General features: G+C 40.7%; 1 protein-coding gene and 1 non-coding gene across 2 annotated transcripts; both read right to left on the reverse strand.

The window, feature by feature from the left end:
- Positions 1-10918: 10918 nt before the first annotated feature.
- LOC138086556 (zinc finger protein 474) lies at positions 10919-38659 on the reverse strand. Its single transcript, XM_068981391.1, has 3 exons — positions 37628-38659; positions 13724-13904; positions 10919-11070 (listed from the first exon to the last, which is right to left on the reverse strand). The coding sequence occupies exons 1-3, from the start codon at positions 38657-38659 to the stop codon at positions 10919-10921; spliced, it is 1365 nt and encodes a 454-aa protein (XP_068837492.1).
- Positions 38660-61020: 22361 nt separating this feature from the next.
- On the reverse strand, positions 61021-61092 carry TRNAY-GUA (transfer RNA tyrosine (anticodon GUA)). The gene has a single exon. It is a non-coding gene; the product is annotated as a tRNA-Tyr (tRNA).
- Positions 61093-72089: the final 10997 nt, after the last annotated feature.

The raw sequence follows: 72089 nt of genomic DNA on the forward strand, positions 1-72089 counted from the left end.
GACACCCCAACTTCATTAGAACTGTGGCCCATCTCTCCCCAAAAGATCACTAGCACTAATCTCATTGGGAATTACACCCCTGTTTACTTTCAACACCACCAGAAATTCAAGCTTCCCAGGGCATCAGGGAAAACTCAGCCACAGGCAGATCCCTAGTCTTACTTAATCCAAACTTCCACATCCTCCCGGCACCTCCAGCTATACAAGTTACAGAGCCTAATGTGAAAAGAAAATGGGGATTCCTGTTCAAAAATTGGTAAGAATTTCCTGTTGGTAACAAGGCATTAAATTAAGCCTAAGTGTTAGTCACTAGTTGTGTTTAACTCTTTGAGACTCCATGGACTGTGGCCTGCCAGGCTCCTCTGTTCATGAAATTCTCCAGGCAAAAATACTGGATTGGGTAGCCATTTCCTCCTCCAGAAGATCTTCTTGATCCCAGGGATTGAACCTGGGTCTCCTGCCCTACGGGTGGATTCTTTAACATCTTAGCCACTAGGGAAGCATGCCGCTGCTAAGTCGCTTCCGTCGTGTCCGACTCTGTGCGACCCCATAGATGGCAGCCCACCAGGCTCCCCGGTCCCTGGGATTCTCCAGGCAAAAACACTGGAGTGGGTTGCCATTGCCTTCTCCAATGCAGGAAAGTGAAAAGTGAAAGTGAAGTCGCTCAGTCGTGTCCGACTCTTAGCGATCCCATGGACTGCAGCCTACCAGGCTCCTCCGCCCATGGGATTTTCCAGGCAAGAGTACTGGAGTGGGGTGCCATTGCCTTCTCCGAGGAAAGCATGGGGGCCTTCTAAGTGTTGGGCTCCACGTGATATATAGCCTGTGTTCCTTATTCCAAACAACTTCTGTATTGCCTAATACTATTATCAGCAATTTATCTGTATTTACCTGTAGCCCCAAATTTCCTTTCTAAATATTCAAAAGAATTTGCTTGTTCTAACTAAATCTAGGCTGTCCCCTGAGGACACTGTCAGGCCCTCATGTCCCGCATATAAGTGCTGGGGGTGGGGTACCTGTCATCTGTACTCACTACTGCTTTTGCTTTTTAGAACTTCCTCTTACTTCTTCAAAAATCCAGTTTCTTTCAATCCCACATCATCCATCTATACCACCTGGGTATCTATGGAACTCCCCCTTGTCCAGACAGATGCTCAAGAAATATGTGTTGAGAAAGTTCATACATGACTTGTACAATCATTTGAAAAAAATAAACTGGGTAGAATACAAATTCGACTTGCCAGTTGCATAGTAAGAATCTATATACTTTAAGCAAAGTGCCTCTTTGGCCCGAATCACTAACGGTATGTAGATATTTGCATTCTATATTCTAAATTTTGTCAGAAAATAGACCAAACCATAGCCTGTTAGGTATCTATAGCCTAAATACCTATGATTGTTCCTTTAAGAAGCTGGGAGGGAGAGGAGATGAAGGAGTCATGTGATAGGATTTCAGGGATAAATTCATGTTTCTTGTCAGAGATTGCTGCTAGGATAAACAGAAAACCAGACCCTGTCCCTGCCATGTGGTGCTCGGGTCTGCGCGGTGAGGGCGCTTCTGCTCATGGTTTCCCAATGCTGCCCTCTTCTGGCAGAGCGTGCTCACTGCTAGAGCTGTGCGAGATGAGGCCCCTCAGGAACAGAAGGGGAACTGGGAGCCAGAGATGCTGATACTGTGAGAGAAACAAAGAGGGGAAACGGTAAGGTGGGAAAACAGGAAAGGCAGATTTATACCCCTCCTCGCCTTTGTGTTCACTCGCCTCCTCTTTCCTCTGTATATCATCTTGTCCAGCGCCCTCCTGAACAAAAACAGACAGATGGTACATTTCTTCTGGTTTGCTTTGACAGGGAAGCCAGGCATAGTGCGGAGCATGGGGTCACAAAGAGCCAGGCACAACTTGGTGACCGAACAGCAACAAGAACCTCAAGTTGCGGGTTGGGAAGAATGAACCCATGACCATCCTGGTCTCTGCCTTGTCATCGCCCCTCACATTTCTTGCACAAAATTCCTGCCCCTCGTGCGCACTCACCTCTTCCTCTGACTTGCTGTCCACTGTTGGTCTTCTAGAGAACCCCCAGGCACCACAGGCCTGCTCTTGAACCCACCCCACCACACTGGCCTGCCACGTTTGCCCATCTATAAATAAGGTCTCCATCTAACCCTCTGTGCAAATGTTTCACCACCTTCTGGATCTGGGTTCTTCATCTCTGGAAAATACCCCATTGGAGACAAAAGTTGGGCTGGAAGCATGTTAATAAAATAAAAAAAAAAGAAAGAAAGAAAAAGAGAAATAGCAGCTTTATCCAGAACACATTACTCAACCACGAACTTTGATAACTTCTTTTATGATCAGTCCCACAGTCTAAAGGCTCTTTGTCTTCCCCATGGTCACAATCCCTATCAACATAAAGGATCTAAGGGCATTGTAAATCAACTATACTCCAATACAAAATAAAAAATGTTGAAAACATAAAAGATTTAGAACTTTTGCCCATGTTTCACTTGGAAAATGCTGATATTAGTATTACACAGAGTGTGTATCACTGAGGTCACTTACACCTGGAGGTGACCACCACAGGCTCAGGCCGACAGCCAAAGGGCTATAGCCAAAGGGACGCAAGTGTTAGCACGTCTGTGCTGTCCTAGGTTGCTCAGTTGTGTCCAGCTCTTTGTGACCGCATGGATGAAAGCCTGCCAGACTCCTCTACCCACAGGAATCAACAGAGGGCATACTGGTGTCTGGAAAACAGATTAAGGCAAAGTAACATGCCTTATCAAGTTATCAGGAAGATCCTGTGGCCACACCCCAGGCAGTGACAAAGAAAACTAATTAGGGTAGAAAACAAACAAACATATCCAACTCTACCATTCTTGGAGTAGACCAGTTTGGGAGCTTCTTCCCTGGGGTGTCCTTTAGTGCCCCCAGCTGCCTCCACTTGTTCATCCTTCCAGCTCTGAATTCTCTCTGCTGTGAGGTCTTCATAATGATGCCTGTCCTCCCATCTGCTTCAGCTGCAGGAGTCAGAGCCTGTGTACCTCCTGTCACTGTACCATGCAGTCTTTCACGTTGTTTGCTGATGCTATGAGCTGTGCTTAGTTGCTCAGTCATGTCTGACTCTTTGCAACCCCAGGGACTGTAGTTTGCCAGGCTCCTCTGTCTGTGGGGATTCTCCAAGCAAGAATACTGGAGTGGGTTGCCATGCCTACCTCCAGGGGATCTTCCCAACCAAGGGATCACACCCAGGTCTCCCGCATTGTAGGAGGATTCTTTACCATCTGAGCTACCAGGGAAGCCCAAGAATACTGGAGTGGGTAGCCTATCCCTTCTCCAGGGGAACTTCTCAACTCAGGAATTGAACCAGGGTCTCCTGCATTGCAGGCAGATTCTTTACCAGCTAAGCTACCCAGGAATCCCTTGCTGATGCTATATTGAAGCATATTTAACCATATACTCATGTTCCCTGGCCGTTTAGGGTTGCTTGCCCCTTTGCTACCTGAATAACCAGGCTCTAAAGTCACTATTAAATGATGTCAGGCATCCCGGCCCTCTTCTCTGGTGATTTTAGGATTAAAGAAGACTACACACCTGTCTTGGCTGTTGCTTGCCATCTGTGGCTCCTTACTGCTCCCTGGTGCTACTTGAAGCTTCACGGTTGTCCAAGTGTAGACACTGGCTCCTCTTTTACTTCACAGCTCTACCCAGCACCCCAGCACAGCTGAGGTGAGACAAAGTGAAAGCTTCAAGATAACATACAGAATTAGACTGCAGGAAAGGGACATTTCAAATTCAGCAGCAGTGATCACTGCACCTAAGTCCCCCAGCCTTGTCTCCATGTAGGGTGACCCCTACCTGCAGTCTGGCAGAGGTGTTGCTATGGTTCAGAACTCCCAACAGGTGGGAGTTCCTTTCAACCTAGTTTTGAGCCCAAAATTCCAGTTTGTTTCTTTTTGTCAAGGAGAATGAAAAATCAGAGTACTCAATAATACCTCAAGGTTGAGTTCTGTCCACCGTAAAAATGGCATTCGCATGCTTTAGCAACATTTTCTTTGCCCCAACTACCCATATGAGACTAATCTTTTCATATCAAGAATGCCTTTTAAATTGTTTCCTCAAATATTAAAAAAAGAACAATCTTTTCTTCAAATATTAAATGCTGCTATTTCTGGTCTGTGAAAATGGCTATAATGTTTTAAGTTTTATCCTTTTTTTTTTTTTTTTTGGCCTTATTTACCAACCTTGTCTGCCTTGATGGTAAGAACAACTTCTTGTCATGCAATTTCAGCCCAAATACTGTCAGTTTCCCACAAGAGGGAATGTGGTTCCCTAACAAGAAGCCAGGAAGAGATTTATGCTTGAGCTCATGACAGAAACTCCTAATTACTCCCCCCCAGTCCCGGTCACTCTTCCTCCTGCTGTGCAGTGAGAACACAGTGTCCAGACCTCCTCGCACTTAGATGCAGCCATGTGGCTGAGATTCAGATGATGAGGATTTCTTCCAGGCTGATTGGGTAACTCCTTGCTTTTTCTCCTCATGTGGGTGTTTGTAGGTTAAGTTGCTTCACTCATGCCAACTCTTTGCAACCCTATGGACCTGCCAGGCTCCTCTGTCCCTGGAACTCTCCGGGCAAGAATAATGGAGTGGATTGCCATGCCCTCCTCTAGGGGATCTTCCCTACCCAGTGATTGAGCTAGGGTCTCTTACGTCTCCTGCATTGGTAGGCAGGTTCTGCACCACCTGGGAAGCCCCTTTCTCGCCATGGCTGAGCTGAAAAAAGAGGACCTCCCACTGCAACTTGTATGTCACATGTTGAAAGTGGCAGAGATTTCATCAGCCTGGGATCCTGAATGATGTCATGAAGGAGGGACACCCCATTAAACTGCTCACTTGCCCAGGGCTCTTTGCAAAGCAAGAAATAAACTTGTCTTATTACAGCTGTTAGAATATTTTGGTCTGTTTGTTACAGCACTTAGCCTACCTTAATACCAGCTGTAAGCAGAAATCTAATTAGAGGTGCCTCTACTCAGGTGTGGAGTTAACAGAGGTCTGTGTGGTTGGGAAGGGTCATTATGGGTCAAGGAGCAGCCCGCCCAACCCCCATGCCCTTTTGACTCCCATTCCAACATTTTGTCTAAAATTTCACCACATGGATTTCATTACTTTGGATAAAGACATACTTCTAGGAAACACCTTTTAAAATAACCGTGTCATCTGAAGGAGATAGCACATTAAACCATCAGCCTCCGTGAATCCCTTAGTGTGGATGACTTTCTCAAGTTTCTTTCCCGTGAAATAGCTGGTGAAAAGTTGAGAAGGGGCTACGGGAGAGGAATGTGGAAGGGTAGATTGGGAGAAATGGAGGGTATCTGGCGGGTGGAGCACCTGGGTATTTTTTCTCTAGGAGAAACAGAAGTCTCGGCAGTCATGGGTGGAAGATTAGACAGCAAGATCCAGGAGAAAACTTGAAAGGATTAGGAGGAGAGTTCAAGATGTTCCAAGATAGGACATGAAGGCACTTAAGGCAAACATCTTGCTTGACAATTTGCCTGAATGCCGGTCCTCGAATCAGGTACTTTGAGCACATTTCTTTGACAGTTCAGCCTGCTCTTAAGAACTGCCCATGGCCTCTCAGAAAAGTCCCAGTAAAGATCATAAGAGAATGTTGAGATTTAAGCCATACCTGCACTTTTAGCATTCGAACATTTTGACTGTTCTTCAGTTAGTACCTTATTTAGAGATTCCCGTAACTATAAACTTCTATCATTTCAGATTATACAATTATTTTCTTTTCATGTTCATGGAAAGGATGAGGTCATAGGGTCATTGGCATGAAAAGTCAGTTGCCAAATAACTCAACTGCATTTGTCCATTTATTACTTTTTGAACAAGTGTGTACATATACCAGAGTCACTTATGATTTAAAATATTAGCAGAACATTAAAAACTGGCATCCAGACTTTGAGCATGTTGTGAAATAGCTGTGTATTTCAGGAGTGACAAATCTTGGAGCCAGTTTTCGCTAGGCTCTCTGACCCTACTGGCTTTGGTTACAGTGTCCTCTCACTCATGCAAGTAGTGGAGATGGCCAGTGTCCCGTATGAATTTAAGGACTCTACTTCTCAATAGGGGGTTTGGCCTTTTAATCCACATACAGGAACACCTTGTTTTAGTGTGCTTCACCTATTTTACTTCTCAGATACTGCCTTTTTGTTTTGTTTTGCAAGTTAAGAGCTTGTGTCAACCCTGTGCAAATTAAGAGCCTGTGTCAAGCAAGGCTATTGCTGCCATCTTTCCAACAGCGTTTGCTCACTTTGTGTCTCTGTGTCGCGTTTTGGTAATTTTTGCAATATTTCAAACTTTTGAAAATTATTATACTTGTTATAGTGATCTGTGGCGAGTGATCTTTGATGTTTTTATTGTAATTGTTTTGGCATTTGGGTATTTTAAAAATACTGAACATATACATTGCTTTTTTAGATATACTACTACTGTACACTTATAGACTACAACGTAAACAAATTTTCTATGCATGAAAAAAACAAAAAAATTCTATAATGTGTTTTATTGTGATAGTCACTTTATTGTGGTGGTCTGGAACCAAATGCGCAATATGTCTGCAGTCTCCCTTCAGATGTTTCTATTAGCTGTCTGTTGCTGCCATCATAGATTACAAACTTAATGTATTCAGCTGCACACATTTATTTTCTTACATTTTTGTAGGTCAGATGTTCAACCCTGGACTCACCAGATAAAAACACATTGTTGGTGGGGCTGTGTTTCTTGCTGAAGGCTCCAGGGGAGAAAGTGTCCCCTTGCTCATTCAGGTTGTTGGCAGAATCCAGTTCCTGTGGTTATAGGACGGAGGTTCCAGTTTCTTTGCTGGCTGCCTGATGGGGTTTTAACTTGGAGAAGCTTCTCTCTGGTCGCTGCACATAGCTCCCCACATCTCAGAACAAGCCACGGGGTACGGGATACTTCTTATGCTGTCATCTCTTATCCTCTTTCTTTCTTATCCTACTATTAATGACATGATAATATTGGGCCCATCCAGATAATCCGAGATTCTCTCCCCATGACGACGTGCATAACCTTAACTATATCTGCAAAGGTAACATAGCATGTAAGGTAATATATTCTTAAGTTTGGAGGACTAGGGGCCAACATCTTTGGGGCCATTACTTTGCTGAAAACACACTCAGTTAAGTATCACCTGAAAAACATTGGTCTATAGCTGATGAGTGTGAATCAATGATGGGACCTAGCCCTCATGATATCTAGGCCAGGTTTCACTTGTTCACTGTAGTTGCTTTATAGCCATGTGGGTTTAATCTCATATTTCCAGAAGTCGAATTAAAAGGCATCAGAGGCACTCTGGACTCTTGTGTTCCCAGCACCTCTCTCCATCACATATCCAAAAGAACAGTAGTTGAAACAGAGACCATTCGGATTCAATCTTAGCAGGTTTTCAGCTCAGTGTACCTGGGTGTGGAGGATAGAAGACTTCATTATACTTTTCCCTGCAAGTGTTATCTATTGAATATTTTCATAACAAAAACTTAAAATAACTCAGCATAAAACGGTACCATCCTATGCTAAATTAGCAGTGGTTTTCCTGGTGTGATTCTCTCTGCCCAGCTTGACCCCCGCTGGAACCTCAGCTGCTCCTCATGTGTGCTGCTTCTTCCAAGTGCAGGAAAACCTCATTTCCATCTCTGGCCACAGTGCTCGCAGAGAGCGGGCAGGGCCAGCAGAAACAGGCACGGCCTCTCATGTGGGCCAGACAGAGAGTCAGGAGGGAAGTAATAAATGATAAAGGAGGGTGGACCATCGCCAGAGCAAGGGAAGGGCCCCCTCAGGGTTGAGGAAGGAAAGGGCTGAACTTCCTGTCCTGGCCTGGTATGGGATTAAAGCCATATGAGTTGGTTTAGATGGGGTGTAAAGAAGAAACACTGCTAATGTCAGAAGCAGAGAAGTTCGGAGAAACCAAGTGCCGTTTTCAGGCTTTTAGGAGAAGGAAGACTTTGGATATTTGCCCTCTTTCTCTTGCCTGCTCACAAATGGGTCTGCCTGTCAGTCACAGCTTCTTTTTCTGAGACTCAGGCCAATATTCCCCAGGCTGATGTCATCTGGGGGCTTCCTTGGAGATACTGGGACCCCACTGGGAAATACTTCCAAGGTTGCCTGAAGAGGAGGTCCCACAATGGAGCTCTAACAGATCTCCATGTTTATTCACCGGAGGATCATAGCCTCCTCCAAACCCCTTATTAGGACAGGCTTGTTCCATCTCCAGGGTTCCCTTCTGATAATACATGCCCTGCACCACTAATGTGGGTTCAATGTGCAAGTGAGCATCAAGAAATCTTGGAATTCTTCCCATAATCTCAACTAGAGGGGAATTCAATTAGAGATTGTGCCACACCAGTTGCCAGAGCTGAAAGGGAACTGTGTTGTTACTGATGTCCGGAATACCATTACATCCCAGCATCCCAGACCAATAACTGCCTGAGCCAGTGTAAGAGCTCCAAGGACCTTCATCTAGTATCCGCTCTTCATCAGCAAGGAGACTGTCTATGGGAACCATTTCAAGGTTCAAATTCACAGCTCACGGATGTGCCAACCATTGTTAAAGAGATCATTTCTCTTTGAGTGCAAGAATCTGCACAGCTGTCAATGAGTTGAGGGGAGGGCAGATGGTAAAGAGCAGATGAACTCTTTCCCATTGATGGCGAGACTTCAATGATGTGACTTGGTGAAAGACAGGAACCCTTGGATTGATGTCAACTTTCTCCACATTTGATACCCTGCAACATTTGCAGGGCAGCTCAGGTGGAGCAGGTGGAAGCCCCTCGGTCAGCACTTTGATGTTCCTCAAGCTTTTCCTTGTGGGAGTAGTGCCTCCTATAAGAGCTCATTTCTTTCAACCACTTCAAGAACTCAGATTTAATAATCCCTACAGATGAGGTAGTTTTGTTTTTCTCAAGCTTTGAAAGCAAAGGGCCCAAGAACCTTTATGACCCCAATGGCCACTCATCTTAAAGTTGAGGCCAGAACTCTTCCTTTATTTCCTTTGCTATCTGACTTCTGAACATTATTAGCAGAACGCAGAAGTGGCTTTTGGAATACAATGCAATTCAAACTGTACTCTGAATTCGGCAAACTGTTTTCACCTCGGTTTAAGATAAATCCAGACTAGCAGCTGAACTGCAAACATCCTAATTCCCTTAGTTCCTAAACACTGTACAAAACTTTCTCCATGTATCAGATCATTTGTGTTGGAACAGTCAGTCTCATTAATGGCGGCATGCGGCACACAAATGGCAATGGATGAGATTTTGGGTTTGCAAGTCTAGCAGTCTCAAGTCTGCTTCCTGACTCCACCCCTTAACTCAAGCTCAGTGTGACCTTGAGTTGGCTATTTTAGTCCAAGTATCAGTTTTCTCATGTGTAAAATAAGGATTATATCTATTTGAAGGATTGCTGTGAGATTTATATAAAGTGATATACAGAAAGCACTAGACACATTGCCTGATCCACAGTACATGCTCTACATATTAGATGTTATTGTCATTTTTGTTAACAAAATAAAAGAACTAAAGCATCAACTACAAGTCATTGAAGGGTCTCTTTCACAAGATGCTAATCTTTTGGGGGATATCTAAAAGACTTAAAAAAATAGTTTATCTCTTGCTTCCTTCAGAATAGGCAGGAATAACAGAAAAATTAGCACAATTTTCCTAATCTAGCCTTTGACAATAGGCAGATGTATGACCAAATTATTAGGTCAAATAAATTTGCTTGTATAATTTGGAATTCACTGCGCTGTTTAAGGTCATGAATGCAAGGTTTGCAGGAACCTGGTGGATCCGGAATGGCCCTGAAATTCAGCCATTAAATGAACAAAGAGATCAAGCAAAACTGCTGGGAGTCCAGGCAAGGCAGCGCTGCCCGGGGGAGCAGAATTTCCTGGGCAGAGCCCCTCCCTGGCACTGGCCTCCTCCCAGGAGAGTCCCGCCTCTCTAAATACACATTCAAGGACTCAAAGCCAGAGCAGCTGCACAAGCCACTTTCTGTGCATGGACCCTGGGGGAGACGCACGGAACTTGTTGGCAGGCTTTTTAGACCTCAACAATAAAGCACCTATGAGGCCCGAGGAGGGCAGAGGAAAGGAATTCTCGCTGGACTTCGCTAGGTGGAGGCAGCCGGTTTCCACAAGGTGATGAATCACACCCAGCGATCTCCCAGCATAGGAGGCTGGTGTTGATCCTGAATCTTCCTTGTAGCATTTCTCACCGAGGGAGTAAGAGTACTATACGGTTCTGGTGTTTTAAGCCCTTAGCTCTTTTTTGATATATCTCTCCTGTTGAACAGTTTTGTACAGAAAAGAAGAATTCCAGTCACTGAGTCGATTAAAAACATTTCCCTGGATCAGAAAAAGCAGGGAGGGGCACGTTATTTCAGAAAGCACAGGGATGGGAGGGAAGCCAGTTTTTCTCGGGACTGAAGAGTTGCCTGAAGTCACCCACCACTAAAATAATAGTCCTAAGCGGTGAGGTTCAGAATCTTGTTCGGGGAAAACAGACCAGATGAAAAAATGGCAACAGCTGGCTCGGAGATTTCCTGGAGATGAAAATGCCAGCTCTGAAGAGGCGCGGCCACGTGTCATTCTGTCCGAGCACCGTGTCTCATGAGAGGCCCGCGGCGTGTCTGGGCACACGCACGCAGCTGCTTGTTAAGAGCGGTGACACAGCGGTCAAGGCAGGCCACCAGAGCACTGAGCTGGGCGTCCTGTGCTCATGGCCTTTGGTCAATTCCAGTTCTTCTTCCCCAACTCCACCCCCCACTTTTCCTCCTTTCCACCATAACCCAACTCCTTCCCAGGGATTTAATGCCTGTAACTCTTTCGTAGGGAGAAAGGGCTTTACTTGGCGACTTTTGGTTTACAGGATCGTTGGTGAACAATCAGTCTGTCTGGCAGGAAGGTACGCCCACAAATATTACAGGGAACCAACTGGCTCTGGGCGCTTGTCCAAGCAGCTTCGTTTAAGGCATCGAGATCATAGAAACCCTTGGCTGAAAAGTTAAAGAAAAACAGAGGGCAAAAAAAAAGAACAAAGAAAGAAAAGAAAAAGAAAATGGGAAAATGGATCAGTTTTCATTCTGGAGAACCATACTCTACTTTTTATGGAAAGTATTTTCAGGAAATACCTGTTGACTGAGGCTTTTAAACAAATTATATTACTTTTGCCAAAAAAAAAAAAAGTGCTGCTCAGTCTTTTAAGGGTTGAGAACTGTTAGCTCTGAATCAGAGGTTTTTCAGTCCTTGAATTTTGAAAAGGGGAAGACATTGTTTTATGTGTTGTGATATGCATTCTTCACTAATTATTAACATCTTTGTTTACGCATTATTATCTTGCAAATATAACTTTTGGCTTTCTTTCAGTTGACTCCATAAGCTTTCAAAAGAAAAAGAACATGTCTCTATCTTCCTCTTCTGTAATCTTTCAGAAGGTTTTTCGAGGCCACAACTGACAGTGAGAGTGAATTTAAGACAAATTATATCCTAAAAATTTATCATCTCTTTATGGCCATAAAGTCAGAGATTCTTTAAGTAATTAAAGTGAAGAATGCAAACAGAATAGTTAAGCTGACAAAAAGAAGTGTCCTTAAGAAAGCAACAAAGACAGCTGAGAGATGTAAAATCTCCATTGACAGAGCATAGGAAAAAGGGCATATGGGTTTATTTTAGAGAAACAGTGTGGGATTTAACTTTAATAAAACTTATTTAAATAGAATGGCTTTGGTACACTAAATTGACTATGTCTTAGAATTTCCCCAAAAAAGCACCCCCTCAAATGTAGCCAGGCACTCAAAAATATATCACATAGCTTTAAAAAAATTAATTTCACAGCATATATTTTTTTCATTAAAGCCCAGGCAGTTCTCATATGATTTTTGTATCTAGTGAAAAATGTAGCCAATGTTAGATTCTTTAACAAGTCTACTAATGTTCTTTTTCTTTTTATCCTCCATGGGAAATTAAACTCTAGCACAATAGGACCATCTAGTATTTCTCCCTTGGATAAAGGAAGTGTCACTATATATGCAGGATATGAATGTATATTTTGAGTGCTTTAAACCAGTTAAAAAAAGAATGGTACTGACTTTCTCCTTACTCATGAGTTTTAATATGGGCTCAAAAATTCCCAAGTATTCATGGAGAGTTGAAGATGAGTCATTACATTTCTAAAAGTTTTAGTGCCTTTACTTTGGAGTGGGAATTCTCTTCACCCAGAGAGGAAGGGCACCCTCAGAAAGAACAGTTACATGGAGCCAAGAGGAAAATTGCAGAAAGTGCAATTATAGGACCTGGCTTTTCCATCTGTAGCCAATCAAGAGATTGGTGAACCACCCAGGGCTTTCAAACCAGTAGTTTCTCTTCTCTCCTATAATTGTGATAACTCTGCTCAAGCAGAGAAAGTGATAGAGATCAGGAGTGAAGGAAACAGATTTTTTATCAGTTGAGAAATGATGGGAAGCGAGTCTCAAAGAGGTAAGCAATCTCTTTGTGGGCAAATGCTCTAATTTCAATAGATAGATATTTTCATCTCGAGCTCTTTTCCGAGCATGCAGAGTTCTCCTTTTGGCAAGGACTTTGAGTAGTTGAGTTCTGGTGGCCTAGAACTTTATCATGACAATCTAGATTCCACTCTGGGAGCTATTAGAAAACTCTCTTTGGGTCACATGTCTAACAAGAGTGCTCTGAGATAATTGGTACTAAATGGCTTCCAAGGTACCTTCTGGATATGTAAATCTATGCTTCTCTTACATAAAGAGAATCAATTAACTGAATGATACTTCTGTTAAAACCAAGAATGGTTTTCCTTTGAGAGGAATCATGGGATCAACTGATAAAATGACTATGGTAGGCGATGACTAAGTCTGAGCTGGCATGGCAAATTCTCTGAACTACTTCATTCTCACCCTGAATAATTAAGTATAGGGCTCTGTAATGAGGCCCCACACAACAGTTTATGAAGTTCAGGTTTCATATGGCCTTTGCAGTGCTTTACAAAGTATTCACTGCAAAATTTAAAAAATCTGGACATTTCATATAGAAGTCAAGATTTCCAATTTCTTTTGTATTATTGAAAGATACATCACAGTGAAGTTAAGGCTAAGTTTCTTAAAGATAACACCAGCTGGATTTGGGTAGCAGCCGTCTCCTTTGGAGAGAAGCAGTGCTCTCAGTTCCCCATGATTCCCACCTTCCCCTTTTCCACACATGGACACATGTGCTCAATTGTGGAATCTGACCAGTGGACCTTGTAAGCATTTCACTTTGGAACCCCTGATCTTTGAGCACTAAAACACATTCATATTTGAAAGCATGTTTCTAGATGTCCCCAAAGGTTAAGCTTCACATTTTTACAGTATTGTGTTTGATAATATATGAATATAACTTTTGGGAAATATAGCAATTTTTAGTGAGTCCCTTTCCTTGCACAGTTTGCCAGGATATAGCTTCTTTGTGTCTCAGCATCTGAAAACAACCCTTTGGTCAGGCATTTTGGAACTGTTTTTTCTATTGGCCACTGTTTTGTGGCCAAGACAGTAAATGTTGCTGATGTCAGTTGCTTGAGCAAGTAATAAAAGAATACCTCTGCTCTTTTAAGTTTAGAGAGAAAAGTCTTCCCTTATACAATCAAGTCTTTTAAAAACTTACCAGTAATGGTCCTGACTTCTGGTTTCTTTGGTTCTGGTCTCCTTAGCTCTTTAGGCAACAAGTTGTTTTCATTGTGCCATTTTTTCAGACATTGTGGCTCATGAATGGCAATCGATTTTGTTCCATATTCACGACCACAGATATAGCAAACAACTGTTGGTGGACGTCTTATCATTGTTGGCTGCAAGTAATACAAAATGCCTGTTAGCAGGTTTTGAAATTATACCTTTACATTATACTACATTTAAATTAGCTAGAAAAATCAATAAATTTTTAAAAATCTAAAAATTTTGGTGAGATTAACCTTTTTAGCAGTTGAGATAAAAATATACTGTCTGAGTGATTGAGGTGGGGGTGAAGATGTTGCTTTGGGAGGAGAATAGGAAATGAAGAACTAGCTAGAATTTTACATATTGGTATTTTATAAAAGGTATTTTCTCATTTAATAAATACTGATTGATTGTCTTCTGACTATTCTCCATGCTGGGAGAACACAAAGATAAATCAGGTATGAATTGTCTTCTCAGTACATCAATATGCCTGAGAAATAAAGTAATAAATGTCCTTACAGGCACAGAGAGACTTTTTAACAGACACTGTTGTAGCCTCTCTCTCATTCCTTCATGTAAAATGCTTCTGCTGCACCTGTGATTCTCTGTCTTTTTTGATCTGGCATAGACTTCACCTAGAGACAGGACAACTAATCAATTACAGATGGGAGTTGGTGGATAAAGACCCAGCTTGCCCACTTAGGCTGTTTCCTCCAGAAGTCCCCAGTGGGATTGCACCACAGTTACTCATTAACACACTTCCTTCTCTTCCCTGTTTCTTCTTTCACTACTTGACTTTGTTTCTGGAAGAGCCAAATCTAAGGAAGATTTACGTATGTAACCCAATAGGGAGTTTCTGCTTCTGTCTAGGATATAGAACATTACAAGAAACACTTCTCCCACCTCAACAATGAAAACAAATCAGAAATTTTTGAGCTACTGGATACTCGAAATTGCAAGGTAAACTAATGAACCAAAAAACACTGCCTCAGTTTAAGGGTGGATCAGCAGAAACAAAACAAAACCTCCCACACTCCAACTTTACAGGAATTAGAAACAACAGTCGTCTGCCACAGAAATAAGGGCAGGACAGCTATATGAACTCTTCTGATGTGCAGCATCCAGGTACCATCTATATTAACTTTCCCACCCACTGGGTCTTACACCTAGCAATGGGGTGACAGTCCAACACCAGAGAGAGGCAGGAGCATTGAGAGAAACCCTCACCAATTCAGGAACATAGGGCTGCCTAACTGTGATGGTAAAGCTAGAGAATTAGGCCATGTACTAACCCTAGATAAAAGCATACTATACAGATATATCACAAAAGACATATACGTGACACATATGTGTGTGTATTTTTGTACATATATATGACAAAATTGCTTTGGACCATGGCCTCTTTAAAGAAAAATAATAAAAGAATATGGAATTTAAATTCTCTTTTGTATAAAGTCAGAGTAAACAAGAACACAAATTATAGGGACTAAAATTGGAAATAGATTGTCATAGAATTCTTAGATATTTTTCTTAATTTTTTAAACATAGAATGTAATGTGCTAAAGATGCATGTTTTAGTGTCTATGCAACTGCTGCTACTGCTAAGTCGCTTTAGTCGTGTCCGACTCTGTGCGACCCCATAGACGGCAGCCCACCAGGCTCCCCCGTCCCTGGGATTCTCCAGGCAAGAACACTGGAGTGGGTCGCCATTTCCTTCTCCAGTGCATGAAAGTGAAAAGTGAAAGTGAACTCGCTCAGTCGTGTCCGACTCTTTGCGACCCCATGGACTGCAGCCTACCAGGCTCCTCCACCCATGGGATTTAATAACCGCTAAAGTACAAAATCATGCTAAGAGGCATAAGTAAAAAAATCAATGAGAAGAGAGAATTTTTTTTTTAAGAATTGATGGGTTAACCATGACCCAAACAAAGATAAGAAGAGAGGAAGAGAAGATCTAAAAATAAAAAAAAAAAGAAGGAAAGAAAAATGGCAGGAAGAACAAACATGATTAAAACTCCAAAGTGGTAGATTTTATTCTCTCTCTATATATATGCATACACACATACATATATCAATAACTGGGGTAAATATAAATGGATCAAAGAACATAGGTAAAAGGCATGAGTTGACCGACGAGATAAAACACAGCAACACTCGATTATATGTTGTTTATGAGAAACATATTTTATAAACATAAAGACACAAACAGATTACAAGTAAAAGGAAGGGAATTTTTTTCATATAAACACTAAGCCAATGAAAATAGTATGACTATATTATTAAAATGTATTAAACTCAGAGTTGGGAAATGTTGGAGATCTTCTTCCAGTTGTGAAGATCAGGAAAAGCTTTAAGGAGGTAGCATTTGAAGAATGAGCAAAATTTAGATCATAAGGACTGGGAAGGGGCTTCCCTAGTGGTACACTATATAGGGGTCTGCCTACCAAAGCAAAGGATACAGGTTTGAACTCTGGTCCAGGAAGATTCCACATGCTGTGAAGCAGCGAGGCTCACATGCCACAAGTACTGAGTCTGTGCTCTGGAGCCCATGAGCTGCAACTACTGAGCGCTTATGCTGCAACAGTGGAGCCTGCGTGCCGAAAGCCTATGCTCCACAGCAAGAAAAGGGTTGACAACAAGAACCCTGTACACTGCAGCAGAGAGTAGCCGCAGCTCGCCACAACTAGAGAAAGCCTGGGCAGCAACAAGGAGCCAGTGCAACCAAAAATAAATAAATAAAAGTTGAAAAGACTGGAAAGGATGGAGAAAACTTTTGGATGCTGAGTAAAGACAGCATGAGCAAAGCTCCATGGACAGGAATCTGGAGGTGATTACAGAGAATTGTGAATAATTCAGTTTGCCTGATCCTCAGTCTAGCACTGAGAACTAGAACCAAACAAGTAGGCTGCAGCCATGCTGTGAACAACTTTGAATGCCATGCGAAGATCTGGATTTCGTTTTGTAAGTGATAGGAAGCAGAGAGGCAGGGAAATAGCCTGTAACTTCAATTCAGGAAAGTTTGCGTGGCTGTAAAGTGTCTAAGAGAATGAACAGGGCAGCATATCTATGAGAGCTTGAGCATTCATTGCTCTGTGAAGTGAAAGTTGCTCAGTCATGTCTGACTCTTTGTGACCCCATGGAATACTCCATGGAATTCTCCAGGCCAGAATACTGGCGTGGGTAGCCTGTTTGCTTCTTCAGGGGATCTCCCCAACCCAGGGATTGAACCCAGGTCTCCCGCATTGCAGGTGGATTCTTTACCAACTGATCCACCAGGGAAGCCCAAGTAAATCATGGGTCCAAGAAAACACCAATGTTTTAGTCTAGATGACAGGCAAGATGGTGATGTCAGTTACAGAAAGGGAGAAATTGGAGAAGACAGGTTGGGGAAGGAGAGAAAAGAGATTCTGTCTTGGAACTGTTGAGTTTGACATATTAGTGGAATTTAAACATGAATAAGCCCAGCCAAAATAAGAAACAGAAGCCTATACTTCGGGATTAGTGGGATTCAGAGCTTTTTGCACAGAGAAGAGGTTTAAAACCATAAAAATTCCAGAAGAGGAATATGTAGAGAGTAAGTAGAGAAAAATTCCTGGGAGAATATCTACAATAAGGAGATTGAGCAGGGGAAATTGAAGCCTAAAGAGATAAAGGTTCAAGTTCAAAGTTAAAGAAACAGGGCTTGGAGACAAAAGACTCCATTCACAATTCTGGAAACACTTCTGGTTCCAGAAAGTTGGTATCATTGAATCTGTCAAGTGCTCCAGGAGGTAATAGGTAGTTGAGGAAGGCAGTTAAATGTGGTGGCCAGTAGGTTATGAGCCAGTGACTTTTGATAATTTAGTTCCAATGGGGTGATAAAGAATAAAAACTAAACTGTTAGGAGTTAAAGATTAGGTCAAGAAGAAAAGCACATGTTCAAAAGGTTTGCAGAAAAGATATTTGAGAAAGAAGTAGAGTTAAAGATCAGCTTTGTCGTTGTTGCTGTTGTTAGGATAGGAGTATTTGGAGAGGAGAGCAAGAAACTGTGGTCCTAACAGAAAAGAGATAATCAACAGAAAAAGCCTCTGAAGAGGTAGGAGGAGATGGGATCAAGGGTGTGGAGATGGGAAAGGGAAAAAGGAAGAAAAATAAAATAGATGGATTTAGAGAAAGGTTATTGTAGAGAAGGGAGGCACTGGTGGAGCTAATATAAAATGAATGTAGTCTTCTAAGTATGAGGCAAAGTAATCTTCAGAGATTCCAATCCTGGGAAATAGGATAGTGAAAAATACTGGGAATTAAGCACTGTGGGAAATGTTATAGTGACTCAGTTAGGGAAGAATACTCACTGAATAATGGAAAAGGCCCAGTTACGTTGAGTTGCAAGAAATTTCGGTGAAATTAAATGACTTTTTCCAATCTTTCTCAAGAAGCCCTGGGTGGCATGAAAGCAGAACCAAATTAAGTTGGTGGTGTGGTCTCCACTGGGGAAATAAAATACGGTAAAGTGTGTGCGTGTTTTAGAATCAGCTTGCTTTTAACAAGACTGTTGGGGGTTACACCTGCAGTGGAAAAAGCGAAGGGCAAGGTCAGCATCAGAAGGAAACACATTTATATTTCTGAACGCCCAAGCAGAAATGACAGATTTGAGATGAGTAAATCTACAGTGAACACAGACCAAGCGAAATGGACAGTGGAGTTACTTCCTGGATGATCCGAGTCTTTAAGAAAGCACATTTTTGAGGAAAAATATTTTTATTTTATCTTTCTATACTGACCTATGTGAATATACTATGTTCATCAAAATAATAAAATAGTTCTTTATCTTTCCCTCTTATTGGCCATGTAGCAAAGCCTAACACTTGAAAAGTGACTTTAAAAATATTTGGGGAATTCAAGACCTAAGAGAAAGAACAAAGCAGAAAAAACAGCCAAAACTTCCTTACTATTTGTATATATTTACTTGAAAGACAAATGCAGGTTTTTTAACTTTCAAAATGAGAGTTATTCTTTTGACTTTGAGAATAATGAATTTATTAAAATTACATATGTAAAGTATGAACCTTAACCGAGCATGTAAGCAAAATAAATGGTATGGGTCATAAATGAAGACATGCATGTCACATTGTCATAAGATTTCTTTTGGGAGGAAAAATTAAAAGAAAACAGGCAGACACAGAGGCTAGAAGACATGCACAAAATAACTTACAGGGATGTGGGAGAAAATTAATACCATAACAAGGCTAAGATGTCCTGTATTGTATTTTCCAAAGCCTGCCCCATGCTCTATATTTGCGGTTGAACTGCAGTTGAACTTGCAACATACTCCATATTCTTAAGTTTCGAGCACTTTACTCTTAAAGCCATGCTCCAGGGAAGTGCAAGCAACCCAGACACACAGCTGAAGAGAAAAATCCATCCCCATGGGTCTGAATGGAGATAAGAGAACCTCTTACTGTTCATTAATTTCACAACTGTCAGTCTGAAATTTCAGAGAAAGCTGAAAAATCAGCTTGTGGTTACTGCCACTGCCCTATTTGCCAAGGTTTTACTCTTCAACCTCTTTATGTTTTCAGACGGAAGTCGATGTGTGGGGGATTGAGAAGAGAGGAAGAGGAGACCAAATTACAGGCGGAAAGAGTAGAGGCCCGTTCTTGGCTAGTGTGCTACTGTGACTGGCATAGCTGAGCGAGGCAAGGGTGTGGGAAGGTGTGCCCAGGGGGCTTGTATACATGGGTACTGCCAGGGCCAGCCAACTCTAGGAAGTGTAATGAAAGGGGGAGTGTGGCAAAGAGGAAGCCAAGCTGTCTAAATTTTCTGCAGAGCAAAGGCTTAGATTAACAGTTTTCCTGTCAATATCTCAGATCGTATTTTGGGGATAAGGCATGATTTTTTAAAAAGTTAATCTCTGAATCGATCTGATCAGTGAATCTGATATGAACTCTTTTAGGGGGGGCAACTACTGATAAATGCCCCTACACAGCAAGTTTATTAGGGCTCTTTGCATTTTGTTCTTCTTGTTTCAGTGTCCTGGGAAAGTCTATTTAGGTTGGATGTAGCCAGAGGCAATTGAACACTTCAGGGGAAGTTTTCATATGTGTATATTTCTTTCAACTAACTTTCATATGTTTTTAATCATTTTGCTGGCCACTATTGGAATTATTATTCTATTTTCCATGCAGCATTTTTTTTTCTCTTTAGTTAATGTCTTTTCTCTGTCGGGAATGCCTCATGTTCCATCTTTTAAGCCAAGACTATGCAATGCAAAGGGAAGTGGACATTTAACAGCTTTCCTCCTGATCAGTGTAGATGACCTGTCATCCATCCATTTGTTTTTAGTTTGCAATATCACCGTTGAGTCAAAAGGGAAAGAATAAGGATCTAGAAGAGAGTGGTTTCGTGGATAACCTTGAGAGGTGTTGATAGAAAAGGAATGGACATAGTTCCAGAAAACCTAGACTAGAATACCTATTTCAAATCATTTCAAATAGTTTTCAATGACCTCCCTAAGTGTTCAGGCAGAAAGAAAACCACAGTGAACCACACAACTAAATAGCTAATAGAGCTTATAAAAGGACACATAATAACTGGTCAGAAGGAAAAAATGGTCCTAACATTAAATAGTATTGCATGAACCTTAATGAAAGAAATATTAAAAACTGAAGTGGAAGTTATTATTGAGGCTTTCCAGGTGGCACAGTGGTAAAGAATCCATCTGCCAATGCAGGAGATGCAAGCGATGCTGGTTTGATCCCTGGGTTGGGAAGACCCCTTGGGGTAGGAAATGGCAACCCACTCTAGTGTTCTCGCCTGGGAAATTCCATGGACAGAGGAGCCTGGCGGGCTACAGTCCAGGGGGTTGCAAAGAGTTGGACATGACTGAGCACACAGCACACACACAAATGTATTACTAGCAGTTTTACAGAGGATCAGAAACACTCTACACTTGGTCATTTCTTATATTAATCACACAATAAATACTAAGTAGTAATAAGTGAAATTACAGTTGTGTGGTGTTATTTACAGGAAAGTTTGGAGAACGTTCTCCAGTGATGTAACTTTGGGGAGATTTATTGTGAAATATCAATTAGTAACATATATGGAGCCATTAGCCCCTTTGAAAATCTAGTGGTAGAATGGCCCTCTCCCCAGAAATTGTACATGCATGGAGAACCATGGATATGACTTAGAATGACAGGTGGACTCCCTAAAGCTCATCCATGACTCCCATGAAGGGAACTGTCGGGCCTTTAGTCAGAGCCAAACTTTTCCTTTCAAATAGATGCTCCTTTGTGCAAGGCATCATTTGGCACCATTTAAATGCCTCAAAAGTACTGAGTGGAAGCCTGCAAGAACTTGTGAAATATATCACCTCTGGCTTTAGGAAGATCTTAAGTTCTGCTTTGTGTAAAACAGTCCCTAATGTACCTGTTGTCTTGACTAATATTAACAGTGTCCTCTTTTTACTCTCTGAAATGTCCCTGTTTGGTCAATAAACTACACAGACACTTTTGAAAAACATCAATTCATAAAATATAAGCAATCAAGAGATGAAACCAAAACAGCAAAAATAAACTTAGAAATATTGAAACTGTGAAACCATGTGGAGAAATATGAATTTATAAGACTGGCAGTGAATCCATTTAAACACAGAACTAAGGTAAAATGACTATAGAAATTATGGTTAGAAAATAGAATAGAAAAGCAACATGTCTTGACAAAAATACCTTACAAAAATTGATGAGGGAGGGAGAGGTGAAAGGATGCTAATGATACTAAATTCTCTGACTTTCATGGCAAACAGTCAATTAAATCAGTGTAACATTAAAATATGGAGTGAAAACTGAAAACAAATTCTTTAATAATTTATCTTTGTTTTTTAATGTTGGTGGGTCCTTTAAAAACTAACACTCTTTTAGTGAAGAAATATTTTTCTGAAGTTCAGCAATGAACTTCAGCCAAATGAAGTTTCATTTGGCTCTTATTGTTGAATTCAAGTAAAATTAAATATATTATCTTCATCAATAATAACTTTGATTTAAGATGATCTCACTTCAATGAAAATATGCATGTCAATATGTTATTTACATAGAGAGATGTCTGGAATGATATTCACTAAGGTCAACCTAAACTGTGGGTAATTTTTATGCTAATTTTATACTTTTATAACAGCTTGAATTTTTATAATGAACTTGTGTCATTTTTATAATAATAATAAAATAATAAAAAATATCAACTTCAGAGTCAAAACTTAGGCAGAGATTAGGTAATAAAATCAGTTCTAAAAGGAAAAATCAAGTGGAGTCCAAATTACTTTCTGAAATGACTGATGAGGATGATATTTAAGGTGTTGTATATAATACAGTTTAGTAATAAAACCAATTAGTAATTGACATTAAAATTAACATTAGGAATGAATACAGCTTTGCATAGAATAAAATCAATATACAATGCAAAATGAAAATATTGACTATCTTAAATTACATTATTCCAATAATGCATCTTATTTTGTCAATCATTTATAGTTGAATATATTAGTTAAATGCTTGCATGATGCAACTTAACTGAAATCCTAGAATTCAGTTGCAAAGGCCTGGAGAAATAATCTGAACACAAGATTTAGCACAAGTCTGTTTCTACCATAACATAAGACAGCTCTTCCTGATAGTTTTATTGTATTCAGACTTGTTTCCCTGGCTTGCTTGCATTCACCAAAAAATGAATTCACAAATAACTGGATGAGACTTGTAGGGTATGAGCCATCTTGCGTTGAAAAGTGGCAGCCAAAAAGTTGGTTTGGGGGATGCATGGGCTGAACCATTCCTTGGGGCCTATGTTGCTGGCTGTGGCTGGACTGAGAAATCATTGTCTAACATTCAGCCTCCCAAATGCTTCCCCACCCTGTGCCTCTAAAAGGTCACAGGTATAATTATCTACCTGCTACCAGGGAACAAAGGAGGCCTCCCACATTTGCACATTGGAAGGCTGCAGTTAGCTGGATTTATTTGCTGTCATTGAAGTTTCAGTGGTTTTGGAGAGGCTATTTTAGTGGGGCTGGGGCAAAGCAGCCATATCAAAATGTAAAAGATGTCTTTATTACCAAATATGTATGTAAATAAAATGCCTGGCTCTTTCCCCCAAGTGACACGTTTCACACATTACTTAGAAACAAATACTACTGCAAGTTTAATGGTCCTTTTTCCCCCTTTTAGATTGCATGATAACATCCCTGTAAGAACACAGCCTCATGCCCTGTGTTCATTTGTGGACACTGATTAACCTGAGTCAAAAAGAGATCAGGGAAACTAGAAGTGTGGGAATGTCCTGAAAAGGAAACAGTCCTTGTGCCCCGAACCACCACTTTGAGTCAAATAGGAAAAAGTGCCCCACCTTAAGACACTCTCGAACCATCTTAGTTGTGATCATTAATCTGTAATGAGGCAAATCACTAGATATAATATTTTAAAGTGGTGACCATGGGAAAGCACACACAGGACAATCCTTGCCCTCCTGTCTCAGGACATGGCCTAGAATCGGCCCTGTCTGTTGGTGTGTACTTTGTATCTCTGATGGAGTGTGACTGGTCATGAGCACCGTATGGTCACTTCTGCACACATCTGGGTTGAATCATAGACATTTCAACTTCATGAAAGCCAATAAAGCAATTGTTCTAAATATTGATATTGAAGTTGCACTGTGAGCTGAAAGAAACCAGAGACCTCTGCTGGAAACACGGAGGAGACTCAGTCAGCGGATGAGACTGCCACTAGCTGGAAATGCACTGGGAGGAAAGGGCTGCAACTCAGGAGGGGGTTCAAGTGTAGCCCAGAAGCTGCTGTTCAGGAAGAACACTGATTACAGGCCAGGAGCCAGGCACTGTGCTAGGGACAGAATCAGAACTAGCCCTAACAGTGGGAATTATTGCACTTAAATTCACCACCTTTATTTGGGAAATAATTTTAATGTTTTTCCTAAGCTCTTTGCCTGAGGCAGTAAGTCAGGTTGACAGACCCCTAACTGGGGTGCACAGAGCCCATTCCCCTTGAAATTAGTCAAGAAACAAGGGAATAAAGGGACTTGCTGTGTGGAGCAAGCCTTCTTGACCTCACTGCCCATTGATATGTTTGAACTCACATTGATTAGTTCTGATGATTGTTCTCCAGATGGGAACCTCTCTAGGATCCTGGACTTTTTTGTGGTCCTTAAAAATTTTAGAAGCTTTGGCTCCCAGATATCTGACCCACAAGAAAGGCCTCACTGTTCTGGAGTCTCCCATAGGTGACCCAGATGGTGTTTGGCAGCTGGCGTGAGTTACCCTCAGCCCTGGCATGAAGCCTGTGTGCCTGGTCCCTGGGCTCAACTACTACACAACTCTGTGGGTCATGTCATGGGTCCTTGTGACCAGGCTGTCCTCTTTACAGCATCTCACCCAGGCTACCATAGAACTACCTCCTCTCTGCTTCATATTCTGGATTTCAGACTGTAAACTGATGGACTCAGCACAATTTCAGCCAGTGGACATTTATGTTTTATTTGACTGGCATGATGCTCTTAGAAGTTTCAAATGTGACTATCCTTAGGTGGGACTTACTCTCATGGATACTGTACTCTCCACCACTCCTTATGGCCCTGCATGCAGCTGCCAAACCCCGAAAGCATATGAACCTGTGACTGAGCAGCCTACTTTTCCCACTCTCTCTTCAACTTTGTTGCTGTTCACTCACTCAGTCGTGTCCAGCTCTTTGTGACCCCATGGACTGCAGCACGCCAGGCTTCCCTGTCGTTCACCATCTCCACAGTGTGCTCAAACTCATGTCCATTGAGTCGGTGATGCCATCCAACCATCTCAGCCTCTGTCGCCCCATTCTCCTCCTGCCTTCAGTCTTTCCCAGCACCAGAGTCTTTTCCAGTGAGTCGGCTCTTTGCATCAGGTGGCCAAAGTATTGGAGCTTCAGCTTCAGCATCAGTCCTTTCAGTGAATATTCAGGGTGCCCCACTTATCTCAACACAAGGTATTTGCCTTATATTTAATTTCTAAGAAATGAGCTAAACTTAGTTAATTTGCATGAATGTGCCAGTGGCTAGACATGGGTTGCTCCTTGTCTAGAAGATCTTTGCATTTTAGCTGGGATTTCCTATGGAATCAGTGCTTTGAGTCAAAGGAATGAACCTGTGGCTCTGGAATTTAAAAAGTAGGGCAGGCACTTTAGAAAACAAGTAGGCAGCAATATATTAGTGATTGTCACACTGAAGTGTCCCTGCTCTCTTTGATTATAAGCATGTAGGCAATTTGAACAGAACTTGACAGGAGGCTAGAAACCTATCCTTAGGCAAAAGAAGCCCCTCTATGAAGGGAGGAGAGTCCAAGAGCACAAGAGCAGCCAGTAACTGTGCACAACCCTCAAGTCATTTGCTTGATGGAGGATTTTTTGCTTCCCTCAGTTCTAGCTGGAACCCAGGTTGTCTAAAGCAGGGACCACCCTGCCAAGGCCTGAGGGAATCGTTCTGTGACTGTGCAGGTTTGAATGAGTGTCATTCCATTCACAGTGTTCCTCTTTCTGCTTGACAAAATGAACATAAAGAATTTGGGCCATAGCTTCTGTTTTCGATTTTCCACACTCCTTATCCCTTCTATTAGGCCAAATAATTGAAATGTTTGTGGTGAGCGCACAAGACGTATCATAGCATGCAGTAAGGTCAGATGGGGAAATAAGAGGGAGAGTTTTTCTTTCCTACACTTGAGGAAAAAAGAGCAAAACCTCTTAGAAATTCTTATGTAAGACATGGGGAACAAAAGTACGGCGACCAAGGTGGGATGAGGGGTTGGGATGGACTGGGAGACTGAGACGGGCATATATGCACTACTATGTATAAAATAGCTAACTGAGGACAGATTGCACAGCACAGGGACCTCTGCTCAACGTTCTGTGGTGACCTAAGGGGAAGGAAACCCAAGGAAGAGGGGATGTATGTATGCATATAGCTGACGCGCTTTGCTGTACAGCAGAAATTGACATGATATTGTAAAGCAGCTATGCTTGCTTGAGGGCTCAGTTGCTCAGTAGTGTCTGACTCTCTGTGGCCCCATGCACGGGAGCCCGCCAAGCTCCTCTGTCCATGGGATTCTCCAGTCAAGAATACTAGAGTGTGTTATCACACCCCACTCCAGGGGATTGTCCCATTCCATGGATAGAATCTGCAACTCTTGTGTCTCCTGCATTGGCAGGTGGATTCTTTACCACTAGTGCCACTGAGAAAGCAACCATACTCCAATATAAAATAGAAAAAAATCCTTGTGTATATTCCAATAATGAAAATGTCCAACCAAGAGGCAGCTAAATCTGTATGCAGGTCAGGAAGCAATAGTCAGAACTGGACATGGAACAACAGACTGGTTCCAAATAGGAAAAGGAGTACGTCAAGGCTGTATATTGTCACCCTGCTCTCTCGTACTCTTGCCTGGAAAATGCCATGGATGGAGGAGCCTGGTGGGCTGCAGTCCATGGGTCGCTGGGAGTCAGACACAACTGAGTGACTTCAATTTCACTTTTCACTTTTCACTTTCATGTACAGGAGAAGGAAATGGCAACCCATTCCAGTGTTCTTGCCTGCAGAATCCCAGGGATGGGGGAGCCTGGTGGGCTGCCCCGTCTATGGGGTCGCACAGAGTCGGACATGACTGAAGCAGCAGCAGCAGCAGAAGCAGAGTACATCATGAGAAAAGCTGGGCTGGAAGAAGCACAAACTGGAATCAAGATTGCCGGGAGAAATATCAATAACCTCAGATATGCAGGTGACACCACGCTTATGGCAGAAAGTGAAGAACTTAAAGAGCCTCTTGATGAAAGTGAAAGAGGAGAGTGAAAAAGTTGGCTTGAAGCTCAACATTCAGAAAACTAAGATCATGGCATCCATTCCCATCACTTCATTGCAAATAGATGGGGAAACAGTGGAAACAGTGTCAGACTTTATTTTTCTGGGCTCCAAAGTCACTGCAGATGGTGACTGCAGCCATGAAATTAAACTCCTTGGAAGGAAAGTTATGACCAACCTAGAGAGCATATTAAAAAGCAGAGACATTACTTTGTCAACAAAGGTACATCTAGTCAAGGCTATGGTTTTTCCAGTAGTCATGTATAGATGTGAGAGTTGGACTATAAACAATGCTGAGCCCCGAAGATTTGATGCTTTTGAACTGTGGTGTTGAAGAAGACTCTTGAGAGTCCACTGGACTGCAAGGAGATCCAACCAGTCCATCCTAAAGGAGATCAGTCCTGGGTGTTCATTGGAAGGACTGATGTTGAAGCTGAGATTCCAATACTTTTGCCACCTGATGCGAAGAGCTGACTCATTTGAAAAGACCCTGATGCTGGGAAAGATTGAGGGCAGGAGGAGAAGGGGATGACAGAGGATGAGATGGTTGGATGGCATCACTGACTCAATGGACATGGGTTTGGGTGGAGTCTGCGAGTTGGTGATGGACAGGGAGGCCTGGTGTGCTATGGTTTATGGGGTCACGAAGAGTCAGACATGATTGAGTGACTGAACTGAACTGAACTGAATCTCTTGCTGTGAGGAACTGAGGTAGGGAGAAATCATCTGTCCACAGATATGTGATTCTGAGGTAGGGAGAAATCATCTGTCCACAGATATGTGATTCCGAGGCAGGGAGAAATCATCTGTCCACAGATATGTGATTTCACTGTGCATTTGTCATCTGATTCCAGGTCTGTTTGATTTCAGCAGTTTCTAGAAACATGAGGGGGAAGGTCATCTGTGGTTGGCTGAATATCATGCTCTGCCTTATGGGTTCACAGAGTCAGCCATTGCATGGGATTTCAGAGAAATCCACAAAATTCCTACACTTCTGCTCTCTGGACTACCTCAAAAACTCATTCCTTTGGATTAATCTGCTTTCTCCCCAGATCCTCTTTCAAAATGCAAATAGACCTATGAGAGTTTTCTATGAAGAATTTTATCATATTTCCCCAACCCCCTTCCAACAATATCAAGGGATGGGGGTTGTGAAGGGTAGAAGGGGATGCTGAAAGTGATGAAAAGGAAAGGAGATCCAGGTGACCCAAAGCTGTTCCCAAAGTCAGAACTTTGCCTGCGGCCATTTAAAACAATTTGAAGCAAACTGACTGAGCTTGAAAGTGTATAAACAAGTTTCCATTCCCCCAGGCATGTCCTACATATGCAGAAAAAGTATCAATAGCATTTTAATATATAGGAGCAACTGTGTAGTTCAGTCTCAAACCTCAACAATTGCAGTTTGATTGTCTCAAAACCACTGGTATTTCACGTTTACTTCTAGTGTTTTCAAACAATTCTACCCAAATGTCACATCTGGAAGGATCGTTGTTTGAAATTAAATTGTTTTTGGAAATCACTGGATGCCACGTAAAGGAATTTTCCAATCCAGCCTGTCTATTGGCCAACTATTAAAGAGTCTGCTACATGTGATCTGGGGATTTGTTTTGCTCCTTTCAACAATAAGAAAGACTTGGCCATTCATTTGGAAATGCTGTTAACATTAGAGGATTTTCATGTACCTGATTTTTAAAAACAAACTATTGGTATTTTGAATATATGCTTGGCATTTTAGTTATTTACTTCCTAGTCCTGAGATAACAAAGGCTGAAAAATAGAAGTCAAAGAATGAAATCCAAATGAAAGCTTCTGTTTATGAAAGGAATACAGTTTCTTAGCTAAAGTTTTTCCCTTTTCTTTTTTCTTTTCACATTTGAGGTAAGTTTTTTTTTTTTTTCTTCCTGATCCCGTGGAAAGCTATTGGCTGGAAAGTGAGGTGTTTTTGGTATGGATTCAACCTCTTGGCAAATTCTGGTAAGAACAACTTTCCCTGAAGAAAATGGGTGTGGCCCTGGCGTGTGGTTCTCATGCTCTTCAGTTTGGCTCCAGGCCTGACCTTCATATTCAGATAGCTTCCGGGTCACAGGTAAAATGAAGCAATGGGGGAAGACAGGAAAAACCTAATAACTGGGGCAGGCACTCAGTTTTTCCAGCTTCTAGAGAGAAAAAAAGGACAGCAAGGGGCACTATCTGACCTGGAACATGGGAGCAGGGCCTGCTTTGTCTACAGCTTGTATACTCGAGGGCCCCCAGCCCTGGGAAAGGCCCAGGAAAGAAGTTTTTCAATGAAAAGAAGAAAGATATCATCTTGGATATAAGACAGAAAGGATTCTATCCTTTAGAAACAATTTAGTTACTTGTTTGTTGTCTTCTCCTTTCTTATCAGAGTTTTTGATTCCAATCTTTCCCTTTCCTCTCTCTCTCTCTCTTCCCTCAACCTCTGATTTCCTGAAGCTTTAGTTTGGGACAAGTGATCTCTCTCTGTTTTTACCTTCTTTGCTTAAACAAACGTAGATGTGAAAGCTGCTTAGGGACTTTTAATGACAGTATCATGGCATCAGAGCTGATCCTTGGAGTAGGATTATTGGAAAATCATTGAGACCCTTCTTCAATTTGCAAGACCTCTTTTTCCCTATAGGGCTTGCCTGGTAGCTTAGCGGTAAAGAATCTGCCTGCCAGTGCAAGAGACACAGGTTTGATACCTAGGTCGGGAAGATGCCCTGGAGAAGGAGATGGCAACCCACTCCAGTAACTCTTGCCTGGGAAATCCCATGGACAGAAGAGCGTGGCAGGCTATAGTCCATGAGGTCACAAAAGGGTCAGACATGACTTAGTGACTAAACAATAAAGCTTCTCTGCCTATAAGACCCTCAGAGAGGTAAATCTGTGAAAGAGGCAATGGAATGTAAGAAGGATATGAGTTACATAATAAAAAGGGAAAGTAAAAGAATTAGCCTTATGTCAAATTCTGTCAATGATCTTGCTCTTCATAAAGTTGCACTTGTCCTCACAGCTAGCAGTGAGGGCCTGTTCATAGGACAATTGCCTCCATTTCAATGGAACTTTTTCAAGGTTGTGTCACACTGCTTTTGGTGGAGTTCTAGGAATTTGGGGAGATATTTTAATTGTTGACCTTGGAATGTGGATTTCTAAGAACTATGTATGTTCAGTCATTACATAAAGGTTTCCTAAGCATTTATCACTAGAAAATGTGGATGTGTGTGTTTGGGACTGGAAGAAGGGAGATGAGGGTAACATGGAGAGGAGGCTCAGGAAGGCGCATGAAATCGTTTAAACTAGATAAATTCCTTGAGAGTGCAGCGTATTGTAGTTCTGTTCATTTTAGGCTTGAAATAATATTTGAACTTGTAATATGTATCCTCTCCTTTCACAGAGGTTACAATCAGTATTTTTCTTTTCAGAGGAGCAGAAAGACACATACTGGAGCAGAAAGGCAGGACCATCTATTGTTGCTTTCATCTTTGGGCTCTGAGAGAGGTAGCTATATCTATTATGGTCTCTCTCTCTATGGATATATGATATATAATTATAATTTGAGCTTACTTTTAGAAATGAATATGTTTGGCAGAAACCAAAACAATTCTATAAAGCAATTATCCTTCAATTAAAAAATAAATAAAATAAAAAATAAAATAAAATTTTAAAAATGAATATGTTAAGAGTATAATTTGTATAGGTGAGTATTGTTTTCAAATTTCTATGTCAGGAAGCTATATATCAATTTCATTGATGATGCTGTTGCTCTAAAATGTGTAACTCTCACTCTCAACACATATTTCACACACGCTATATACACACGAGTCCTTTGGTTTGGCTTTGAGAGCCACCAGTGCAGAAGTGAATGGTCTTGTTACCTTAAAGTTGCGCTTAGTTCACCTGAGAGCCGTGGGATCCTAGAATGCTGCCCTGATATGCAGGCATGGTTGGCACCAAGAAAAGATGAAGAAATGGCATGTGGAGCTGGATATTAGTGGCCCAGCTGGCAGCATCATCAAGGGGTGGTTTGTGAGGTTGAGCCTAGTTTTCATGACATCAGCACTGATGAGTCTGAGTAGGTGAACTAGGGCCACTGAAGATGAATATATGAGTAGGAACCACCAGAAGGATCACACTGAACTTTTTCCTGCCGCTTCCAAAGAGTTCCAAGTCATTCTTGTGTTTAGGAACCAGAGGCAAATGGTTCTAGGAGCCTTAGTCTTGATTTCAGAAACTTAGTTTAACTGAAGGTATGAACAGACAAAGGACTAAGAAAACCCCTAAGATTCACTTTTCTCTCTCTCGTTACACATCTCTCCTCCTCATCTGATAGTCCTGATAAGCCTACCTGGTATTTCACTGAGAAAATATAAGCTAACATACTGTAGCTTTGCCTTCACTTGCATTCAACCTGCTCCTGAAATAGAGAAACATCCCCTGGTACTAAACACCTCCACTTCACAGGACAGAACCCCAGCCCTGGTTCCTGTTTCTCCTTCAGGTTTCACATTTGCTTTTATCACCTCTCCTGCTTTTTTTCAACCTTCCTCTCTCTACTGGCTCCTGATCCAAAATAATCAAATACAGTCTACAAGCTCCCATCTTTTAAGGGAGCCTCTCTTAACCGAAAGTCTCTATTTCTAGCCTGCCTATTATTTCTCTCCCGATCTCTAAGCCAAATTTCTCAAAACACATCCAATATCACCCATACACTCTGCAGCCCCCATCATGACTGAATGTGTTCTCTCCAAGTTTGTCAAACTAAATCCACATGGCCAAATCAAATAGATTTTCTGGCATTCACCTTGCTCCATCCTTCATCCTACCTCTGTGCATTGCGTACTATTCCCCACACCCTTATTCTCCACATTTTCTCCTATCAACAGTGCTCAGGGCACCAAACTCTCAAGTCATTTATCCAGCATTTCCAGTCAGTCATTCTCCAACTCCTTCTTCTCTAACATCTAAATACTGTAATGCTTCAGGGTCAGTCCTGGGTTGATTTTTCAAGTCCTACACTCATTCTGATGACTTTAAATATATATTAACAATGCACAAATATATATCCCAGCCCACTTCCTCTTTTGAGATTCAAACATATATTCAGCCTGACTCATCTAGTTAGATGTCTCACAAGCATTTTTTTTTTTTTGCCAGTCTCATAGAAATTTTATTTTTTATTTGGGAAGAAAATAATAAAGTCTTATAGTTACAAATGACCATAACAAAGAATGATTTTCAATGAATGATAGAGATATAGTATAAATAGATCTCTATCTCCTTGCACTGTCTTAAGATATTATCGTGGCTCAAATCTTCCTCTATCAATGTCTGTTAGTTGTGTGTTTAATAACTTAAGACATATACATTCATCACAAATAAAACTGTCTTTCTACCCCTCACTGGTTACACATTATGCTCTGTGCTTACCCAGTCCCGCCCACTGTAGAACTTTCACCATTCTTTCAGACCTACTTAAAGTATCTCACAAGTGTTGTGAACTCAGTCATGTCCAGAATGGAAAAATTGGTCTTCATCACAACAGCCTATCTGTTTCTCAAGGTTTTCGCATCTTAGAAAGTGAAACAACTGGTACAGTTGCTCAATTTAGAAATCTGGGAGTCATCCTCAACCCTCTTCCTTACTCCTCCACATCCCAACTATTACCAGGTTCTGCCCACTGTCCCTTTTTTCCTATCTCTGATACCAACACCCTAGGCTAGGCTTTCATCCACTTTCACCCGGATTCCTGCAACAGCCGAATAGGGTGTCCCTGTGTCCACTGGGCAGCTGTGCTGTTTCCACAGCTTTATCATGTGTGCCTGCCCCTTCCTTCATTTGACTCTACTCGTGGATTTTTCAGTTCCATTTTAAGATCTTTCTTACCTCAAGGCCTTCGCACAGAATGTCTCCTCCTCCTGCACTTCCCTTCCCCTGACATCCTCTTGGCTAATGTTTTCACGCCTTCCATGTCTCAGCTGAAATGTCACTTCCTCCCAGAGGTTTTCTCTAACCAAGAACCTGAATGTCCACCTCCCACCATTATACATGGTCACATTACAACTTGAAATTTTATATTTATTTTTATTTAAATTTCATATCATTTCCTCCATAGGGCTAAAAACTCCATGAGATCAAGAACTGTGTCTTTTTAATGATTCTACATTTAGTACTTAGTCCAAAGTAAGTAAGTGAAGTCACTCAGTCATGCCCAGTTCTTTGCGACCCCATGGACTGTAGCCAGGCTCCTCTGTCCATGGAATTTTCCAGGCAAGAGTACTAGAGTGGGTTGCCATTTCCTTCTCCAGGGGATCTTCCTGACCCAGGGATCAAACCCAGGTCTCTCACATTGCAGGCAGGTGCTTTACCATCTGAGCCACCATGGAAGCTCAAGAATGCCTAACAAGAATGATCTGTTGAATGAACTAACTTTTGTCCTCTTAACCCTGCTTAACAAACACTCAGCCTGGCACCATAGCCCTACCCTTTTGGTATGACACGTATGCTTCTCTCTTTGAAGTGAAGTGAAGTCGCTCAGTCGTATCCGACTGTTTGCGACCCCATAGACTGCAGCCTGCCAGGCTCCTCTGTCCATGGGATCTTCTAGGCAATAGTACTGGAGTGGATTGCCATTTCCTTCTCCAGGGGATCTTCCCAACCCAGGGCTCGAACCTGGGTCCTCCCGCATTGTAGACAGACGCTTTACCGTCTGAGCCACCTTGGGTCTCTGGAGTTAGACACACCTGGCTCTGACACCCTCTGTGTGACTCTAGGTTAGGTGCTTAACCTCAGTTTTTCTACCTGGAAAGCAGGGAGATATATCTGTCTTATAGTAATATTATGAAGATTAAAATGAGGACATGGACATAAATCCCTGGCCATAGATGCATTCAGTACATGTCATCTCCCTGTATCGCAGGCCTCCTAATTAGCTCCAAACACTTTTTACCTGGGTTGGGAAGTTGGCACCCACTCCAGTGTTCTTGCCTGGAAAATTCCATGGACAGAGGAACCTGGCGGGCTACAGTCCATGGGGTCACCAAGAGTTGGACACTACTGAGCGACTAAGCACACAGCACAAGCACTTTTTACCTCACACACACACACACACACACACACACACACACACCCCTTAACAGTGTTCCACGACGTGAACCCATCCACTCTGCCCTTCTGAGTCTTTCTGAGTCTCTGATTGTCACTTTCTAACTAAGAGGTTTGCCTTTGGAGAATGAGATACTTAGCAATGGAACAGCACTGATGATATTAAACCAAAGACATAACAGTAGTCCTAAATAAATGGAATTTGTATTATAAGGGCACATTCTCAAATATATTTGGTGGTAACACAAAGAGAAAGGCAGTAAATAATATTTTTGAGTGTAGAAGGCATTACTCTAAAAGAAAACACCAGATGGCAGCAGCAGATGCTAGAGATGTGTCTGATGGGATTGTAGCTCAGCCCTCTAGGATGCTAAGGACAGCTTAAAACTACATTCAGAGACACAAACCTTTGTTAAAAAAAGAAAAAGACAGATTTCCCTGAAGAAAAAGAATGCCTATTTTATAACATAGTATCAGATTTTTAGAAACAGTGTTTCACATGTTATCATCAAAATACTAAGAAAATAACCCCAAGCGTTATGTAACTAATAAAAGGTAGTTAAACAAAGCCTTCATTCTGGTTTGTAGTTATAGTTAATTAACTGTCAATCTGTGTTTCAGTTAGCCAGAAAAGCCTTAAGTCAAAGACTGAAATACTATCAGCTTATGGAAAAGGGCAAACTTTTCCCCAAATATTAAAGACAAATATTATAATGTGTTCACTCATATTAAAATAGGGGTCAATAGTGACCTCCATTCTTGCACTTCCAGCACCACTTAGGACACTCCTTGCTAAAATAGAAATCAAAGGATCACATTAAGCTCCAAATTACACTTTAAACTGATAATCTCTAGTTTCCCACATTATGCATCTAATTTCATCTGCAAGTAACATGACTTTTAAAATCTTGCTAAACTGGATATTGCTTGCTCAGGCTTTCCTTCTTCTAGAGGGAAAAGGGGGAGTGCGATGCTGCTCTGATACCATATAACATCAGAGCAAACCCTTTTAAATAAAAATCTGCTTTGTGGATGTCATTCCTCTTTCATACTGCATGGTGTCTTTCACAATGTCACTGTGAAATCAGAGAGAGTGAATTCAGTCTTAGATTTTGGATGACAAGCAATGGGACAAGTTCAAACCCATTCCGTGGTGAGAGGCAAAGCAGAGCTGGCACAGAATGCACATTGATGACTTGGGTTGGGGGGTTTGTCTTAGGGATCTCGGCGTTTTCTTTGTTTAGATTTGACTGAGGGGTAACAGGAGCGTTTGTCATCAGAGAACCGAGCCAGTCTACGCAGGAGGAACACTCTGAGCGGAGGGTAACTCACTCTGCCAGCGAAACAGTCATTGTTGCCCAACTGCAGGGAACTATTTCCAAGTTCTGTGGTCATAATTCTGAAAATGTTTTTCTTACCTGAGTTCACTATGAGATCGAGCCCCCTGAAAACACTGGGCAAGATCGCTGATTCTAACATGAATTCAGATCAAGGATTCTAGGGGGAAATTGTTCTAATTGGCATAAGGAAAAAGGAAGCAAACATCTGAACTGAAAAAACCACGCGTGTGTCTCACAGTCAGCCAAAAGTCGGCCGCCACAGGCAGATGAAATTCTGAAATCCAATAATGCACAGGGCGTTTTCTTTATGGAAATGAACGATTCACTGCACTATCTAAATCTTACATAATACAAAGAAAAGAAAAACAGCAATAACAGAGTCCAATAACAACCACAACAGAAAACTACGTTCCCCAGGAGAGGCTTTCTGCTAAAAGCGCAACGCAGTGGCAAAAGTCTTTTCAGGGGAAGGAATAAAGGCTGTTGGTTCAAGAGGTCTTATTCCTCTTGGAAGCCTAGGAGTTTTCTCCATTTTAATGAACCCTAGCTTGCTCCAGATCTGGCAGCTGAAGGGACCCTAGGTTGGATGACCTTACTATGCCCTCCACTAAAGCCTGTGTGGTCCCCAAACAGGCCAAGGCACATCTGACGGTGGTGGGTGCCAGTTTCTCACTGACATGTGCCTTTTCAGGTTAGGAGCAGAGTTGGCTGTGCTCTGACATAGCTGTCGTGTCCTCCTGATGCCCTTGTTTTGACGGACTCCCTCTGATCTAAACGTGAAAGTCACTGACAGCCATCACTGGCCTCCTGTCCTGATAGTCTCCTCTCCAGATGACTCAGTGAGTCAGGAGGTGTCCTCCTGTGGAGCTGGGGGCCCAGGCCAGCCTCTTTTAGCAGTTGTGACTGAGTGAGAACATGCTATGCTCAGCCTGCTGGCTCCACTCTGGGGAGCACAGAGTCTGTGTTACAACAACAAGCATGAGCATTCTGACCACACTCGTCCCTGTCTCAAGTTATGTAATGAGGACATTTAAAGAAAATGCATACAATCAGGAAACAGTGCTGAATGTCAGAACACTAACCGGAGCTCTTGATTTGTGGCTCTAAGACATGGATTCTTTTGCTCGCTGAATCCAGACCCCACACGTTTTGGAAGAAAAGCAACAGCCAAAAGATGAGAAAAACAGTTCATGTTTATGAGACCAGCCTGAAGTCCATGCCACACTTACGAGTTTGGGTTTTCATTCGGCAAAGAAACTAGCTATTCTTTCTTCAAGTTCATCGGAAAATATGCCCATTAGTCTGACTCTTCGGCTTTAGGATCATTGTTTTGGAATCTTCTAAGCCAGCAAGTGAAAGATCATTTCACTTTAAACATGGAAGTTTGGAAAAAGTACCCGACATTTGCCCAAGTAATACAATAAAAAAATAAAAAAGTAATGAAGAACAACTGGATTAAAAATAAAGGATGTCTTCCCACCCCCCAATCAGTCTGGTTTAACTGTTTACAATAGCTTGGGTTACCTTAGTTTCCTGAAAATAGTTCACTTAAAGAACCCCTACAGGTGGGGCCTTTCAAGCAGCAAGTCATAGAGAAAAGACCTTGACTGCCTCCTATTTCTCATGATTTGATGTTCTGTAAAGTGTGACACATGGCAGGACAGCCACTTCCCTCGCTTCATGGCAGAATGGAGCACATGGACCTCACCTTATCTTGCAGGTAGCCATCCTCAAAAGCAACCTTCCCCAATCCTGGTTGATGATGAAATTTCAGGTCAAGACCCAGTGACACTTCACTATATAGGCTGGGGACCCCTAGGGTCATGCTTATTTACAACTGCCCAAATCAGGGATCACAGCCTGGTGTCTGACCCAAACATGGGGTCCAGAGAAGCAGCAGGAACTGAGTATTTCCCAGATCCATGAACACACCTAGTTGACTCTTGGTCTGCGTGGGAGTTACTTCCCTATAGACTATAGCCATGTAAGCATTAAAAGAAAGCATGTTGCACTGTAGAGCATGTTCAGTTCTACAAGTGCTCCGGTGTTTAATTACTGCTAAAGTCATCTGGGGTTTTTGACACAGATTCTATTTTAGAACGATAAACTCACCATCACCCAGTGTTGCCAAAAGTGAATTCCTAAGGTAGACTACTAAAATAAACCAGTAATAAATATTGGCAGTTGGAATGGGAATGATATCTCTGTAATGTAGACACAGCATTACTGACTCATTTTCAAATGCCAGTCTCTCCCAAGGATTATTGGTATGAGGGATTCAGAGAAGAAAGAAATCCATCTCTCTTTTAGGCAGCAGAATCAAAGAGGACCAGGGACCCACTGGGCAAGGATGTTTTTATATCTGCTGTGCCAATGAAGGTATAGCCCCGGAGTCCAATAGGGGGTCAACTTAGGTTTCACTGAGGCAGAAATGGGCACTGAAGGAAAACCACCCTAGGGGATGAGGGAGCTGATTCCGGGGGCATTTTGCTCTCATTCCCCTGGAGGTAGAATGTACCCCCAGGCCTACCCGATGCATATCATGTGGCACAAATTACCTTATCAGTCACAGGGGGTGCTGCCGGGTTCCTCTGAGACTTGGAATTAGTGGACTCTTTCAGGCCACCTCTACTTCCTAATGTCAGATTCTGAGCTTTTGGCCCACTAGGTTGACCTTTACAACTTCTCTGGTGTACTGGAAGGCGGTCGGGGGCAAAGGTCTGACTACAGTTTGGGCAGGACACGAGCTGGCCTTGACGTGGCCTTGTGTGGTCGGGCTGTCCAGTGAGAAGGGGCTGAGGCTTCTGTGGGAGTGGCTGGCGGAACTCCCTGGGGAGTCGGTCATTTTCTACTTTCCACTTTTCCAGGCATTTGGGCTCATGGATAGGAAGGGACAGGGTACCAAATTCCCTCCCACAGATGTAGCAGATGACAGTCCTCGGTCGGGTTGTGATGCCACTGGAAGCTTTCTTGAGACCAGCAAGATCATCAGATCTGTCCAGGCTTGGTGCCCTGGGCCCCTCAACCTTCTGCTTGCAGCTTCTCTGATGAACAAGAAGCCGGTCTGGCAAGAATGTGCGGCTGCAGGACTCACATGGCAGCAGCTGAGCCTGGGAACTCTGGAAGGCTGCCTCATTCACTGCCTGAAGACTGTAGGACACACTTCCATTGAGAGGAGGTGGTTTGGAAGGTTCTGGCCTCCTCAGGTGCTTGGGCAACTTGCTGTTTTCAACACGCCACTTCTCCAGGCACTGGGGTTCATGAATGCCAAGGGATTGGGACCCAAATTCTCGGCCACAGATATAGCACACCCGGAACCTGGGTCTGTGGGATGGGATCACGGGGGGCCTGGGCTGGCTTTCAGACATAATCCTCCTACTGGACTGCTTTGAGAGAATTACAGTTCCAGGTCTGTTTTTCCGAGGGTTTGTCTTTACTTTTTCACCCTGACTGTCACGTTCTATTTCTGGCAAGAAGCTAGAATGGGACTCACCAAATAGAACAGCTTGGTTTATAAGAAAGGTGGGCTCTTTGGAATGGTGGAAAGACTGTTGCAATGTGGAAACCCTTTTCTCCTCTTCTCTTTCCATTAACAAAGAAGGCTTTCTCTAAGGCTTGCTCTGATTTCAGGCCAGACGCATTTTGGGCTTCTGCTTAGAGTGAAGGTTAGTCAGGTTGGCTGTCTTGGGGTTCCACATCGTAGCCAACACCTTAGACCCAAAGACTGTGACTCAGAGCTTCATTGCAGGGCAGCAGTCTGGAATGCTGGAAAGTCCCCATAAAACCTCAGATGGCTCCAAGATCTGCAGGGAAAATATAAATCAAGAAGTTATTGCATACACACACATTCACACACACACATTCACGTGAGCACACACACACACACACACACACACACTTACACACATATTTTAAGTTGATAAAGAACGGTGATTTTTTTGACTGAGCATCCTCTTCGGCTATCATAATAACTGCACATAGGATTTGTTCAGTAAATGTTCGAATAAATATGAAAAACATTTCTGTTATGAACTGCACTGTTACCGCATCAAACAAAGGCAGTGTTCATTCGATACTGCAAAGGAAGATGGACAATTACTGAGCATCTCAACACATATGGTATGAACCAAGAAGCATGGTGGTGAGGTCATGCAGCAGAGAACCGAGGCTTCTGAAAACTAGATTAATGAAACTGCGGATCAAGTACAAAAGACCTTCCATTACCTTAGGGATTCTTTTTAGTGCCATGGATCCCTTTGTCAGTTCTTTGAAGCCTATGGACCTCGTCCCAGAATAATAATTTTAAAAGAAAAATATAAAATTCTTACTAGTACAAGTGAAACTAATTTTATTGAAATAATTTATCAAATATTCTTAGTTGTGATTTCTCTTTTACTTGAACTATAGTCACAGGCCAGACTTTTTGACTGTCCATGAGCCTAAGGTTAAGAACCAGCAGAAGTAATTAAAGCTTGAACAGGTAGATTATCAGGAAGCCTTCGGAGTGAGTTAAGCTTCTTATAACCTACCAGGTATCCACACTTCTTTATTATGGGACTGGACATATTAATAAATTATGGCTGTAATTGTCAAGCCAAGAATGCAACCTTGGGCTCTATTCTTCCTGGTGATCTATCTGTACAGCTTCCCTGGGATGAAGATGCTCAGACTTCAGCTGATGTTTCTTTAACAGATGTTGTATTTATGTTCTTGTTTTATACAGATATATCTTCTTATAGACATCAGTCTACCTGTCAAACTATCTTTTTTTAAATAAAAACATGGCCGACAATTTTCCTAAACTAGAAGAGAGGACTGATAAGATCTCATTACAGTCAGAAGCCAAAGGAGTTTTTACCTTGGGGAAAGGCATGAGTCAGTTTTATCCCGGTCTACAACCTAGTTCAAGAAAGATTATCTTCAAAAGTCTTAGGACCTTCTTCATTTCCTGAAGGATGACCTCACTCTGGATTAGGGGTTCTTTAGCATTGGCTCCCATTCACAGAGGGAGCGGCACCTGATCTGAGGCTAGATCCTACAGCCATCGGCAGGCACTTGAGTTCAAGCACACCAAGGACAGCTGTGCTGGTTATATCAGAACACTGTTCAGGCACTGCGGCTGAGAAGGGACAAAAAGTTGTGAGATCTGCACTCAGTTCCTGCATTTTGGTGCCAAGAAAAGTGTGAATCTTTGCAATTAAGGCTATCAAATCAGCTCTGGCACAGAAAAGGAAGTTATTCTTCATTTTGACAGATCCTAAGACAGTGATATTAACACATGTGACAAAAGAATGTGCTGGCCCCAAACAGAATGACCAACACAGAAAATGAGGCTTGAAGAAACAAAATTTATCACTTGATTATCACCATCCAAAAGAGAAAGTGGCTCTAGAGGACACAAAGAACCCAGTAAAATTATTTCATTAGATTTTAAACAGCACTTGGGTAAAATAATCCCCCAAACCACTCTGCTTTGTTGGTTCTGATTTCTTATTAACCAAGGACTTCCTGTTTTAGTTTCCCATTTTCCTTGTTACCAAGAAGTTGCACATAGCAAAAGTATTTAAGGAGACCAATAAGAAAAATTACTGCAATCAAAGAAACTAAACTTGTGAAACTTCCCTAAACTTGCTTACAATCTTCCCTCTTCACCATGCTGCTCCCCGCAGATGAAAATTCTGAGAAAGACCCATGACTTGCCCCAATAATTCATCCATCTCTTTTATGTTAAAGATAACTAATATTTATTTAATGTTAACTATGCATCTGATGTTGCACTAATTTTTACGTACATAATTATAGTTCATTCTCAAATGGTTATCAGACAGGTATTATTATTTTAATTTTTACAAATGAATAAACTATGACTCAGAAAAGACAAGTAACTTGCCCAAGACAGTCAGTTTCTAAATGACAGAACTGGGAATCAATTCCAGCTCTCTTTGGCTCCAGTCCTTGACTCTTTCCATTATTCATTCTGTCTAAAATTCCACCGACAGAGCTTCTTAAGTTTTTATCCCTATTTTAATGTACAATTCATATGCCCCATGGGTTTATGAAGGTAACTAAGCTCTCACCCGCTTTTATGCTCCCCTTTAGAAGAAGGAAGGGGTGAGGGGGAGGAGGGGAATAGGGCACAGAAGAAGAGAAATCTTTGAGATGGAAAAAGCAGGTGAGAAATCAGGGTTACTGAAGACAGCGTTTCACCTTAAAGCAACAGGGATCATTTTATTTTGCTGTGAATGGTTTTCTAGAAGTTATTCTCTGTGTGATGTGCAAAACATACCCTTTCCTGATCTCACCAGTATCCTTAAGAAAAATCTGTACTACTAGCTGCAGATGGTGGGTGAGGGGAATTGGGATGCAATAGTGGGTGCAGAGTGAAAGTGAAGGCTGCCCAAAGAGGTCAGATTGGCATTCAGTCTGCAGCCCTGTCGCTACTTTGATTAGGAATGGATCTTTATGCATGCAGGCATTCATGCCTTTTCTCTGCAGCAAAAAATGACAAAGAATCATAAAATTCCCATTGAATCTTCATCTTTTCTTTTTTAATCATCCTCATTCCTCCTTCAATGTCCTCCTGAAAATTGTCTTATTGTGATTAAAGGTATCAATGTATGGAAAATGAGGTAGCTAGGACCAAGTGACACCTGGGGAGACTGAGGTGTTTACTAGAAAAATTTATGATATTTCTGCCAACGAGTCTGCTAAAGCAATGTGACAAGGCACAGCATGGTCAGTTGCTCTATCCTATAAGTTCTAAAAGTGAAAGTGCTAGAAAATACTAACTACATATACTTAAATCACTTAAGAATTTGGCCTCTCACCCAGACACGTTGTAAAGCAACGTTGCTAGTTTATAAAGAGAACCACTTTGCAAAGCCAGCCAGTTTCACCCCAAGCATTCATGGAGAAATATTCACTCCAATTGGCCTGAATTATTCATTTTGACCATATTTGCACATAGGCCATTTAAAGAATGTCTTGGAAGGCATCATGTTTTATCAATATGATGCCATTTTTCCATGCCCTTTGGACTTCATGGGAAGGGAGAGACAAACTCACGAGGATGAATATAATAACCATGAAAATCCAAAAGCTATCTTAGCATTAGGGGGCATTTCTTTAAAAGAGAGGGCAAAGAACTCAAGTAGAAGTATGTGGTCTTCTAAAAAATAATTTAGTTCTTTGAAACAAAACAAATGTGTGATACATGACCCCTTCTCCGCTAGTATAGAATCCAAATCCTTTAAATGGACAAATGAATAAAAATGAATAAATAAGAAAGGTAGACTTGGGTTTTATGCTGCCTCTGAGAAAAATTATTAAATAGAGAAAGTTTGTCTTCAGTGTCCTCCATCGACCCCATTCAGTAGCCTGCCCTGCTCAGTACCCTCATATACACTCTAGTCTTCTTACTGATGAAATCTTGCTTTCAAAAAAGAGCTGATACACTAAGGCTTACAATTGATGAGGTAATATCTCTCCCAGAGTCTGGCAGAGACAGCTAGTTTCCTATTAATAGTTGTTCTGCCCAAACTCCCTCAAGTTAATAGAGCCCCACTTTCTAGCTGGCACATGATTTCCTAGCCAAAAGTCTACAGGCTTCTTTGTAGCTAGTGGAAGTATTGCGTGGCACTTGTAAAAACTCTTCTTGAAAAGTAGGGGACCAACCTACTCCTCTTCTCTTCCTTCATACTGATGATTGATGGCTGGAGCTCTAGCAGCCATCTTGGGGCAGATTGTATTCATGTAACACTTAACAGACAGAGTAGAGACATGGATGAATCTGGGTCCTTGAAAATGCTACAGCCATCTTACAAACTCTGGAGTGACTTCCTTGGGCCTTACTTACATAAGAGAAATAAATGTTTTTTTGGGTTTTTTTGGTGTGTGTATTTTAGTCAGTTTTTAAAAGAGTCTTTAACTCATACGAAAACCTAATACTAATTGAGTTATAGTTGAATAGTTAACATGGAGGTAGGCACAAAATGAATTAAAACAGTGATATGTCAAATTTCAAGATCTTTTTTTGATGAGAAAAAAAATTGAAAGGGTTTATAGGGCAAAATTGACTTATTAAGAATATCAGTTCAGTTCAGTTCAGTTCAGTCGCTCAGTTGTCTCCTACTCTTTGTGACTCCATGAATTGCAGCACGCCAGGCCTCCCTGTCCATCACCAACTCCCGGAGTTCACTCAGACTCATGTCCATCGAGTCGGTGATACCATCCAGCCATCTCATCCTCTGTCGTCCCCTTCTCCTCCTGCCCGCAATCCCTTCCAGCATCAGAGTCTTTTCCAATGAGTCAACTCTTCGCATGAGGTGGCCAGAGTACTGGAATTTCAGCTTCAGCATCATTCCTTCCAATGAACGCTTCAGCATCATTCCTTCCAATGAACACACTGGACTGATCTCCTTTAGAATGGACTGGTTGGAACTCCTTGCAGTCCAAGGGACTCTCAAGAGTCTTCTCCAACACCACAGTTCAAAAGCATCAATTCTTCGGCACTCAGCTTTCCTCACAGTCCAATTCTCACACCCATACATGACTACTGGAAAAACCATAGCCTTGACTAGATGGAACTTTGTTGGCAAAGTAATGTCTTTGCTTTTGAATATGCCATCTAGGTTGGTCATAACTTTCCTTCTAAGGAGAAAGCGCCTTTTAATTTCATGGCTGCAATCACCATCTGCAGTGATTTTGGAGCCCAGAAAAATAATGTCTGACACTGTTTCCACCGTTTCCCCATCTATTTCCCATGAAGTGACGGGACCAGATGCCACGATCTTCGTTTTCTGAATGTTGAGCTTTAAGCCAACTTTTTCACTCTCCTCTTTCATTTTCATCAAGAGGCTTTTTAGCTCCTCTTCACTTTCTGCCATAAGAGTGGTGCCATCTGCGTATCTGAGGTTATTGATATTTCTCCTGGCAATCTTGATTCCAGCTTGTGCTTCTTTCAGCCCAGCATTTCTCATGATGTACTCCGCATAGAAGTTAAATAAGCAGGGTGACAATATACAGCCTTGACGTACTCCTTTTCCTATTTGGAACCAGTCTGTTGTTCCATGTCCAGTTCTAACTGTTGCTTCCTGATATGCACACAGGTTTCTCAAGAGGCAGGTCTGGTGGTCTGGTATTCCCATCTCGTTCAGAATTTTCCACAGTTTATTGTGATCCACACAGTCAAAGACTTTGGTATAGTCAATAAAGCAGAAAGAGATGTTTTTCTGGAACTCTCTTGCTTTTCTGATGATCCAGCAGATGTTGGCAATTTGATCTCTGGTTCCTCTGCCTTTTCCAAAACGAGCTTGAACATCTGGAAGTTCACAGTTCACGTATTGCTGAAGCCTGGCTTGGAGAATTTTGAGCATTACTTTACTAGCGTGTGAGATGAGTGCAATTGTGCGGTAGTTTGAGCATTCTTTGGCATTGCCTTTCTTTGGGAATGGAATGAAAACTGGCCTTTTCCAGTCCTGTGGCCACTGCTGAGTTTCCCAAACTTGCTGGCATATTGAGTGTAGCACTTTCACAGCATCATCTTTCAGGATTTGAAACAGCTCAACTGGAATGCCATCACCTCCACTAGCTTTGTTCGTAGTGATGCTTTCTAAGGCCCACTTGACTTCACATTCCAGGATGTCTGGTTCTAGATTAGTGATCACACCATCGTGATTATCTTGGTCGTGAAGATCTTTTTTGTACAGTTCTTCTGTGTATTCTTGCCACCTCTTCTTAATATCTTCTGCTTCTGTTAGGTCCAGACCATTTCTGTCCTTTATCGAGCCCATCTTTGCATGAAATGTTCCCTTGGTATCTCTCATTTTCTTGAAGAGATCTTTAGTCTTTCCCATTCTGTTGTTTTCCTCTATTTCTTTGCATTGATCACTGAGGAAGGCTTTCTTATCTCTTCGTGCTATTCTTTGGAACTCTGCATTCAGATGCTTATATCTTTCCTTTCTCCTTTGCTTTTCTCTTCTCTTCTTTTCACAGCTATTTGTAAGGCCTCCCCAGACAGCCAATTTGCTTTTTTGCATTTCTTTTCCATGGGGATGGTCTTGATCCCTGTCTCCTGTACAATGTCACGAACCTCATTCCATAGTTCATCAGGCACTCTGTCTATCAGATCTAGTCCCTTAAATCTATTTCTCACTTCCACTGTATAATCATAAGGGATTTGATTTAGATCATACCTGAATGGTCTAGCGGGTTTCCCTACTTTCTTCACTTTAAGTCTGAATTTGGTAATAAGGAGTTCATGATCTGAGCCACAGTCAGCTCCCAGTCTGACTAAGTATATTAAGTATATACTTTACCCTAAAAATCAGAAATGAAAAAGCTTGGAACTGTAAATACTGAGCCAATGGTTTTTTACGAAACTGATTCACAATACTTCCTTTTTCAGAATTATTTTTTTAGAAAAAAATGTAATGACATTTACCTCAGGAGAATAGAACCTTATTTTCCCCATGAGCTTTTGAAAGATTGAGAAGGCATCATTGCTGTGCCAGTTGTTAATGCACTGTCTCTGTATTCCATACTCTCTCTTCTACATCCAGCTTTGTGATGCTGGCACTGGGACACTGCACGCCCCGTTTCTGCTTAGCCAGCCAGCTATGCATTATGATTTACTAATACCAGTACTGGAGGGAAAAGGTGAGGTTAGAGGAGAGAGAAGACTTGCATCTTCTTAAAGGGTTTCCTGTCTGCTTTTGGTTCCTGTATCACCCCAGCAATACTTCTTTATCCCCGCAAAAGCAGTTCTTTCCTGAAGCAGCACCTGAAACCAGTTTACAGTTTTTCCAGCATTTGCAAATCAAACTGAATTTCCCCTCCCCCTCCAGGCAGCACCATCAGCCAGACTGTTCTTCCTCTTTGGAAATAAGATTTTTGGCTCCCTAAGGCGCTTCTTCTAAATTTCTATGTCCTAATAATTTGAATCTCTTCCCTCTGTCCTTCAGCTTTTGGAATGGTAGGTAGCTGCTGCTTCCCTTCTATAGCAGTGCTTTTTTATTTTTTTTAACTCTGTTAGTTACCTAGGTAACAACCTCATTCCTGTTCAACAATTCTTTATATTAGATTCTCTCTGTTTAAATAACTAGTATGGTTTCTGTTTCCTGACTGATACAACTACTCTTAGAATATAAGTAATAAAAATCTGTGACATTCAAGCTGCATATTAGCTTACTATTGAAATAAATATAAACTAATCATTTCATAGTGTCTCAGAAACCATGATGCTTAATATTCAACTCTCAACTCATTCAGACCACTGAAAACATACCTTTACAATGTTTACACAACCACTAGCTTCCAAAAGCTGGAAAATGTTGTTCCTCCATTTGTGATCAACTGAATAAAATCAATTTTATTCTGCCATTTTAAGCATATTTGTGTTTTTCTTAAGTTTATATTATACTTTTCCTCCACTGACTACCTAGCCAAGAGGCCCCCACTGCCACAGAGGGAGTTATAGAGTATATCAATCCCATTCATAGATCAAGGATGACTGAGAAGCGTTGAGGGCAGATCAATAACCTGTCAGTCTGGCTGGTTCCCTACACTCCCTTCTGGATGAAGCACCTGGGCCAGTGGCATTTGCAGTTCCCAGTAATTTTGATGTATGTGGACAGAAAAGCAACTGGGAACTGGGGGTGGTATGGTTTGGGAAAGACAGGAGCAGTGTCTGAAAGGCAAAAAATGGAAACACTTTCAGAAAAGCTATTTAGTCTGAGGCATGATCTTGATGGAATCTGGCTGTCCATATTGATATTCCCAGGCTGATTTTGAATAATTAATGAAAAATTTCCCCTTCCTTGTCTCTCCCTCACTATAAAGAACATTAAACCAAGATATAAGTTCTTTCACTTTTATTCCATCTAATTGTCAGATGTGGACATATTAGTCTATGGTGTTAGGAAAGCTATGAAAACCAAAAGTGGGAGAAATGCATTCTTTATGCCTCTAAATAGAAACTTCTGCAAAGACATTTTATGTTAAGGCTCATAATACCACCCCATGAAAGCTATTGTTAGACCAAGCCTGCAATTTTCACTCTATATTGAGTATTCAAATCACAGAGTACTCAAGAGTCATAAACGCCACACAGGTATGTCCGTGTAATTGCAATATTGACATTTGGAGTAGTGGAGAACTGGTTATGGAAACCACCAGGACAGCTGCATTAGAGGCCTATAATGTACAGAAATTCAAAGGCTAGACAAAGAAAGTGGGAGAGTCAGGCCACTGAATAACAAACAAATCTACATAACATTTTTTTCTGACACCTAGGATAGTTCTATTCCAATAAAATAACTATTCCAATAGTTTTTTCCAAGACTTTAAAGAAATAGTTCATAGGCCAGATATGGCTTACAGATATGCTCTTTTTGGCCTGGATAGAGTTTAAAATGTTTGAGCTAGTTGCCATTATTTTAAAATTTACAAATGTCACACAAAATTGTGACTTGGAGTTTCTTTTGAAAAAGTGGAAGATCTGGCCTAGAGGCCATCTTCCAGTGTGGCAACATTGCTGGGATACATAATAACATTGAAACTGTAGATCGGACAGCCAAGCTTTACTCTTAAAAAGTTGCTCATCAGCCCCTTGTTCAATTCACAATTCATGCTTGATTCTCAGATTCATTTGAGTTTGTGACCTTTTGTGATTCTCACTTTAAAATGTCCCTTTCCTCCATTTTTCTTCTCAATTGAATATTTGAAAATCACTGTGAGGAGCACTTGCTCTCAGAAAACTGAGAACCCAGTTGAAGTCTTTTCTAATGGAGATAATTACTAAAAACATGATATATTTATTGGTAAAAATTCAGAAGGGAAACTTCCTAGTAAAAATTGAGTCAGGATGAAATACTTGGTTCAAGGAGGTAGGGAAATATCCAGGGCAAAAAATAAAGAATCAGTGACCTGAGAATGAATTTTCATACATTATTAAAGGGCCATAGGAAATGATGAACCTAGTTTCATAAAGAAACAAAAAAATCAAGAAGCCTGTGTTTAGATCAACCACAGGGAAGATGTTAAAAAAAAGGGAAAAAAAAGAAAAAAAGGAAAAAGAAAAACACAAACAGGCAAGAAATGTGTATGTGGAGAACATCTGAATTTCTTGGAAACATTCCCATAACTGTTTAGTTATTCACTGATATAATAAGAGCTACTTTTCTGCTTTAGACAACAGCCCCAGATTTACCATTAAATGATTCTCCAGATGAAGAATGTTGGATATCTTAAGTTATTAGATACAGAAAGAATCAGTCAATAAGAAGAACCATAAGTAAGCTACTAATAATAAAGACTATTGTTGCCTTTCCAAGATTTGGGCTGGAAATACTTCCTAAGAGACTTATACTTCCTTGTAGGGATTTTAGAATTTGATGACTTTTTTCTTTCTGCCAAGTTGACCACTGCATCAAGTACCATCTACGTTAAACTGAAAATGTATAAGAACAGCACAGTAATTCCTTTTCAATAAAGAATGATATATTCAATATCCATTAAGTGTTTAAATTTGATGTTTTGATAAAAACGGGGGTGGGGGCGGAACTACAGATACCCTTGTTTTAGTATTAAATTTTAGACAGAATTACAAATGGATTCATTGTTTACTAGTTCCCAGGAACTGCCTTCACACTCTTGATTTACTGTCTCAGAGGACTAACTCAGTGCAGTATCTTTGGCAAAGACTTCCAAGCCACAGAGTGTTAGTGTCAGAAGTGCAGTCACTAGACTAGTGCCTCCAGGTTGAAACACAATGAAGAATACAGCTGCCCTTGATGGGATGTTCCTGGCCGAGACAGATTGGCGTAAGACAGATGGGCCTCACAGTATCCTGGAGGAAACTTTTTTAACCACATCACCCTCTTACCCTCCAAAAGCCTCAAAGTTGTACCTTAGCTCTACCTACCTCCAGGAGGTCAGTGCCTCCCAAAGCCTGGCTAGTGCTTAAATTGATCATCATTACCATTCATTACAGACATCAACACCCTTTGTTAATAATGCTCTCTCCACCCAAAGCTGTTTCTGAGGAAAGTCACTGGGAAGGAAGTCAAAAACAGGGCAGAGCCCATAAGGCAGGCTGAGTTTCTGCTATGTGTGAATGAATGTGCTTCTATTTTCTGATACGTGCAGCATGTCTTCTCTGGAGGTGACTCTGGAGACTGGGTCATTTAGGTACATCCACCAGCTGAAGACTGTTTCTGAATAGGGGCTTTTTGTTGCTCTGCTCCCTGCATCGCTCATCGTCCTATGTATAAAGAAGTCATTAAAAAGCTATTGTTATTCATTCGACATCTCTGAGTTTTGTGAACAAGAAACTCTTTCACAGATCAGATGATTTGAGCTTGTTGATGGTTAGAATCCTCCACTCCAACCTCTTATTGCCCAGGAAATATTACCGAGCCTATCCCCGGCTGGAGAAAACCACTAAAAAGAGATGCTGGTGTCTATGAGAAATGTGTTCCTTTTCCGTGTCGCCAGAGCCCAGGCCAAACATAAAATGTGGTTGACAGCTCTTTACTTGCAAACGTTCTTAGCTTGTAGTTTAAATATTTTGTGGTTTCAAGTTTACTGAGAGCCTCCTTCCACCCCACGCCCAATAACTATGAAATAGCAAGGAAGTCAGTGAGAGTATCAACTGCTTTGTTCTCTTTTCCTGTAGTAAACAAAAAGAAGACCTGTATGTATTTTAAGTATTTTAAGTTACACCTAGCATGGAAAGATGGAATATTTGATTAAAATAATTCAATTTAAAATCAACTCTTTGAATGCTATTTCCTCCTCTTTCTTGTGCTTCTAGTGGGCTTTTTCTCCTTCCATTGCCTGCGCTCTCTTTCTCTTTGTTTCATTATTTCAAATATTGGTCTGTCTCCACTAGTCTAGAAAAACAACCCAACGGCATTAAAGACAAGGTGCTATCTGCAAGGGAGTGAAGGATGTGGCATCCTGTGGTTGACCCCACTGCTAATTTGCTCTAGAGGGGCAAGACAATACAGACTGGCTCAACACTAGTAAAGCATGTCTTACATTTCAACTCCACTATATTCTGGAGAAAACAGGATGAGAAGTGATAGGCCCCGCCTAATCATATGAGTTCTCAAAAGCGGAGAACCTATCCATCTGGTGACAGAGATGGGACAAGGGAAGGAAAAAGGGACGCAAGGAGCTATTGCTGATGCAATAGTGGAGGACTGGGGCTGTGTGCAAGCAATGTGGGTGGCTCTAGAAACTGGAGAGGTCAAGGAAACAAGCACAGGGTCTCAGAAGGGACACTGTCTGCTGGCAACTTGATTTTACCCCAGGGTACCCATGTTGGGCTTCTGATTTATAAAATGATAAGATAATGAGCTGGGTTTCTTTAAAGCTGCTTATTTTATGGTATTTGCTATAGCAGTAATAGAAGACTAAAACACCCCAAGAGAAAGATATCAGCACTGTGAATGCAGCCTTCTGAAAACTATTGCTCAACTAAGTTTGGCCATCCTATGACCCAGAATCTTAATAGTCAGCTCAGGGTCACACCCAGCTTTAGTCTCCACTGGAAATACCACCAGAATGACTCCTTTCCAGGGGCCTTGCTGAGAAGCCCCCGTCAGCTCTCTATAATGAGAATTATAGTACAATTCATTCTAGAGTAACAAAACATAAATATTCACATAACGTTACAGAGTGGGTTCAAGGATCTCTGTCTAACTCTTATGAGAACCCTCAACTGGTGTGACTAAAGGAATAATCCTTCAGATTTTGCATTCTCTTCAGTGTGATCTGTCTTTTCTGACCACAAGTCAAATTTGCTCTTCCCTGTCCTCTTTGACTGTATTCTTTGTTTTGATATATGCATATTTGCAACTGGTAGTTCAGTTAAGTTCAATTCAGTTGTTCAGTTGTGTCCAACTCTTTGTGACCCATGAACCACAGCACAACAGGCATCCCTGTCCATCACCAACTGCAGGAGTATACCCAAACCCATGTCCACTGAGTTGGTGATGCCATCCAACCATCTCGTCCTCTTTCGTCCCCTTCTCCTCCTGCCCTCAATCTTTCCCAGCATCAGGGTCTTTTCAAATGAGTCAGCTCCTCGTATCAGGTGGCCAAAGTATTGGAGTTTCAGCTTCAGCATCAGTTCCTCCAATGAACACCCAGGACTGATCTCCTTTAGGATGGACTGGTTGGATCTCCTTGCAGTCCAAGGGACTCTCAAGACTCTTCTCCAAAAAAAAGAAAAAAAAAAAAAAGACTCTTCTCCAACACCACAGTTCAAAAACATCAATTCTTCGGTGCTCAGTTTTCTCTATAGTCCAACTCTCACATCCATACACGATCACTTGGAAAACCATAGCCTTGACTAGACGGACCTTTGTTGACAAATGTCTCTGCTTTTTAGTATGCTTTCTAGGTTGATCATAACTTTTCTTCCAAGGAGTAAGCGTCTTTTAATTTCATGGCTGCAATCACCATCTGCAGTGATTTTGGAGCCCCCCAAAATAAAGTCTGACACTGTTTCCACTGTTTCCCCATCTATTTCCAATGAAGTGATGGGACCGGATGCCATGATCTTCGTTTTCTGAATGTTGAGCTTTAAGCCAACTTTTTCACTCTCCTCTTTCACTTTCATCAAGAGGCTCTTTAGTTCTTCTTCACTTTCTGCCATAAAGGTGGTGTCATCTGCATATCTGAGGTTATTGACATTTCTCCCAGCAATCTTGATTCCAGCTTGTGCTTCCTCCAGCCCTGTGTTCAGAAACCTGACTTTAATACATTCTGCTCCAGGTTAACTGACTACATTTTTTGTCAAAGTGCCACATGCATAAGCTTTCACTTCAAATCATGAAAAAGCCTTGTAACTAATCTCAAGTATGCTGAGATTTGTTCCCAGTGTACCTTCCCAATTATCTATATCAATTATCACCATTCTTTTTCCTTTCTCATTTCATCCACACCTACCTTACCACACACATGCACACACATACAACCACTCACATCCATCTACAAACTCACACATACACATCCATTTACATACCCATATTTATCTATACACTTACACCCACACACCCATACACCTTCACACTAACATGCATCCACTCACACCTATCCACACACACCCATGTACCCATTCACTTACATCCACACAATCACTGACACCCATGTACACCTACCCATTCACTTACATCCATACTGATACCACATCTAACAATTCATACATCTATCTATGCACTCACCCCACACCCATCCACTCACATTCATGTACATGCCCACACCTATCCATTTACCGTCCTCAATCCTAAAGGAAATCAACTCCAAACATTCATTGGAAGGACTGATGCTAAAGCTGAAGCTCCAATACTTTGGTCGCCTGATACAAAGAGTTGACTTGTTGGAAAAGACCATGATGCTGGGAAAGTTAGAAGACAAAAGGGGAAGGAGGCAGCAGAGGATGAGATGGTTGGATGGTATCAACAACTCAATGGACATAAATTTGAGCCAGCTGTGGGAGATAGCAAAGATCAAGGCAGCCTGGCATGCTGCAGTATGGGGTTGCAAAGAGTCAGACATGACTTAGAGACTGAACAACAACAAGAATGTTGATTTCCTTAGGAAATTTTATATTTTCTTATAACATGTATAACATACAATTGAAAAAAGATCACAAGTGAAGAAATGTTGAGAACATCAACATTTAACATTCGGAGACTAGGGAAAGGAAGTTCTTTGGTTTCCTAACAGGATCCATTACAGAGTTTACTCTAAAAGCACACTTTTAGTAGGAAAATAGATTCCTCTGATTTACAAAATGTACTTTATACCTAACTTCTTGAGACTATGTATACTACACACTGCCAAACTTGTCTATTCCTTCCAATTCTGAATTTCTGTTTAATGTTGCTTCAAACAGTTGCCACCATGTCCCATCTTATGTTGCTAGTAGCTGACATATGTCTAAACATTTTTGCCGAAAATCTTGACAAATACTTCTGCTATAAAATTCTGCTGCATTTAGACAGAGCTTCAAGAATGAAAGAATTTAGGGTGGGATGATTTGGGAGAATGGCATTGAAACATGTATACTATCATGTAAGAAACGAAGTGCCAGTCTATGTTTGATAGAGGATACAGGATGCTTGGGGCTGGTGCATGGGGATGATCCAGAGAGATGATATGGGGTGGGAGGTGGGAGGGGTATTCAGGATTGGGAGCTTGTATACACCCATGGTGGATTCATGTCAATGTATGGCAAAACCAATACAGTATTGTAAAGTAAAATAAAGTAAAAAAAAAAAAGGATAAAAAAATCAATAAATATGGGCATTGTTTTCAAAAAAAAAAAAGAATGAAAGAATTTAGCTCCAACAGTATCTTCCCTCTAAATGCTGAATTAATTCCCACTCCTCTTTCTGTGTGTGATAGGCTCAGGTTATGCAGATATTAATCAAGGTTTCACTTACACATCTGGGAAACAAAGCTCAAGTTCAAGCAAATTCTGAAATACACTGGTACAGTCTAATTTGCTAAGAGCAGAAAAAGTAACTCAGCCAAGAATTCAGTAATACTCTCTTAGTTTCCACTTTAAAGTACTTTTGCAACAAATTTAGGTCTATTTTAAACACTGGCTCCAAAATGTCTATCAGCTATGGAATCTTGGGATATGTAACTTCTCTATGCCTCAGTTTCACTTACATTTTGGAGGAATGATTGATACCTTGCAGAATTATTGTGAGGATTAAAAGTAAGATAAAATGCTTAGCACCGAGTCTGGTAGGGGATAAATATGATATCATAATTGTTACTATATGGTTTTAATAAGGTCTTCTTTCCCATATTTTCAATAATAACACTGCAGGCTTAAAAATGTAATTAGGTGACTATAGATTTTTAAAATTATTCTTCCTGTTTAAAAATAGTCTGAGGAAGTCCTAAGTTTTTATTATGTAGCTAATTCAAAGAACATTTTATCCATATTTCATTAAAAGACATTCCAACCTGTAGTCCTAAAAAGGAAAAAAAATACTGAAAAAATTTGAGAAATATGACTACATTTTCTAAAGTTATCAGATCAAAGCAGTATGAAATATTTCAATTGTAGTGCTTGTCATACTGATAGCCCCTGCTAAAGAAACCTGGCCCTTCTCCTCTGGACCAATGGCCCTGGGTAGTCACGTTCTGTAGCATATTATTCAACTCCCAATCCCCAAGCTGACTGTATCAGAGCTTGGGCACTGGACAAACCTATCCATCATAGGCTCATCATAGGCTCATCAGCAGTAGTCTATGACATGGCTGGACATGAACAGATGAACTGATTTAATCACAATTAGTCTCTGGGGAAGGATAACAGCAATGGCTGCTAAGGCAGAAAAGAAAATAAGAAAGAGTTGTGAAGCTGGAGAACAGAAGCATGAAACATCACAGAGAATAAATTATGCTTAAGAAGAAGAATATGTAGAAGAGCTAAATATTTCTCTAAAGAAGACAAATACAGATGGCCAAAAGTTACATGAAAAGGTGATCAACATCAGTAATTACTAGAGAAATGTAAATCAAAACTACAGGGAGATAGCACCTCACACCAGTAAGAACGGCCATCATCAAAAAGACTACAGATAATAAAAGCTGAAGAGCATGTAGAGAAAGGGGAACCCTCCTACACTGTTGGTAGGGATGTAAACTAGCACGTCCACTGTGGAGAACAGTATGGAGGATCTGTAACAAAATAAAAATAGAGTTACATATGATCCTGCAATGGGCTTCCCAGCTGGCACTAGTGGTGAAGAATCTGCCTTTACAGATCCTGCCAATGCAGGAGACATGGGTTCTATCCTTGGGTCAGAAAGATCCCCTGGGGAAGGCAATGGCAACCCCCTCCAGTTTTCTTGCCTGGAGAATCCCATGGACAGAGGAGCCTGATGAGCTATGGTCCAGAGGGTTGTAAAGAGTTGGACACGATTGAAGCACCTTATCACACACACATGAATGATCCTGCAATACCATTCCCGAGCATATACCCAGAGAAAACTCTAATATGAAAAGATATATGCACCCCAATGTTCACAGCAGCAATATTTACAATAGCAAGCGACCTAAATGTCCATGGACAGATGAATGGATAAAGAAGATGTGGACTATATATACAATGGAATATCAGTCATAAAAAATGAAATAATGTCGTTTATAGCAACATGGATGGACCTAGAGATTACCACGCAAAGTAGAGTAAGTCAGATAAAGACAAACATCATATGATGTAACTTATATATGGAATCTTTAAAAATGATACAAATGAAACTTTACAAAACAGAAAGAGATCCACAGATATAGAAAACAAACTTATGGGTTACCAAAGGGAAAAATAGGGGGAGGGGAGTGGCAGGTAAAGTAGGAATCTGGGATTAACAGATACATACTACTCTATATAAAATAAACAATAAGGAAATACTGTATGGCATAGGAAACTATATTCAATGTCTTATAATAACTATAATGGAAAAGTATCTGAAAAAGAATACGTGTATGTATTAACACACATACACACAAATCACCTTGCTGCACACCTGAAATTAACACAACTATTGTAATACAACTGTAAATCAACTACATTTCAATTTTTAAAGATTAAAATAAAGAAGAAAGACAGAAAAGGAGGAGATGGCATGACTGTGGGTGAAACAGGGTGGAGCACGGGAACAGGCTAATGACGGATCACCCAGGTGAGCAACTGTGAGGGGCTGCCACTGCCACCTGAGTGCAGAAGACGTACGATATTCTTTAGTCTTTATGTCTTGCAGTGTGTCTGGAAAATATGTGTACTCCTGGAACTTTATGATAATTCTACTGGAGAATGGAAGAATCCTCTGTCACAATATCCCAAAGAAGAAATGAGAGATTATGTTCAGATATGACTAAAGTATAAAGAGAAAGCAGGCCATCTCACAAGTGGGAAAGTAGTGACCAGTCAGGGTTGCAGTTTGACTGTGGATAGGGCTCTTTCTTCATCTCTCCTAAAAAGGAAAACAGGGTGAGGCTTTAGTTCTACTCAGAAAGAGGCCTACTATAGGGCTGAATAGAGGCCTAGTATAGGGCTGTAGGGTGATTGCAGCCATGAAATTAGAAGACGGTTACTCCTTGGAAGGAAAGTTATGACCAACCTAGAAAGCATATTAAAAAGCAGAGACATTAGTTTGTCAACAAAGGTCCATCTAGTCAAGGCTATGGTTTTTCCAGTGGTCATGTATGGATGTGAGAGTTGGACTGTGAAGAAAGCTGAGCGCTGAAGAATTGATGCTTTTGAACTGTTGTGTTGGAGAAGAGTCTTGAGAGTCCCTTGGACTGCAAGGAGATCCAACCAGTCCATCCTAAAGGAGATCAGTCCTGGGTATTCATTGGAAGGACTGATGTTGAAGCTGAAGCTCCAATACTTTGGCCACCTGATGCAAAGAGCTAACTCATTTGAAAAGACCCTGATGATTGAAAAGATTGAGGGCAGGAGGAGAAGGGGATGACAGAGGATGAGATGGTTGGATGGCATCACTGACTCAATGGACATGGGTTTCGGTAGACTTTGGCAGTTGATGATGGACAGGGAGGCTTGGCGTGCTGTGGTTCATGGGGTTGCAAAGAGTCACACAACTGAGCGACTGAACTGAACTGAACTGATAGGGCTGAAAAGCCAATGGGGATATTATCTGACTGTTAATGCTGAATAATCAGCAGAAATAAAAAAGAACTTGGTTGAGAAACTCTTTTGACTTTCCTCTATAATTCTGAAGCTTTTATAAAAATTACCTACTAATTATTTTGGTGTTTGGCCTGGAGAACAGAACCCACTCAACTCTTTGGCTAGGAATTTCTCTGGAACAGGTAGTTCTTGCCCTTCGTGAGGCCTGGTTGTTTGAGTCCCCTGTGTTTCCATGCACATGTAGCCTTATAATAAATGCCCTGTCTAAGTACACTTGAGTCCACTAAGAAGGCCTGGGTGGAGTTGGATTTATTTAATAATTCATTCAGCCCAGAATTCTGCCTCTGGCAGAAGAGCCTAGAACAGATATTTTGTGATATAGTTTTTGAGTTCCCATTACCACAACCGCAGTTAGACATATTTTTAAATAATCCGACCCTTCCATCTATGAGTTAACTAACAGACCACTACAATACATTTACTTCATCTATATGCCAGTTAGGATTGTGTGTTGTGAATCTGAGTCAGTTGAACTGAGGTGGGCAAATCTACAGCCTGGTATACAGAGTGAAATATTATAAGTCAGAAAAAGATAAACAAATATTGTATATTAACACATATATATAGAATCTAGGGAGAAGGCAATGGCACCCCACTCCAGTACTCTTGCCTGGAAAATCCCATGGATGGAGGAGCCTGGTAGGCTGTAGTCCATGGGGTCGCTGAGAGTTGGACACGACTCAGTGACTTCACTTTCACTTTTCACTCTCATGCATTGGAGAAGGAAATGGCAACCCACTCCAGTGTTCTTGCCTGGAGAATCCCAGGGACGGAGGAGCCTGGTGGGCTGCCGTCTATGGGGTCGCACAGAGTTGGACACGACTGAAGCGACTTAGCAGCAGCAGCAGCATAGAATCTAGGGATTTACCTGGTGGCTCAGATGGTAAAGAATCAGCCTGCAATGAGGGAAACCTGGGTTCAATCCTTGGGCTGTGAAGATCCCCTGGAGGAAGGCATGGCAACCCAGTATTTCTGCCTGGAGAATCGCCATGGATAGAGAAGCCTGGCAGACTACAGTCCATGGGGTCACAAAGAGTCAGACATGACTGAGTGACTAAGAATACGACATACAGAATCTAGAAGGATGGTACTGATGAACCTATCTGCAGGGCAGGAATAGAGACGCAGACATAGAGAACTGACTAGTGGATACAGTGAGGGAAGAAGAAGGTGGGATGAATTGAGAGAGCAGCAATGAAATATGCTGCTGCTGCTGCTAAGTCGCTTCAGTCGTGTCCGACTCTGCGCCACCCCGTAGACAGCAGCCCACCAGGCTCCCCTGTCCCTGGGATTCTCCAGGCAAGAACACTGGAGTGGGTTGCCATTTCCTTCTCCAATGCATGAAAGTGAAAAGTGAAAGTGAAGTCTCTCAGTCGTGCCCGACTGCAGCCTACCAGGCTCCTCCGTCCATGGGATTTTCCAGGCAAGAGTATTGGAATGCGTTGTAAAATTGACAGCTAGTGGGAAGTTGCTATGTAACACAGGAAGTGCAGTCTGGTGCTCTGTGACAACCTAAAGGGGTGGGATGGGGTGGAGGTGGGAGGGAGGTTCAAGGTAGGTGGGGATGTATGTATACTTATGGCTGATTCACATTGTTGTACAGCAGAAACCAACACAACATTGTAAAGCTATTATCCTCCAATTAAAAATAAATTAGAAAAAAAGGATTGTGTATCACTTTTAATAAAAAGACTCCTATTCTAGTCACTTGAAGAAACAGAGGCATAACTTTTTACCTAAGTGAGAAGGTTTTTTTGAAAAAAACAATCAGATTCTCAATAATACCAAGGCTTCAGTGATAGTCTTAGCCTTTCCTTCATGGATGCAACTACTACACTATTATGATGAAATTATTTGCATTATATAATTCTAAATACTATCTTCATATAGGACAGATGGACCATTCCTAGGGTGTGTTATTATTCTGGACCCTAGGGTGGAAAGGTACAGATGAGACGCACTTAGTCCTCATTTGCTTTCAGTGGGCTTTATAAATTTCTTGGTTTTACTTTTTCTGTTCATTGTTCTTTTCTCCCTGTAGCCTCCTGAAGCTTCCACTTAATTGTTGTAGTTGTTTGTTCATAGTTTTTCACTTTTGTGATTTTTTGAATCTTATAATACCACAATTATGTGCGAAGATAAAATAGGCTGAAATATCTCAAGACATTATGAAATCAGTATTTGAAAATGTATGGATTTTAAATCTGTTTTGTAAATATCATGTGGAAGTATGACACAATTTCAGACTACAGATTTTTCTCTATTGATTAATTATAACATTCCAGTCACAAAATTAAGACTAACACTAAAAGTTATTAAATTGTTGGTGAATCACATTACCTGTTTTATTTAGACACACAATGGATAGTGTCCATTTCAGTAATTACAGCTAGAACAGTGTTCTTGTGCTACTTATCAGTAAGTTTTTCCTGGGAGTCTCTGTTGAAAAGTTTATTTGGAAACTTTGTTACTCATAAACACCCCAACAGCTAAAATAATTAAACTCCACTTGACTCAGTATTCGACATAGGAAAGAGGCTAACTGAAGAGGAAAATGTGGTCTTAATTTTTGCTGACTGAAATGCCATGTGTTTCATATATACTATGGTTCACTTGGAACTGAACAGATAGAGCAGTCCAAGATTTATCATTATTTTAATATTGCACAATCATTTGGTATTTTTGAGAGGAAATGCCACAAAGTGATTCAAATAATGTAAAAACTAATTTCTTACTACACATTTTGAAAAGAGCTACAATATAAATAATTTTTCACAAACTAAATATATGTATTTCCATCCTTTCAGTGAATACATACACTTGGCAAGAGGCTGGACTCTTATTAGCTGTATTTATCATAACTACTCTGAGCATTCTCTTTCTAACTGCTCACACAAACATACACACATCCCCCTCTATACATTTCCCTCCATATCCCTTCTAGGTCAAGAGAACAGACTGATAACCCTTGTCATAATCTTCACTCGACAATGAATCCGTGCCAGGATTCCAGTCTATGTAGCACGTAATTGGTAATGATGTGCTGGATTGTAACTAGGTCAGATGATACTAATAAGAACAACAGTTGGCTAAACATTGAATTCTGAGTCTTTCTCCAACCATGGGTTTCTTCTATTTCCATTCCTCACTACTTTCACTTTGTACATTTCACAGTAATTTTACTGAGATAACCTTTGACCACATCGTTTGACCTGGGAGAGGGCCTACTAGTGGTGAAGGGAGGGGAAATGATCATGAGGAAACCCTCCTTTGCCCCAGCTCTCCAACTAACTTCTTGATCTTCTTGTGGGCTTGTATGGGAGATGTGGGGTTGGGAGAGGAGAACAAGAGAAAAGGTAATAGGGACTAGTAGACACTCTAAATATTCATCTGCAATGCGTGACACCTGGGTTCAATCTCTGGGTCGGGAAGATACCCTGGAGGAGGGCATGGCAACCCACTCCAGTATTCTTGCCTGCATAGAGGAGCCTTGAGGGCTATAGTCCACAGCATTGCAAAGAGTTGGACACAACTGAACAATTAAGCATGGATACTCTAAAAATAGATTTAGCATTTTTTTATCCCCATATAAGTGCCTTTTAATAATTCCACAGAGAAGTAAACATCTCATTTTACACCAGTCACCTTATATTTTCTTTCTGCTCACTTTCTCCTCTCCTGTCCTCTGCTTCTGTGTGCGTTAGTATCTCTCCTTTCCCTATTCTTTCACTCCTGTCTCCGTGCTTCTAGTGATGCTGGATAACCTCATGATCCTATATTAATTCACATACAAACATTCTTCACCTCTGTCTCTAATGTAGCCAGTTATCCCATTTGGATGCTTTGCGCACTCTCTCAAGTTTACTGCCTTGCAGGTAAATGGATGCGCCTTGCTGTCCACATGCTCTTTCAGGCACAGCAGGAGAGAAATCACTCCTACCATCTAATCCTTCTTTTTCAGAGCAGACATAGTCACCTACTAAAGTTATAAAACAAATCCTCAACCTCCCCTGACTAAACATACCATGGTTGTGGCGCTATTCTCAAAATAAAGGCCAAACGCTTGAACTTCTATAACCTAAATGAAGTTGCTCAGTCGTGTCCGACTCTTTGCAACCCCATGGACAGTAGCCTACCAGGCTCTGCCGTCCATGGGATTTTCCAGGCAAGAATACTGGAGTGGGCTGCCATTTCCTTCTCCAGAGGATCTTCCCAACCCAGGGATTGAACCTGGGTCTCCTGCATTACAGACAGATGCTTTACCCTCTGAGCCACCAGGGAAGCCCCTGTGCCTCCCTAAGCCTCTGCTTTGGGCTCCCTTAACTCTCTCCTATCTGTACTGTGTTGCATCCTTGTTCACCTCTTGGTTCCTCAAATAAACCAAACTCATTCTTGCTCTGGAGAAGGCAAAGGCAACCCACTCCAGTACTCTTGCCTAGAAAATCCCATGGATGGAGGAGCCTCGTGGGCTCCAGTCCATGGGGTCACGAAGAGTTGGACACAACTGAATGACTTCACTTTCACTTTTCAGTTTCCACTTTCATGCAGTAGAGAAGGAAATGGCAACCCACTCCAGAGTTCTTGCCTGGAGAATCCCAGGGACGGGGGAGCCTGGTGGGCTGCCATCTATGGGGTGGCACAGAGTCGGACACGACTGAAGCGACTTAGCAGCAGCAGCATTCTTGCTCCAGGTTAGGGGAGAGATTGAAAAGGAGCTTTGGACATGCTCTTGCTACTGCCTAGAATCTCCCCTCAGCTCTTTGGGTAGCTTTCTTATTTTATTTTCCAGATTTCTATTGAAATGTCAACTCCAACAGACAGACCCTTCCTGACTACTCTTTCTCAAGTAATTTCTTTGTCTCTTCCTAAAACAAACACACACACACAGAAACACACACAGGCACATAGACACTCATGTACCTACACAGACGCATGTGCACACATGTGCATACACATGAACATACCCGTGTATGTGCATCATACAGGCACATGAACACATACACGTACATGTGTACCACTGCCACCACCACTATCATAGTTACGTGCAGTTATGACAGTGCTATTTATTTTCTGCACAGCTCTTACAGCGTATATTATCATCGTTTGTTTGTTTACATGTGCGGTATGGGTTTCCTTTACTTGAATGTAACCTCCATGAACATTAGGGTCTTATTTGCTCTCTGCATAGTCACATCCCAAGCAACTAGTGCAGTGCTGAGCACATTGCAGGCACTGACACAAAACTGCTGCATGTTGAATGAGCCGAGTAAGATTAGCTTGATTTTAAACAGATTTTGAAAACAAAAATCAAGCCCATTAATTAAACAGAAGAATAAAAACAGAAAAGGACTTTTGTAGAGAGAGGATTAAAAGCTACTCTTGTGGTATTTTCTCAAGTATTAGGGATATCTGAGCATCTAACCCTTGTTTAATCTTTCTAATAATACTAACTCAAGGGATTAGCATTTTGCAGCAATCTTTTTGGATCTAACTCCTAGAGTAATGAAAATTTTAAATAAGTAAACAAACAAGGCCTAATGAAACTTAAAAGCTTTTGTACAGCAAAAGAAACCATAAACAAAATGAAAAGACAACCAACAGAATGCGAGAAAATATTTGGAAAGAAAGCGAACGACAAGGGATTAATCTGCAAAATATACAAATAGCTCATGCAGCGCAATATTAATAAAACAAACAATCTAATCACAAAAGGCCGATCTAAATATAAATTTCTCTAAAGAAGACATACAGGTGGCCAGAAAAGCACATGAAAAGATGCTCAACATTACTAATTATAGGAGAAATGCAAGTTAAACCTGCAGTGAGCTATCACCTCACACTGATCAGAATGGCTATCATCAAAAAGTCTACAAACAATAAATGCTGGAGACGGTGTGGAGGGAACCCACATACTCTGTTGATGGGAATGTAAACTGGTACAACCACTATGGAGAACAGTGTGGAGGTTTCTTAAAAACTAAAACCAGAACCACCATATGATTTGTCAATCCCACTCCTGGGTATACATCTGGAGAAAACAATGGTTTGAAAAAATACATGCACCCCAATGTTCATAGCAGCACTATTAACAATAGCCAAGACATGCAAGCAATCTATTAATAAATGTGTATCAACAGATGAATGGATAAAGAAGATGTGATGCATATATACAATGGAATATTATCCAGTCATAAAAAAGAACGAAACAATGCCATTTGCAGCAACGTGAATGAACCTAGAGAGTGTAACACTAAGTGACAGACCAAAAAGGACAAATATCATATGATATCATTCATATGTGGAATCTAATTTTTAAAAATGATACCAATGAACTTATTTATAAAACAGGGTCACAGATTTTGAAAACAAACTTACGGTTACCATAGGGGAAATGTGAGGACTAGGGGAGGAATAAATCAGGAGCTTTGGGCTAATATACTATTTATAAAATATATAACCAACAAGGATGTACTGTATAGCACAGGGAACGCTACTCAATATTCTGTAATAACCTATAAAGGTAAAGAAACTATAAAAGAAGGAATATATGTATAATTGAATCACTTTACTGTACACCTGAAACTAGCACAATGTTGTAAATCAACTATATTTCAATAACTTTTTAAAGGAATTTTCATTCTGGACTTAGAAGTGTCACTATAGTCAGTCACTTGTATCTTCAGATTTTGAATCTGCAGAATCAACCAACATCAGATAAAAAATATTTTTTAAAAGCCCAGAAAGTTCTAGAAAAATGTAACTCGAATTTTCCATACACTGGCAACTATTTACATAGCATTTACTTTGTATTAGGTATTACGAGCAATCCAGAGAGGATTTAAAAGTATACTGGAGGATGTGTGTAGGTCATAGGCAAATACTATACCATTTTGTATAAGAGACTTGAGGAGCCACAGATTTTGGTTTCAATAGGAAGTCCTGGACCCAAGTGCCCAAGGATCTGGAGGCAGGATTGCCTGTATACCAAATCCAATAGAAATGAGAATCCAGCCAAGGACTGTGTACTGAACCAAGCCCTAAACCCCATGGTAAAGACTATTCAACAAGGAATGAGCTACCTGCATCTATGGCACAAAGCTCCTCCCAAGAATAGAGCTAGACAAGCACATCCGAGGTGGCTTTATGACTAGGTAGACACATGCATTGGGTGCCGTAGGACTAGGAAGAAAACTGAAGGAGAAACAAAGTTAGGTTTTCCTTAACTGAGCTTATTCATATATTGTTTCTTTTGACCACATGCATTCTGAATGCAGAATGACTTTCAAAGCTTAATTCTCCTTGGAAGTCCTATTTTCTTTGAAGATAGCCCCACAGTACCGGGCACTCAGAGGAAGAACAGTTTCAAGGCCACGGTTCTTTATACATCAATATACAATTTTGCAAAGTATTTCATTGGGATTCCTTGAAGATTAGAACAAGGGTCGACAATCTAGGGCTCCCTGGTCAAACCTGGCCAGCTTGTCCATCTTTTTATTTTTTTTGTAAATAAGGTTTTACTGGAACAGAGCCATGCTTGTTTATTGGTGTATTTGTTTTGACTGCTTTTGTCTTACCACTGCACAGCAGACAGACTATGAGGCCTAAATTATTTATCATATGGCCATTTATAGGAAAAGTTTCCTAACCTCTGAATTAGAGCACACAAACGAGAAAACTCCATTTTAACAGCGAAACATCCAATTATTCATCAATGTGAATTTACAAAATAGCACTTGGTACAACCACAATCCTACCAAGTTTTGTTTGCGACAGCTCCACGGGCCTTCCTTTAGAATTCTCTGAAATGAGTGTTTGGTTGCACTGTACTCCGGACATTCTATTTGCAGTTGTCATCACTTTTAAGCTGCTAACAACGTGCCTCCTTCACATTTCCCTTCCTGTTGCCCCAACACTATGTGTGCACCCTGCTGTACTTGTACACTGTGATTTAGAAAAGTTTCCCTACGTCTTTAAGACTCCACAGCAATCTCCCCTGCTGCCTCAGGAAGGGTGCTCTGGAATTGCTCACATTCTTCACCACTTACAACTTATCTCTTGAACTGCAAAACTCCCAAAAATGTTTCATTCACCAGGAAGTTTGGGGAAATTTTTTAAAATAATAATATTAGAATAAAACAATATTCATTTAAATTATATAAATCCAGAGAAGAAATGGTCATATTAAACTCCAGTTTCTGAACACATTTCTCTTAGAAATAATAGATAAGATTCAACTTCTAAAACAGGTTGGAAAATTCAAATGGACAGAAGGGATAGTTTACATTCTCGGGCTTAAAAGAAATGGATGTTTTATGACAGGGATAGCAAACTTGAAAAGCCTGAGGAAGTATTTTTCTTTAGTAAACTTCTGAGTGCTGACAATTTTCTGTAAATTCATAGGAATGCGTAAAAACATTCTATCCAATGTTTATTTTATCAGGCATAGGTTTTTTCTCTGTAATTGTGAGATATATGCTGTTAAACAGGCAAGAGAGTAGAGATTATAAGTATTGTTTCCTCGTAGAAATTATGAACAAAGAAATATTTTCCTCCCCTCTTTCCTTATCTAGAACAGTGTCTGAAAAACAGTAGACAATAAATTATTGAATGAATGAATGAATGAATGAAAATTAAGTTCAAGCCACATTTTGTATAAATGGGTTTGAAAAATGCATCCCTTTTACTGGGATTATCATTCTTGATTAAATTTATAACCATATATTTTTGTTTTTTGCTTACCACAGAATAGCTTAAGATCAGATTACTGTCTAGGAGGAGATTTGGAAAACATAAAAGACAGAATGCCCAACCTGATTTAAACTCTTATGCATGGTTCCACTGGCAAACGGTCATGGAAGCACTCAACCTGTATATCTGTTTTGAAGTTGGACACGACTGAGCAACGAACACTCATACACACAAGCCAAGATAACTGGCTTATTAAAAATTAATGATGCCAATAGAGACATCAGTGCAACTATAATCCTATCAAGTTTTGTTTAGATTGATGTAATGGAATAGAGTCCAGAAATAAATGGTCGATTCACATACGTGATCAATTCATATTGACAAAGACGCCAAGATAATTCAATAAAGAGAGGAAAATCTTTTAAACAAATAATGGTAGAAGAACTGGATTCATGTAGCAGAGAAATTAGTATCAACCATCTACTGTCACCAAACGCAGAAATGAACTCAAGGTGAATCACAGAACTACATATAAAAACTAAAACTATAAAGCTTCTAGAAGACAGTATAGGGAAATACTTTATGATCTCAATATGTGTAAGGTTTCTTAGACAAAGAAACCAAATGGCACTAAACATAAAAGAATTTAAAATTTTACTTCATGTAAATTAGAAACATCTATCCTTTAAAAAATATCATTAAGAAATCTAAAAGATAAGCCACAGATTGGAAAGAATTTTTTGCAATGCATATATATTTGACACATATGTGGCAAGCAACACAACATGGGTTGCCAAAGATGGGCAAAAGCTTTGACTAGACTATTCACAACAGAAAATGTATAAAATATCAATAAGCTCATGAAAAATTGTAAATTAAACTAAAAAAATTAATTTGCATTTTCCTGTTATTAGAATGGCTAAACATTTTTAAATTGTCAATACCAAGTGTTACGATGCGAAAAAAACAGAAATTCTCATATATGCATGATGGGAGTATGAAATATTACAATCACTCTGTAGAACCTTTGGCAGTTTCTCATAAAGTCAAATCTATATCTACCTGATAACATGGATATATATTCCTAAATAATTACAAATGATATAAACACACATAGATGGATACACCATCTATGATGCATTCATATAATAGAATATTACTCCACAATACCAATGAACAAATCACACACAATGACATAGATCTCTTTCAAAAAATATTATGCCAAATAAGAGGTCATATGCAAAAGAGAATATATGAATTATTTCATTTATATAAAATTCTAAACAGGTAAAGCTAATCTGTAGGCGACAGAAAGTAAATCAGTGATGACTTTGTGGCTGGGTGGGCAGAGAATGAACTACAAAGGTTAATGGACATGTTCTTATATTTTATCACTGGTGGTAAAATGGATAAAATCATTCACCAAAACTCATTAAACTGTGTACTTAAAATGAGTGCATTTTATTGTATGTGAATTATTTATCAATGAAGATGATATAAAAAGAAAAAACACTTAAACGGGACAAGAAATATGAATAGATACTTAACAAAAAACAGATACAAATCTCTAACAAGCTCGTGTAAAAATGCTTAACTAGTTGATGTATGGCAAAACCAATACAGTATCATAAAGTGAAAAAAAAATAAAATTAGAAAAAATAATGCTTAACTAATTTTTAGTCATGAAGGAAATACAAATTATAACCACAATGCCATATCATTTCATATTCCTTATAAAGTTAAGCATACATCTACCCTATCATCCATCAATTTTAGTCCTAGGTCTGAACCCAAGATAAATGAAAACACATGTCCGCCAAAAGACTTGTGCAAGAATGTTTAGAGCAGCTTTAGTTATAGGAGCCCCAACCTGGAAACAAACCAAATATCAATTAATAAAAAAATAAACAGCTGTGTAATAATTCCATAATGCTATAATACTCATCTATACAAGGAATTGAACTGCTTAAATACATAGCAACAGGAACAGTCTCAGAAACATTCTTCTGAGCCAATGAAGTCAGATACAAGAATATACACTGAATGATTCTACTCATATAGAACTCATGAACAGCCAAATTATTCTCATAGTAATAGAAATAAGAACTGTGGTTGCCTATGGAAGGGGGATTGACTGGAAGGCCTGTGAGGAAACTTTCTGAGCGATATAATTCTGATAAATGTTAAAAATATATTTTATCAACTTTTCTTTGAAGAAAATTTTAAACATCACCCCCTTAAGAGGAATTTGATTCTTTTAGTAATTAAAACATTTCATTCATAGTTCACATTATTGCCAAAATCATCCAGTGAAGCAAAACCGTATTTGTTCATTTGTTTAGTAGTACTTGAGGGTTTTTTTTTTTTTTTTTGAGGGTTATTTTTTTAACTTAAGAATGGATTACTTTTCTTTGGATTCCTTTTCTATAGCAAGCAAATATCACTACATAGTGGTGAGAAGGAAGTGGAAGACATTAAGGTCATTATTGCTAGTTGAAAGGTAAGATTTGAGACTGATTAGCGACCAGACAACAGAGAAAGAACACACCTTCTGGGAGCCTCACCTTGAAATACTCGTTCTTTATTTTTCTATTTCGGCTTTTGTCATGGCTTGCTGAATCCCTTGGTGGGGTAGCTGGTGGAAACAGGAGTAGAATAGCTGGGAGCTCCAGAATTCACATCCCCTTTTGCAGGAGTTCTTTTAGGAGGTGAGGCTGGCTGCCAGGAGCAGGAACCTCTGCCTTTGTCGCCTGGATGTATCCTGGCAACCTGTCAACAAAACGAACAGGACTGAGTTCTATAGTAACAGATTGGAAACTCCAAAACAAGGGGAGAAGAAACTCAGAAACAGATGGCAAAATAGGTATGGACCTCAGCTTTCTTTGAAGTTGACTTTGGGAGTTTTACCAGTGGACTAAGCATCACAAAAAGGGATGCAGATTGATTTAAGCCATTCTTGGCAATGGAATGGAGGAACACTTCTTTTTTCTTAAAGAAGAAAAACAAATTACCAATTATTCTATTGATCTTTTCTAGAATGTTTAACAATAGGAGACCTTGACCTCTTCTAAAAGGAAATGGATATTCTCCATGGTTCTCCAAGGGTGTGTTGGTCTGAAATATAACAAAAATGCAAGAGGTAGAAGATAATTATTTTCTAATGTGTCTTAAGATATAGAAACCATTGCTAAAAACTAAGGTCAACATTTAAAAATGTCTCTAAAATATTTTTTAAAACCCTACATTTAAAAATACTCAGAGATATTAAGCTAATCATGGTACAATTCTAAGAAATTATTATTTTCTAATTCTGTAAATATTAAAAACTCAAAGGTGTAACAGTTTACTGCTGCTGCTGCTGCTAAGTCACTTCAGTCGTGTCCGACTCTGTGTGACCCCATAGACGGCAGCCCACCGGGCTCCCCTGTCACTGGGATTCTCTAGGCAAGGATACTGGAGTGGGTTGCCATTTACTAACCTAGGAAAAAGTCCATAATATGTTTCTAAATGAAAAAGAGAAGCTACAAAGCAGAATAAATATGATCATTAAACTCTGTGTATGTGTGTATGCACACATGTCTACATACATGTGCTTAAAGAACATATACTAAGATGTTAACAGCAGTTATCACTGGATGGTGAACTTAAGAAACATTTTATTAAATGTTCCTTAGGGCTAGGAATTAGGGAGAAAATTCTAACCTTCTAGATTCTAAAATCCTATTCTTCACCCCCAGATAACTGAATTGGGATATATAGGTAATTCACAGGACTATTAATTCTGTTGAAATAACTTCAGACCACACAGTCTAAAGACTTCACTGGATAATGAAGTTCCATATTCTAACACTAGATAATGCTCTAGAGATGAGCAGATATGTCCTCAACAGAGATTTTAAGATATCTCAATTATACTATCACATAAAATAGTTCTAATTTGGATGCTTTTCTCCCAATACCGTTCAAAAGATACCATACGTAGATGATAAAGCATGCCTAAAAAACTAAACAGCTGCTATGACAGTGACTAAATATTGAGATGGGGAAAGAAAACTTAGTCTTACATTTGGCTTCTTACAAACTTGTAGGTCCCTAGTTAACATATTTCTTACTTTATACAAACTGCATGCCTTCTTGGCCCTATTGTGAGCTAAATGAGATATTTCTCATTTAGCCCAATAAGTAAACACCACCCCAAGTGCACACACAGTATTCAGTCCAGTGGCCAGCTATTTGAGCCAGATGGCAGAAGAACAAATAGGAAATGCTGGCATAGGACAGGACAACCCCGGGAAAACACCAGGAGAGCAGATATTTCCATGCTAAAATAGGGCAAAGAGTTCTTTATCTGGACGGGAGGGACTGCTCTCAGGAGGCCCAAGAACAACAGCTCTGTGGCAGTGGGCACATGAGTTAGCTGGGTCACTGACAGTGCAGTCACAGCCCTCCCTTCCCTTAGTGGGGCTGCTGAGTGGCCAGCTGCTTTTCTGCATTCATTGGAGATGCTTCGGAAAGTGACTGGAGAGGAACCTTTATATTCTCCCCAGTTCTGGACCCACTTGAAATTCTTTGGTTTGTAGTTTCAGCTTAAATTGAACTTCCTGGTGTTCAAATTTATTTCATCTTGGCTAAATTGGCCTTCCTAGGTATCTCTCTTTCTCTTTTCCCTCTCGAACTTTTAAAGGAACAAAAACTCTGAAGCAGCTTATTTTTTTAAAAATCAAGCTCAAAAGCTATCTTGGACACCACACAGCTTTACAACACAATCTTTTGATGATTTAAGTGTAAATGAAGCAGAAACATATGGATTCCATTTCCCATAAATCATACACAGTCCTCAAAAAATCAAGGGAGAATGTGCTCAGCACAATGTATTCTGTTTGGTTGAACCCAAAACATCTGAAGAATACTTGGAGGCTGATAGATCCAAAATATTTATCCATCTCTATTTATAACCTTGGGAGTGGGGGAAGCCCTTGATTCATGGCGACAGTTAAACTGCTCACATGTGCTAAGTGGGCAACCAGAAACCAGTGCAAGCTTAAAGATAATGGTGTTATCCTTCTCCTGTTCCCGCTCCAGACATTCAAGTCGACCTCAGATCAATAATACTGAAGCCCTTACTTAAACAGAGCTAGTCAAGTCAGGTATTGCTTGAGCTTTCCTCGCCTAAAACAACTGTAAGTAAGTTATTTCAAGCTATTGACGTACAGTCAAGTTCGTGTCGCTGTAGGATGATGCCAGCCTCCACCAATAATCCAGAACTGACCCCTTGTGGCAACAGCCCCACCACAAGGAATTCTGGATTACTTTCCCCTCATAAAACCACAGCTGTTGCGTCTCCGCAAGCCGCCCCCACTTTTTTTTTTCATTAAAAGGATAAATCACGGTGATTTTATAGACGAAGAGAAACGTTCCTTGCTGGTATCTCTGACTGTCTCTTGATTGATGCAAAGCCCAAATCTTAACTCTAAAAGTTACTGATTGAGTTTATTTAAATTGGGCAAGGGCCACATGCTGTGTGGAAGAATTTTTTTTTTTTTTTTTTTTAACAGCAGCAGCAAGAACTCAAACAGGATGTTTGTGAAGTTTCACAAAATAGGTAAACTGGGCATCATGTCTGTCCTCTTCTAGCCAGTTACTGTCTGTCTTCTTCTACCCCTTGCCTTACTGCTTAACTCAGAAACAGCCAGCACCAAACCACCCGACATCAGTTCTCTCAAAACCTTCAAGAACGCTGCAGCAGGAAGCATTGGCAGCCTTTTTTTTTTTTTTTTTAACAGATGAGGAAACTGGGCTTCCAGGGCTTTCCTGGGCTTTCCCCTAATTGCAAGGCTAACCCAAAGCAAATCTGGGATTGAAATGTGTGTCTTTCTCTTACTCAGCAACTCCCCTTCCTCTGCCTCCTGCACAGCCTCTCTGCTAGACGGCCACACAGAACAGTCTGACCTCAGAAGAGACAGTCATTTTTCAAGATGTGGCTTTTGTCACAAGAAAAGTCTTTACGTAAAGTAAATTTGAAAATGTCTAAATTTAAACCATTGCAAAATTTGTCCTGTAGTAGATTAGAAAGAAAGGGGGAAGATAGACTTTAAATATAGACTTCGAAAACTTAAAAAAAAAAATTAAAAATGTGGTGTATGTGATGGTATCCTAACCCAACAGATCTGATAACCCTACCCTCCCTCAGGACTCTTTGCCCAGGGCAGTATTTCTCAACACTTTGGAAATTTATTATTATTATTGCTCCCCCTCCAAGTACTTTTGGCTTTCTTGGTGGCTCAGATGGTAAAGAATCTGCCACATTGTGGGAGACCTGGGTTCGATCACTGGGTTGGAAAGATTCCCCAGAGAAGGGAATGGCTACCCACTCCAGTATTCTTGCCTGGAGAGTTCCATGGACAGAGGAGCCTGGCAGGCTACAGTCCATGGGGTCATAAAGAGTCGGACAAGACTGAGTGACTAACACTTTCACTTTCCAAATATTTTTATATATTTTTTTCCTAATTCTCCTGGATTTCATCACCATCAAATTTTAATACCATAGATATACCTTATATCTGATTATGTATTGCAGCCCTTCGGTGGCC

Source organism: Capricornis sumatraensis, chromosome 9 (genome assembly GCF_032405125.1).
Source record: "Capricornis sumatraensis isolate serow.1 chromosome 9, serow.2, whole genome shotgun sequence".
Taxonomy (NCBI): Eukaryota; Metazoa; Chordata; class Mammalia; order Artiodactyla; family Bovidae; genus Capricornis; species Capricornis sumatraensis.

What these genes read in the sequence shown, in the direction of transcription:
- LOC138086556 (XM_068981391.1), bottom strand. Translation starts at nt 38,659, where the DNA reads ATGGAAAGAGAAGAGGAGAAAAGGGTTTCCACATTGCAACAGTCTTTC. An exon ending in CACCCCCTGTGACTGATAAG is followed by an intron (nt 13,905 to 37,627) that starts GTAATTTGTGCC and finishes TATTACTTGCAG; the next exon opens with CCAACAATGATAAGACGTCC. An exon ending in AGAAGTCAGGACCATTACTG is followed by an intron (nt 11,071 to 13,723) that starts GTAAGTTTTTAA and finishes TTAACTTTTCAG; the next exon opens with CCAAGGGTTTCTATGATCTC.